The sequence below is a fragment of the Vitis riparia genome, chromosome 14 (genome assembly GCF_004353265.1).
Source record: "Vitis riparia cultivar Riparia Gloire de Montpellier isolate 1030 chromosome 14, EGFV_Vit.rip_1.0, whole genome shotgun sequence".
Lineage (NCBI taxonomy): Eukaryota > Viridiplantae > Streptophyta > Magnoliopsida > Vitales > Vitaceae > Vitis > Vitis riparia.
Genome location: NC_048444.1, coordinates 24654648 through 24723429, shown reverse-complemented (window position 1 = coordinate 24723429; position 68782 = coordinate 24654648). Strand labels below are relative to the sequence as shown.

Sequence of the window (68782 nt, the reverse complement as noted above, 5' to 3'; positions counted from 1 at the left end):
CTTTGAATATTGGAGGCTTAGTTCTTTGGTATTCTTTAGGTAACCAAGAACTCTACCAATAGCTTTCCAATGTTCCACGCTTGGATTGCTAGTAAACCTACTTAGTTTATTAACTGCAAATGAAATGTCAGCCCTAGTACACTGAGCAGCATACATAAGACTTCCAATTGCACTTGCATACTCAAGTTGAGCCACCGATCTACCATCATTCTTTTCAAGTTTTATACTTGAATCAAATGGAGTGTTAGCATCTTTAATCTTGAGATGACTAAATTTGCTAACTACTTTCTCAATATAGTGGGTTTGGTTCAAAGCATAACCCCCACTATTTCTTTTCACTTTGATACCCAATATAGTATCAACTTCTCCAAGATCTTTCATCTTGAAGGTTGAGGATAGAAACCTTTTCGTTTCTATTATTCCTTTCATGTCATCACTCAAGATTAACATGTCATCCACATATAGACACACTATGACCATATAGTCATCACAAGTCTTAGAATATAAGCACTTGTCCGCATTGTTGTGTCTAAATCCATCCGAAAGAATAACATGATCAAATTTTTTGTGTCATTGTTTGGGAGCTTGTTTTAAACCATATAATGATTTGACAAGCTTACACACTTTGTTTTCATTCCCCAGTAGAACAAAACCTTCCGGTTGTTCCATGTAGACCTCATCATTGAGATCCCCATTCAAGAATGCCGTTTTGACATTCATTTGATGAACAAATAGATTATGAATTGATGCCAAAGCAAACAATATCCTAATCGATGTTGTTCTAGCCACTGGCGCATAGGTATCAAAATAATCAATACCTTCTCTTTGTTTAAACCCCTTAGCTACTAATCTAGCCTTAAAGGTTTGAATCATACCATCGGTGTGATATTTCCTTCGAAATACCCACTTGCACCCTATTGGTTTAGATCCTGGTGGAAGGTCTACCAATTCCCATGTTTGGTTGGACATAATTGAATCCATTTCATCATTGATAACCTCTTTCCAAAAAGCAACATCTCTAGAAGCCATAGCTTCTTTGTATGTTTTGGGATCCTCCTCTATTTGAAGTACTATAGGAATTTTTCTTATAATATCTTCTCTATTTCCTTCTACTAAGTAAAAGGAAATTCTTTGAGAATCAATCTCATCTGATCCCAACACTTTCTCTTTTCTAGCTTTTTGGCTTTTCCGAGGCACAATGGGTTGCTCAACAACCTTTGAAGGTGTCTCATCTTGAGACTCTCCAACACTAGTAGGCACTTGAGAATTGCTATCACTCAACAAATTCTCAAAGAACTCTACTTCTCTTGATTTAATTATCACATTAGACTCCAAGTCTAATAGCCTATAAGCTTTGCTATTTGAGGCATAGCCTACAAATGCACACTTAATGGCTCTTGGACCCAATTTTGTTTTATTTGGATCCGTTTTCTTGCAATAAGCAAGACACCCCCACACTTTGAAGTAACCTATATTAGGCTTCCTTCCTTTCCATAACTCATATGGAGATATCTCATTTTTCTTCATAGGAATTCTATTCAAAATATGGCAAGCAGTCAACAAAGCTTCACCCCACAAATTGAAATTCAATTTAGCATGCAATAACATAGCATTCACCATTTCTAAGAATGTTCTATTCTTTCTCTCCGCTATGCCATTGTGTTGAGGTGTATAGGGTGCGGTGCACTCATGTATTATGCCATATTCTTCACAAAAAGAATTGAATTCACTAGAGAAATATTCACCACCTCTATCACTTCTAAGCACCTTAATATTTTTTCTTAGTTGATTTTCAACTTCGGCTTTGTAAACTTTAAAGGCATTGAAAGTTTCACTTTTGTTTTTCAACAAAAACACATAGGTAAATCTAGAACAATCATCTATGAATGTAAGAAAATACCTATTTCCACCTCTTGTTAACATGCCATTAAGTTCACAAAGATCACTATGTATTAAATCAAGCAAATTAGATGATCTCTCAACACTATGAAAAGGCTTTTTAATCATCTTTGATTTAACACATATTTCACACTTTTCAAATTTCTTGGTATCACAAGCAATCAAACCACATTTCACAATCCTTTTAATAGTGCTTAAACCAACATGTGCAAGCCTATTATGCCACAAAAATAAAGAATTTGAATCACACATATAAACGGAAGTAGAAGCCATTTTATAGGTATTGTCATTGGTACAAAGTTTGATCATCCCATCACAAGAATACCCCTTTCCCACAAAGTTCCCCGATTTGGATAAAATTAGCTTACCGGATTCAAACACTGCTTTGATACCCGGTTTGCCAAGCAAATCTCCACTAACCAAATTTTTATTCATATCGGGGACATACAATACATTTATAAGGGTAACCCTTTTGCCGGAGGTAAAAACAACTTCAATAGTGCCCTTGCCAAGCACCTTGGATTTTCCTTCATTGCTCATTTGAACCTCTTGATCTCCCTTTGCATCTTCAAAGGTCTTGAAAAGAGATTTGTCATAGGTAATATGAACTGTGGCACAAGTATTATACCACCATCCTTGCACCTTTCCTTGGACAACGCACACATCGCTTAGTGTTGCAATGATCTCCTCATCAATTGCATTCACCACAACCCCTTTTTGGTCCTTTCGGAACCTACACTCCCTAGCATAATGCCCGGGTTTTCCACACACAAAACAAGGACCTTTCTTGCCCTTAAATTGCTCTTGATTTTTCTTGGGGCTCATATAATTTCCGGAATTCCTTTTGACGTTGTTATTTTTACCTCTAGGATGATTGGCCTTTGAAACCGCATTGGCTTTGTTAGTCCCACCATTGGACTCTTCCACCATTTTGTCTCTTGATCTCGATTCTTCCTCAATGCGAAGATGTTTTTGAATCTCTTCCAATGAGTAATCTTCACTCTTGTGGAGAATCCTCTTTCGGTAACCTTTCCAACTTGATGGTAATTTAGCCACAATAGCACCAACTTGGAAGGCCTCCGGAAGTTCAATTTTGAGAACTTTCAACTTATTCACAATTACTTGCAACTCATGAATTTGTGGTAAGAGAGGCTTTTCATCAAAAAATTTGAAATCTATGTATTGAGAAATAAGAAACTTTTTGGTACCTTCTTCCTCGGCTTTGTACTTGTTTTCAAGAGCCTCCCAAATCTCCCTCGCGGAATTGGTGTTGGTGTAGAGATCATATAGCCTATCGGATAAGGCGTTCAAAATATGACCCCTACATATGAGCTCATCCTCCTCCCTCTTCTTCCTTGCCGTCACCACTTGAGGTGTGTCATTTTCCTTTGGTTCCGGTAACGGTGCCAAGGTAGGTTCAAGGATGTAGAAAATCTTGAGTGCTGTGAGAAGGAATCTCACCTTGTTTTGCCACCTAGTGAAGTTGGAACCATCAAAACGATCCAACCTCACAAGGTCTTGGTTCATAATCTTGATAGTCTCTCCTTCCATTGTGAATAGGGTTTTTGATTTTTAAGAAAATTATGGATACAATGGAGAAAAGAAATACTCTCAAACACTCACTTTGATACAATAAAACTCTCAAAGTTGCAAAATAAGAACAAGAAGAAGAAGAACACAAGAAAGGCTCAAACAAGTTCTTGGAACTTTGTCCAAAGACTCTATTTCCTCCCACTTCTAGAAATCTTTAGGGAACCAATGGAAATAGTCTTGGGATTGATCAAGCCTTTTCACTTTTCTGCATAAGATTTCAAAAAGAAGAAAAGTCATATATATAGCACTCTTAGGGTTGAAAAAATGTTACAAGGATGAGAAAAAACCCATTGTCTTCCTCAATCTCTTCATCTTTGTAACATTAAAAAATTAAATCATATGTTTAATTCACACATTAAACATGATTTAATCTCAAATGTGTAACTCTCTTACACTTAACCTCTTAAGTTTTATAAAGTTACAAAGATGAGAAGACTCATTGTCTTCCTTAACCTTTCAAGTTTTGTAACATTTCAAAACTTAATCATGTGTTTAATTCACACTTTAAAAGTGTAACCCTTCTTACACTTTATTTTCAAAGGTTATTTTTCAAAAGTGTAATTCTTCTTACACTTTATTTTTAACCAACAATATATATATATATATATAAATATAACATGTTATAATTCCCCTAACTTCCTTCTACTCTTTACACCATCTTCCCCCATCACCATTCTCTGCATATCGTGAATTCTAATTATAATTCTGTTTGTTTACCATCTCTCAATTCTGCTTGCTATGAGAAGAAGACATAGAGCGCAAGCCCATAAAATTTTCATGTTTTTCAAGTCTATAACACATGTTTAGTTTCTTAAAATAAGGAATCTACATTGATGGGGACAGACTTCTCATATACATTGTTGTTTTAAGATTGGGTTGTTAGAAAGTCTAAAATGCTCTTGTAAAAAAGGTTATATATATCCATAGAAAATACAAATGCAGCGAGAAAGTGAAAGTCAAGTGTAGTGGTTGCAAAAGAAATGAGAATAGATATGAGATCTTATCTTCGATCCAACATAGTTAAATAATCAAGTTAGAGGATGGAATTTGATAATTAAGTTCATTTAATGACCAAGTAAGTATAGATCAAAAGATGTTCTTGATCATTTGAGTTTGCATTGTTGTAGAGTTGGGTTTATGTTGTCAGTCCTTACTTGAGCACAGAAATTTACCAGTTTCCATTGATGTTAAAGGAGTTTATCTTATTTCGCATATTTCCATATTCTCAAGCATTTAAAACCAGTAAATCAGCAAAATCTTTTTAGCTTGTAATTTCTGTGGTGCAGTTTGGGGAGTACAATCCCAAGGTTCTTAGGAATGCCCCTAAGTTATTATCATATGTTTGGAGGTAAATCATTTAAAAAATTGTGTGAAGATTGATGCAGATTGAGGATTATAGGGGACAATAGATTGAAGGTATTTTCCTGTTAGAGCTGCATGGAGGGTCTCATTTTATGGATGGAGGAACTTGGTGAGACTTAATTAGGTCATTTACAAATAGTTACTAACGTTGAGAAATAACTACAAGGCTACCATGTAGCAGTAGTTTGATTTGATCATTCTGTGATTCTCCTTTCATACCGAGTACGTTTAAATTTTGTTCTTGTAATTTTTACTCTTTCCTGCTTAATATGATGCACTACATGTGTTGAATGCCTAGCATTCCAAGGGAGAAGTTCATGATGAAGAAGATGCTGAGGAAGGGGATTCTGAAGAGCAGCATCACGGGGTAGAGGATTCTGTGGAAGAAGACACCGAGGATGAGGATTCTGGGGGAGGAAGTTGATCCTTAGGGCAAAGATCCTCGTAAGGAAAACTAAGCTCAACTTTTCAAATGCAAAACAAGGAAAGCGTTTTCCTTCTGCTTGGTATATGTGAGCGAGAAGCTGTTACAATTTTTTTTTTTCGCTTTATATATCTTCAAATGTAAAAAAACGCTTTTGTTCTTATCATCTTCATTTTTTTTAGATATATATGCAGAACTTGGCCTCATTAGAGGACATGTATTGATACCATCCCAGTCAGAGAGATGCTGCCAATGAATTTTTCATCAGTCTCTTTGGTATGTTTTGCTTTATGATGTCATATCTGTAAGTTGCTATTGTTCCCTGGCACTTAAGAGACCATTCAACTGCTTGGGGTTCAAAATATATATGTAGGTTTTGTGCACGTTTGACTTAATTTGCATTATTCTTGTGTACGTGTATTCGTATTATATAACCAAGCTTGTTAGGACCTTTCTTATTCAAATTTAAGAATAGTTTTTAAGTAATTTTTAGTATAAAATATTCTTTCAAAAATGTTACAATCGTGATGATATAATAAACTCTTATGTGCCAATATAAAGATTCAAAATTATCTTTTGATGGTTACAAAATCATTTTGTCAACTCCAAACAAGGCTTGTTTTGTTGTGATCTTATTGTTGGTAAACAATTTACTCCTAGTCAAACATCTCGTCAAAAAGATCATCTAGTTTTTCCTGCTTCAAGAGCAGATATTTTTAATGAGTTTAGAAACTCTTATGCTTTTTTTTTTTTTAGCTTGGGTAGGTCGGCCAAATGATCTGATGACATATATTTATGTACCTTTTTGCTATTATCTAGAATAATTTAGTTCAACAATGACAAGGTTTGTTTGTTTTTTGTTTTTTGTTTTATAGCAAATCAAGAAAAGTGTCTTGAAAGTCAAAAAGTTGAAGAATAATTATTTTGTATCATGTAAAGGAAAACAAAGAATTTGGTTATGTTTGGGAATTGTTCTCAAGATTATTTTTTAGTTTTTGAGAATAAAAAACATGTTTTTAAAAATAGTGTTTTCTTCTAACATATTTGAATTATTTTTACATGTTTCTAAAGATTTTTAAAAATGAATTACACCAATCCGTTTAACCTTGCCCTATGTGATTGCTTTAGGCCATATAATGACTTTCTTAGGTGGTGTTTGTTTTTTTTTTTTACTTTATTCTTAATAGAACCTTAATACTTAATAGTATTAAATATTAGGTTGTTTGTTTTTATAGTATTTTATTTCTATGAAGTATTAAAAAGTAAAGCAAAACAAATATGTTATTTTTTCTATTTAGAAAAAGCTATATATTTTGGTTTCTTCTATTTAATAAAAAGTTTATAATAAGTCATAAAAAAGTAAAAAAATAAACAACTTTAATTCTGAAAACAAATTGTTTTTAGTATGAAGGAAAGAAAACAAACACCACCTTGGTCTACTATCTTTTATATTTTCTTTCTTCATCAAATCCCGAGGGTAACTCTATATAGGCTTCTTCCAAGTTTCTATTTAAGAACACATTCTCCACATCTCATTGTTGAAGAATCTAACTAAATTGGTTGCAAATAACAATAGGACTTATGACTATATTTATCTTAGCATATAGAGTAAACGCTTCTTGGTAATCAATTCTGTAGGTTTGAGTGTATTTCTTCGCAATGTGTTTTTCCTTGTATCATTTAATTGATCCATCTGTATTGTATTTGATTGTAAATAACCACTTACATCCCACAGTATCTTCTCCTTAGTGTCACGGACATAGTATTTTCTTAAACTCGTGAGGCAGTTACTCAAGTCAAGGCACTTGATCTTGCTAAGTTAGCCTTACTTCTATGTTTAGCTTTCTAGGTTAAATTTACACGTCTTAGAAGTTTTAGAAGGCGTAGTAGGTAACAATTAAAGAAGGGAAGCTTTTATTGCCCTTAAGGATGGTTTACAAGTGCATAGGAGGAAGCTCATTTGCCTAATGCCTTGGCCAAATGAGGGCCTCATTTATTTATAGGCACCTCGGGAAGTCTTCAGAACCTTGGAGGGTTTCCTTACAAATCAAGAATATTCTAGATGCTCTTACACTAGTTTATATATTAGGCTATGTACAAGATGACTTTGGAAGACTGTAGAACACCTCACACTATTGCAATACTAGCCAAGTGTAGAGATGTGTGGATATCTCTAGCCCTCTCTTGAAGCTTTCATACTCTTCCAATTTGTAGTCTTCAAAGTCTTTTTAAGCATCTTGTGACATTAGCCTTTTATGGAACAACCCATGTACCATTTTGCATCAACCATGTATGGGGAAGGGACTTTCAAACCTCCTCGCAAGGCCTTTATACATTAGCCTTAGTGACTTGAATTGTTGAGGGAAGGATCTTGACAAGCACCATGCTTTGACTTTATGCTCCGTGTGACGTCGCTTTTTGTGAGCCCACTTTTTCATTTTCTTAGTAGCCTTGTCCAAGTATGAGTTAGCTATATCGGCTTGGTTATGCCATCCATTAGCAAACTTGAAAGTCGTCAAACTTCTTCCTGTATAGCCGATCTCTAATGTGGGAGGAGTCAATGGTTATTGCCTTGTGGATAGCTTAAATGGGCTTTTGTGGGTTGCCTCACTTATTTTCAGGTTGTATGAGAATTGGATCACATCTAGCAACTTAGCCCAATCCTTTTCGTTGGCACTCACGAAAGTGCCTCAAGTATAACTCTAGTAAGGCATTCACCCTCTCAGTTTGCTCATTTGTTTGTGGGTTAAAGCTTGTAGAGAAATGAGGCTTTGATCTTCTAAGTTTGAAGAGTCCCATCTAAAACTTTCTCGTGAATTGTGGGTTGCAGTCACTAAAAATGTACTTGGGCAACCCCTAATATTTAACCACGTGCTTCAAGAATATCTTTGTTGTCTCTTCCGCGATATAGTTAGTAGGGGTTGCTAAGAAGGTGGCGTACATAGAGAACTTATCCATTACAACGATGATCGAGGTATAGCCCTCCAACTTGGGCAACCCAATGATAAAGTTCATAGTGATGTTCTCCTATGAATGTTTTGCATTGGGTAGTGGCTCCAATAGGTCCCTTGGTTGTTACTATTCTACCTTGTCTTATTGGCACACAGGATAAGTCCTCACATAGACCTCGACTTCATCCCGTATTTGAGGCCAATAGTAAGTCGACTTGAGTAGTGCTCGTGTGCGTCCTTGTCCAGGGGTATTCTACCCACTTAGAATCATGGCATTCCTTGATAACATATCTCATGTTCTCCCACTTGGGCACGTAGAGTCGTCTCCTTTTAGTGTAAAGTAGGTTGTCGTCCACATAGAACCACTTAGTTTTTCCCTCATGGGCCAAGGGAATGAGGCTCTTAGCCATTGGATCATGTTGCAACTCCTCCCTTAGAAGGTCCAGCATGGCTTGTATAGTAGCTAGTTTCGTCTTGCGGCTTAGGGCGTTGACCACATGATTAGCACTTCCCGACTTGTACTCTAATGTATAGTCGAACTCGGTCAGGAAATTTTGCCACCTAGTTTGCTTGGGACTTAGCTTCTTCTGGGTTTGGAAGTAGCTAGTGGCGATGTTGTTGGTTTTCATTACAAAGTGAGACCCTAGTAGATAATGCCTCTATGAGCACAAGCAGTGGACAATGGCAGTCATATCATTTTCTTGCATTGTGTCTTGCCTCTGTCATTTAGCTTGCGAGTCTTGTAGGTGATCAGATGCTTATCTTGCATAAAAACCCTTCCATTAGAAAAGTAAGAGGCATCTGTGTGTACCTCAATCACCTTGGTATGGTCGGGTAATGCCAACACCGCTTCTTAGTCACAACCTTATTTAGGTCCTCAAAGTCTTGTTGGCACTTCTCATCTGATTCCCATGCCTTGTTCTTCTTGAGAAGATTGATGAGAGGAGTTGCCCTTATAGAGTAACCCTTGATGAATCGTTGGTAGTAGTTAACCAAGCTAAGGAAAGACCTTAGCTGAGGTACCTTAGTAGGTGGATCCCATTCTTAGATGGCCTTCACTTTTTTGTGATCCATCATCAGCTTGCCATCCTTGATGCGATTGCTCACCTCCTCCTTAGTAAATGAGCATTTCTTCTTCTATACATATAACTTGTTCTGTCTTAGGATCTTGAAAACTTACCTTAGATACTCCATGTGTTCCTTCACGGTGTTATTGTAGATGACTATGTGGATCAAGTACACCACTACATACTTGTCTAGATATGGTTAGAAGATCTTATTCATAAGTGTCTAGATCGAAGGCCATCATTAGGAATTCATATAAGCCATATCGGGTCACGCATGTAGTCTTTGACTCATCACCTTCTGTTATCCTCGCTTGGTAGTAGTTCGATCTCAAGTCTTGCTACGTCAAGTATCTCACCTTACCAAGTTGATCAAACAAGTCGACAATGAGCGGAATAGGGTACTTGTTCTTCCATCTTGTTGAGTACCCAACAATCCATGCACATCTGTAGGGACCCATCATACTTATTTTGGAACAAGATTGACACGTCGTAGGGAGCTTTGGATGGAATAATGAACCTTGTGTCTGGAAACTCGTTGAATTGTCTCCTTAGCTCCTTGAGCTGGGGTAGTGCCATCCTATATGGCCCCATAGTAGCGGGCTTAGCTCTTGGCTCCAACTCAATCCTATGATCTTCCTCACTTTTAAGAGGGACTTATTTATGCAACTTGGGCTATATCACGTTCTTGAACTCATCAAGGACTCCCTTGATTTCCTTAGGCATGGGCTCTTCAAACCATCATCCTTATTCTCCTTTACAGTGGCCAAGTAAGGCACATATTTCCTTTTTAAGCGCTCCTTCAATTGCAAGGTAGATAACATGGGGGTCTTGGGCGAACCTTTGGTGATCGTAGGAACCATACATGACTTCTCCTCTTCTAAGATAGCCATTGAGTGTAGAAAGGGCATTGGCACAGCTCATCCACGGGTGTCACTACTATGAAGTCGACCATTCTCATGAGCCAATGCGTATAGCCACCTTGCCTGCTACACCATGTGATGGCTTGGTAGTAGAGTTAATTGCCTTGAGCTAACCTCTCTCCTTGGAAATTTGGATCTCTAGCCTCTTTGCCTCATCCTCCGAGACAAAGTTATGAGTGGCACCGGTGTCCACTAGGGCTTAGGTGGCCTTTCCATATTCAAGGGCCTCCACGTGCATTAACCCTTTATGTTGAGGTGTCTTAGGCATCGATTTAGCCTTGAGGGTGTTTAGGAGTTGCAATGATCCCATATGTGCATAGCCCTCCTTTTCCTTGACCATGGTCTTTAAGCCCTTTCACTTAAGGTAATCTCGTGCTGAGTACTGATCGTCACATAAAAAGAAATTGATCTTGGGCGTGAACTTCTTTCTATTATTGTTGCCCTTACCATCGCTATCACTAGGGTCATTACTTGATCATTTCTTAGGAGTGTAGCCTTGTGATCCCTTGTCTTCCTCTCCTTTGGCATGATTACCCTTGGACAATGGCTTGGGCTTGGAGCAGTTTATCATTCTACATTCTACCAAGGACTCCTTTACGATAATGGTCGTGGCTAGGTCTTGGACCCCACGTTGCCTCAACTCTTTCTCAACCTAGCTTTGTAGGTGTTCCATGTAGTTGAATAGTAGTTCCTCTTTAGGCATGTTGGAATTCTCAAGCATTAGTTTAGAGAACTCTTTGACATATTCATGAATCAAGCCCGTGAGTTTGAGACGTTTTATGTTTTTTCTTGCTAGATAAGCCACATCATAATTGTCTTTTGATCTCCTTAAAGGCATCTCATGTGTCTATAGTGCATGTCCTATTTTCTATATCAACAAACTTCCAATGCCACCATAGAGTAACATTATTAGTGAGGTAACGGGTCGCGGTGCGTACTTTAATGGCTTCATCTATTAGTGTGATAACTTCAATGTAACGCTCCATATGCCATAAGAAATTGTCTAATTCCTTAGCATCCCTCTTGTCATTGAACATGCGTGGCTTTGATACCTCCATCCTTGGTGCCTCATGAGTGGCCATTATATGTGCTAAAACAATGGTCTTGTAGATGGCTAGCTCTTGTCGAACCTCTTGATCTTAGGCCTCCATGCATGAAGCCAAGGCCTCCATTCTCAACTCCATATTAATGAGCATGCTCATGTCCTTGTCTTGGAAGGACATGACCTCATCGTGTGACATCGGTTGAACTTGTGAGATATGCACCCTTCTTGAAGGTCTTGGATCTACTCCCTTAGATCCTCTAAACCCTTCTTCATGCTTTGCTCGATCAAGTCCACCTCTTTTCAAGTGTTCACCATTGCTAGCTCCACCTTGGCTAGCCTTGCCTCCATGTTGGTTAAGGCATTAGGAGACTTATGCTTTTTGACCCTGTCATGTGCAACAAGCTCGGTCTCCCTTCCATGGGCTTGCTCGTTAGTCCCCTCAATGTTAGAGCTTGACATGCTTCCTTCACTATGCTCGTTTCGTAGTCGCGTTCTTATGCCAATTGTCATGGGTTTAGTTTTTTCCTAAGCTTGTGCGACATTTAGATAAGTCAAGACATTTGATGTTGCTAAGTAAGCTTTACTCCCAAAGATTTAGAAGGTGTGGTAGGCAACACTTAAAGAATGAAAGCTTTTACTGCTCTTAAGGATGCTTTACAAGTGCTTAGGAAGCTCACTTGCTTGGTGTTTTGGCCAAATGAGGACCTTATCTATTTATAGGCACATTGGGAAGTCTCTAGAACCTTAGAGGCTTCCTTACAAATAGCTAACTTATGTTCATTTTTATAATAATAAGTTATTTTTACATATTTCTTCAAACTCATTTCATTTATTTTTTTCTAAAAGATTTAATAATTTAAAAACATGTAACTTTTTAATTAATTCTAGTTATGTTTGACTTTTTTAATAAACTAAATATAAGAAAACAATTTTTTTTTATTCTTTCGTTATTATAACTTTCTTGAAACATAAATGATCCTTGTTAAAATAGTTTATAATTAATAAAAGTACTCTATATACACACTAAAATCACTCTGGTCTTATTTTAAAAGAAGTAACTCATAGATTTATACTTCACATTTTTATATAAAAATTTCCTTAATAGCGTTGTCATTCATAGGGCTGGCATCTGGATGGGTCTAGTCCTTAATAGGGCAAGTTTGGAAACAGGTCACAATAAGTCAATATCCAAACTCATTGTCAACTATAGTCTAATCAAAACCTTGACATTTTTTTGAAAAGAATTTGATTCATTTATTTAAAATTTGGTTAAAAGAGATGAAATAATTCTTATAATTGTAAATATAACTTTGCTCATATTTTTACTTGAAAAATAACTCATGTTTGATATAATTATCCTTTATCATTTTTAGTATTTATGTGTATATTTTTTTTAAAAAAAAAGAATTATTTTTACCAAAAAAATAAAAAATAGTGAGATTTTTTATAAAAATATTATAAAAATTTGAAAAAAATTGTGTTTCCAATGACTATTTTAATCAAATAATCCTTTAATCTATGGGTCATGGATTGGTTCTCATTCTGGACAAGCCTCTTCCATGCTGGGTGCATGCTCATGTCAAGGTACAACTTCAGATTTTGTATGTGATATCACATAAGAATGGGCCATTTTTAAAAAACAGTTGTCAAAATATCTTTAATGGATTAAAATATGTATTTTTATTTTCTACATATTATTAAAAAGAAATATGGAAGTGTTGATAATATGCATGTTATATATGCTAATTAATGTTTTTCTCACAATCCCTCTCTTTTCAAAGTAAGGGTTTTGATGCACTGATTTGTAAATTTCATGTGATTGATAGAATTGTTTTAATAAAATAAATTGTGAATATGCATGGACATGGTGATTTCACATGTGAAATCCGAATGTTTAACATCAAATTGACCCAATAAACTAAAATAATTATGTCACTAGTTAGATTCCTCTATGTTTTTGTTATGGTTTATATTAAACATCAAAAGTTACATAATTGCATTCAAATATTGTAGTTTTAATAGTTGATGCCACAAAAGTTCCATGATGATAATCCCTGCAAGAAATGAATTGAATGCATTATGTGCATATTTGGGGTAAAGGGTTTTACTACATTATTTATATATCGTTAATAGAATTCTTTTAACAAAATGAATTGTGAATATTCATAATAGATATTTAGGTAGCATGGAAAACAGTTTGCATATTAACCATTTTTCAGAAAATTGTATTTTATTTGGGTTTAGAAAGAAATTGTGAAAAATGGTCTTCAAAAATTATTTTATGATATTTTGTAAAATAAAAATTTATTTAGAAACCTGAAATATTTTTAACATATTTTCTATGTTTTTAAATATATATATATATATATATATATATATATATATATTATCCTTTATTTTGAACCATTCTCCATATTTTTATAATTATTTTTTAAAAATAATTATTAGTGAAAAGTGAAAACATTAAAAGATATTTGAAAACATCACATTTTCTAAATTAATATATAATAAATAAATAAATACTAATATTTAAATTAAAGATAACGTTAATTTTCCTTGATAACATGCAAGTGGTGAATGACAGACAATGGGATTTAGAATCACTTATTGTGATTTTATATCTATCTTTGTCATTTTCTTTATTTTTTCCATTGCTTTTACGGTGGGGCTTTAGTACATAAAGGTTCTACAACAATAATAATAATAGTTGAGTGATTATGTAATAAAAAAGAAACAAAATAGTATAATTTTTTTAGTATGTTTTATGAAAATTTTTGTGCTTATAGGTGAGGTAACCATATTGTTGGTTTAGTAAATAAAAAAGATGTGGATGAATTGGGTGATAATTTTCCAATTTAAAATTTTATAAAAATAAATTTAAATTCAAATAAATTTTATACCCTAATTTTTAAGTTTTTGTTATTTCATTTAAAAAGTAAAAATTAAAATAGGATACATTTGCACAATTATTTTACAAATTAGATTTTAAAAATGAAAAAGGAGATAATAATACTAATTATGGGAGAGAAAGTTAAATTTTTTATTCCTTCAACAAACTAAATATTAATACACACACACACACACATATATATATATATATACACCATAATGAAATAAAATTAAAATCAATATTTTTTTTAGCTTTCTTTTTTCGTGGAGATTGTATGAGAATTTACTGATCTTATAATATTACATTGAAATCAATACATATTGCTATATTTTGTAGGAAAAAATGAATTTGATTGTATGTTTGCATACTCTTTTTTATTTTTTATTTTTATAAGTGGAACTTACTAACTAATAAACGATAGCCATTATTAATGTCCTATCTTGCTTACTGATATTTCTACGAATTATTAAAAAGAAATATAGAAGTGTTGATAATATGCATGTTATATATGCTAATTAATGTTTTCCTCACAATTCTTCTCTTTTCAAAGTACCGATTTGTAAAAATCATGTAATTAATAGAATTGTTTTAACAAAATAAAATGTGAATATGCATGGACATGGTTTTAACAAAATTAAAATTTGAACTAGGTAACATATTGAAAAGGCGCAGGTTATTGTTCACATCCAAAAAGAAGGCAATTTCCCTCATGGAGTATCGGATCGTGTCCCTTTACGGAACTTAACCTTTAAAAAATATGAACCTTTAGGATCGAGAGCATCGATTTTGAACAAAATAATGGATGCATTCAGAGATGATAAGATCAAGATGATTGGAGTGTGGGGGATGGGCAGCTTGGGCAAAACCACACTGGTTGAACAAGTAGCCGAACAAGCTAAGCAAGGGAAGTTGTTCACAACAGAAGTCTACATATGTATCCTGGACTCGAGACCCGGAAAAACCTCAACAAGGAATTGTTAAAATTCAACAAAAAATTGCAAAGATGTTACACTTGGAGTCAAGTCAAGTCATTGTTCTTACTCTGTGGTTTGCTGGGCTATGGCCATATTTCATTGGATGACTTGATAGGATAAATACAAATAATGCACAATCAAGTTTTATCCCCTTTTATGAGAACCTAATAGGAACCAATTAAATAGAGCAACAAGAATTCACCTAATCAACAAGTATATGAATACCAATAATTTTTAGTGTGGAAAACCTTTTCCAATATGAGAAGTAAAAACCACGGGACCCTTAGGCCACTTAAAAAACTCCATTAATATAATCAATGGGTTACACAATTCTCTTTAGATAAAACTAGAGGCATACATCAACCATATCTCAAGACAAATTAATCTTGGCAATTTCAACAGCTTTGGATAAAAACAATGGAGAGATATCACCAAACACACCACTGTTCTCAGACTGAAATATAACTGTTCCGAACTCCAAATCCAATCTCCACCGTCAGAATGAAGATCAATGAGTTTTGAACGTGCTCTCCAAAAATCGACTCAATCGAACCACAAATTAACCTTGATAGGAGCTCATGATCAAAACTGTTCGCATAGAAAACGCATCAAAATAGAGACTCTATTCTCGGACTGAAAGACGACCGTCCGGATCTCCAAATCCAATCTCCACCATTCATATTGAAGATCAATGAGTCACAAACCTCTCCTTCAAATTTCAGGTCGATTAGCCCATAGATGAAGTGGGGTCGGATCTTTGATGAAATCTGGGCAGTGAAGAAAAATTGAGTTTTTCTCTACAAAAATGGTGGTTCTCCCATTCTCTCTTTTCTCCTTCTACTCTCTTTTTCTTCTACCTTCGGTGGCTGCAAAAAAATTGGAAGAAGAAGAGGGATTCTTCTTTTAACCTTTTTATATAAAGGCCTAAGAGGCCTTAAGTTTTGGGCTCTTAATTTTAGGCCTTCCACATGAGAAAAAACCCAACAAATCTCTCCCTTTCTGATTATGTAAAGGGACTCGCCATCCCGGCCATTGAACAACAAGCTTCAAGCTTCTCCCTTGGTAAGGACTTTGTTAACATATCTGAGCCATTGTGATCGGTATGTATCTTCTCAAGTTCAAACAAGTTGTCATTGAGAGCATCTCTCATCCAATGATACCTCGCATCAATGTGTTTCGATCTTGCATGAAAGGTAGAATTCTTACTAAGGTGAATGACACTCTGGTTATCACAATATACCACATAGCGCTGCTGCTTAAACCCAAGCTCATGTATGAAACGCTTCATCCACAACAACTTTTTACATGCTTCTGCTGCTGCAATGTACTTTGCCTCTGTTGTAGAAAGTGCAACACATTTCTGTAGTTTTGATTGCCAAGACACAACACCTCTTGAGAATGTCATCAAATAGCCTGAAGTAGACCTTCTATTATCTACATCCCCTACCATATCTGAATTAGTGTAGCCAACAAGTACTGGTTTCCCACTTCCAAAAGTGAGTTTCAATTTGGAAGTGCCTCGCAAATATCTCATAATCCGCTTGACTGCCTCCCAATGTAGCCTTCCTAGATTAGATAGAAAACGGCTAACAACACCAACTACATAAGCTATGTCTAGTCTAGTACATACCATGGCATACATCGAACTTCCTACTGCTGAGACATAAGGAACTATTCTCATGTCTTCCTTCTCCTTATCTATAGAAGGGTTATGTCTGCTGCTTAGCTTAAAGTGACTAGCCAAAGGAGAACTAACCACTTTAACTTTGCTCATGTTAAATCTTTCAAGCACATTTTCAATATATTGCTCCTATGACATATACAACTTCTTGGATGCTCTATCTCACTCAATTCTAAGACCAAGAATGTTCTTTGCTGACTCCAAATCCTTCATGGAAAATGATTTACTTAACTGCTTCTTCAGCTTATCAATTCTTGAAACATTTCTGCCAACAATCAAGATATCATCAACATATAGCAACAATATAACAAAATCATCATCAGAGAATTTCTACACAAATACACAATGGCCAGAAGTAGTTTTTCGATAGCCTTGCTTCCCCATAACTAATTCAAACTTCTTATACCACTGCCTCAGTGCCTGCTTTAAGCCATAAAACTTTTCTTCAACTTACACACGTAATTCTCTTTTCCTTTTATTGTGAAACCCTCTAGTTGTTCCATATAAATTTCTTTTTTTAAATCACCATGGAGAAATGCACGTTTAACATCTATCTGCTCAATCTCCAAATCAAGACTAGCTGCCAAGCCCAAAACTACACGAATAGACGACATCTTAACAACAGGAGAAAAAATCTCATCAAAATCAATACCTTTCTTTTGACTCAACCCTTTGACAACCAATTTAGCTTTGTAACGTGGCTGTGAAGTGTGTTATTCTTGCTTCACTCTGTAAACCCACCTGTTCTTCAAAGCTCTTTTTCTCTTTGGCAACTTGACAAGCTCAAAAGAATGATTCTCATGCAATGACTTCATCTCATATTGCATAGCATCAACCCACTTCATCTTATTTTCATCTCTCATGACTTCCTCATAACTTTCAGGTTCTTCCCCGTCAGTTAGTAATACATAATCATCAATAGAATATCGTGTGGAAGGATGTCGGTCTCTGGTGGAGCCTCTACTACTGGTGATTGCTCATGAACATCATCATCCATATCAACCTGTGTGGGAGTTTCAATATCACCAATGTCAGGTTGGTCATCATGTGCTTCATTTTCAACCTGTGTAGAAAGATGTGTCAAAGGAACTGGATCTAAGTCAATCAGATTATCACTATATTGAAACTCTGTTGCATCAGTTTTCTCAATGTCCTGTATGGTATGATCTTCCATAAACATAGCATCTCGGCTTCTTACAAGCTTTTTTTGCATTGGATCATAAAACCTGTAACCAAGCTCATCCTGACCATAGCCAATGCATACACAAGGTCTTGTCTTAGCATCAAGCTTAGACCTCTCATCTTTCGGAACGTGCACAAAAGCCTTGCATCCAAAGACATGCAAGTGATCATAAGAGATTTCATTATCTGACCAAATTCTATCTGGAACATCAAATTCTAAAGGAACACATGGTGTAAGATTGAGAACATGTACAACAGTATTCAAAGCCTCACCCCAAAAGGATCTTGGCAACTGTGACTGTGAAAGTATACATCTCACCATTTCAACCAGTGTCCTATGCATTCTTTCAGCCAACCCATTCGACTGAGGAGTCTTAAGAGGTGTCTTTTGATGTTGAATACCATGTTGTCTACAATACTCATCAAAAGGACCATAATACTCACCCCCATTATCAGTCTGGATGCATTTCAATTTTTCACCAGATTGTCTCTCAACAAGAGCATGAAACTGCTTAAACACTTCTAACACTTCGTCTTTTGTTTTCAAGGTATACACCCAATCTTTCTTGAATGATCATCTATAAAAGTCACAAAATATAGAGATCCACCAAGTGTTTTTGTTTTCATAGGACCACATACATCAGAATACACTAAATCAAGCATACCTGGCTTTCTTGTATGGTGGTGTTATTTGAATGCAACTCTGGTTTGCTTTCCTGCTAAGCAATGAGTACACCTTTTCAAAGATCCCTTCTTCATACCATAAAGAAGATTCTTTTTAGCCAAAATCATCAAGCCTTTCTCACTCATGTGACCGAGTCTGTTGTGCTATCATCATCCATTACATTGATACTAGAATCAATTACCCTTGCCTGCATCAAATACAATGAGGAACACTTCTTTCCTTTTGCTACCACCATAGAACCTCTGGTGAGCTTCCACTGACTATCACGAAAGGTGTTGCAGAACCCTTCATCATCAAACTTACCTGTGGAGATTAAATTCATGCGAATATCCGGAATGTGTTTGACATTCTTCAAAATCAACATAGTACCATTACTAGTCTCCAAATGCACATTTCCCATACCAATGGCTTTAGATGAGCCATCATTGTCCATCATAACACTTCCAAAATCACCGGATGTGTAGGATGTAAAGAAATCTTTCTGAGGTGTAGCATGGATTGAGGCATCACTATCAATCACCCAACTGGTCTCTTGGAAAGCAAAATTAACAACATTACTATCATAAACAATAAGGAAATCTGAAGTGGTAGTGACAACTCGATCATCTTCACCACCATTGTCATTCTTCTTGTTTTTCACTTGTCATTGTTTCATATCTCTCTTCAATTGGCGACGATACTTCCTTATATGCCCTTTCAAATGACAATAATGACACTCAACAGTGGTAAACTTGTTAGTCTTGCTTTTGCTTTTGTCTCTATTCTTCGGATCTCTACTCTTACTCCTACCCCTCTTTTCAACAACTAGGACATCTGATTGTGAAGAAGAACCCTGTGACTTTCCTCTCATCTCTTCATTCAGAACACAACTCTTAACCAAATCCATATTCATAGTACCATCTGGGGTCGAGTTAGACAAAGAAGTTCTAAACATCTCCCACAAGTTCGGTAATGTACCAAGAAGCCACAACCCTTGCACCTCTTCCTCAAACTTGATATTCATTTCAGCCAACTGATTAATAATACCTTGGAATGTATTCAAGTGATATGTCATAGGAGTTCCATCTTGATACTTCAAGTTAATCATCTTCTTGATAAGAAACAATTTATTGTTACCAGTCTTTCGAGCATATAATTGTTCGAGCTTATTCCATAGACTCCGTGCATGTTTCTCTTCACTAACATGATTGAGAACATTATCATCTACCCACTTTCTGATATAACCACAAACTTGCCGATGGAGTAAATTTCTCATTCTACTTGTATTGCTTTCTATTGTTTTACACAAGACACAAATTATCTTTAACCAATGCTCTGATACCACTTTGATGGGATAAATACAAACAATGCACAACCAGGTTTTATCCCCTCTTGTGAGAACCTAATAGGAATAAATCAAATAGAGTAACAAGAATTCACCCAATCAACAAGTATATGAACACCAATAATTTTTAGTGTGGAAAACCTTCTCCAATATGAGAAATAAAAACCACGGACCCTTAGGCCACTTAAAAAACTCCACTAATATAATCAATGGGTTATACAATTCTCTTTAGATAAAATTAGAGGCATACATCAACCATATCTCAAGACAAATTAATCTTGGCAATTTCAACAACTTTGCATAAAAACAATGGAGAGATCTCACCAAACACACCACCGTTCTCAGACTGAAATATAACTGTTCTGAACTCCAAATCCAATCTCCACCGTTCAGAATGAAGATCAATGAGTTTTGAACGTGCTCTCCAAAAATCGACTTAATCGAACCACAGATTAACCTTGATTGAAGCTCATGATCAAAATTGTTCGCATAGAAAACGCATCAAAACAGAGACTCTATTCTGGGACTGAAAGACGACCGTTTGGATCTCCAAATTCGATCTCCACCATTCAGATTGAAGATCAATGAGTCACGAACCTTTCCTCCAAATTTTAGGTCGATCGGCCCACAGACGAAGCAGGATTGGACCTTTGAGGAAATCTGTGCAGTGAAGAAAAACTGAATTTTTCTCTTCAAAAATGGTGGTTCTCCCATTCTCTTTCTTTTCTCCTTCTACTCTCTTTTTCTTCTACCTCCGGTGGCTGCAAAAAAAATGGAAGAAAAAGAAGAAGAGGGATTCTTCTTCTAACCCTTTTATATAAAGACTTAAGAGGCCTTAAGTTTTGGACTCTTAATTTTAGGCCTTCCACATGAGGAAAAACCCAACGGACTTGTTAAAATATGTCATGGGTTTGGATTTGTTTGGTTACATCCATTCATTGGAGCAAGCAAGAAATAAACTACTTACCTGAGTGGAAATCCTTAAAGCCTCGACCCTGTTGCTTGAAGTTGAAGATGGACGCAATTGTGAAGCTCCGAGTTTGTTTTTTATGGAGGAAGGTAACGGGTTTGTTAGAATGCATGACGTGGTTTGTGATGTTGCCAAAACAATTGCATCGAAAGATCCTCATCATCTATTTACGGTGAAAGAAGATGTTAGATTACAAGAATGGGAAAAGAGGGATGGTGAGTTGAGAAATTGTACTGGCATATCTTTGCAATGCACACATGTCCATGAGCTTCCAGAAGGGTTGGAATGTCCCAAAATTGGATTCTTTTTGTTGAATGGTAATGATACTTTCTTGAAAATTCCGGACACCTTTTTCAAAGAAATGAAAGAAGTCAGAGTTTTAAGCTTGTTTAGGATTGATCTTACACAACTGCCATCATCACTTCACTTTTTTTCAAATCTTCGAACATTGTGTCTACACCGATGTAGGACGTTGAAAGACATAACAATACTTGAAGAACTGAAGAAACTACAAATTCTTAGCCTTTTAGATTGTGAGATTCTAGTGTTTCCCAAAGAAATTATGCAATTGATTGATCTAAGGATGTTGAATTTGATGGATTCCACAATTCTCGATCCAAGAAATGTGAAATCAGGTCTATCTCGGTTAGAGTATTTGTGTATGAGGATTAGTTTTGATCCATGGGAGAGCAGAGGAGTTGACGGTGGAAGGAGGAATGCTTGGCTTTCTGAGTTGAAACACTTGTCCTATTTGAGGGCCTTGCAATTGCAAATATTACGTTCAGGTTTGCCTTCGGAAGATGTATCCTTTGAGAACCTCACTAGATATGATATATCTATAGGCTATCAACCGTGCTAGTATAGGGAGACGAAGACCTCAAGAAGGTTGAAACTATATAAGATCAAAGGCCCAGATATGGTGAAGTGCTTCTCCAAACTGTTAAAGACAACTGAAGTCCTAGCATTGGACAGATTGGGTGATACCAAACATTTTGTTTGTGAGTTAGACTGCGACGGTTTTCTTCAACTCAAGTATCTGTATATCTCTAGGAGTGATTGTTAGCTTTTTTTTTTTTTTTTTTTTTTTTTTATAATGTGTGGCCATATATAATTATATTTATATGAATATTATTTTAGGTTATCAATTGATAGGTAGGTGAATCAATTGATTGGGCATCCAAGAGTCTTATGTATGGAAGACTCAAATTACAAATGGGGAGTTAGAAAATTTAACTCATATGAATGTGGTGTTACAACTTTTGTAACCCCATCATTATGAAATTTATTTGTACATTATGTTTATGAGTAATGGAGGAAAATGGAAAAGTATAACCTATGCAATTACATAGATGCATTCAAGTTCATAACCCACCATTACCCATTAATTTGTACATAATTGGTGTAAATAATGAGTATAACTCCCATATAGTCTTTGATGGGAAGACTAAGAGATGTATAACTTATTATAAATTGAGGTCCCAAGCCATACTCTCATTCTTATGTCTTTTATTTCTTGTTGTTTATTTTTAATAACATACACCACACAAGTGACCCATCTACTATATGAAAGTAGTGAGTTGAAGACCTTGACAATACAATTCACAAGGTGACTCAATCTCACTTCATGGATCAAGGTAATAGTATGATCATTATTTTAGCACTTATAAATTATTTTGTTTTATATATCCAAAATTATTTTCAAAAATAATTATTTCTGCATAAAGTTTATGAAAGTTTGGTTAACAGTGATGTGATGCAATACATCATGAATACAATGGAAATGGAATGGGTCGACCCACCACATAGTGCCTTTCCTCTCTTGGAGGAATTACGACTTGCCTTCCTCCTCAACCTGGAAGCAGTATGCCATGGCCCAATTCCGATGGGGTGTTTTGCCAACTTAAGAGTTCAGATAATAGAGGAATGTAACAGCTTGAAATATATCATATGGCCTCCTACAACACAAGCAAGGGAATCAGTACAAGTGTTTCCTCAACTGGTATCCTTGAAACTGGAACGTCTGCCAAATCTCATTAACTTCTACTCCACAGGAACCAGTGACAGCCAGGAGCCAGGCAGCTCTTTTTTAAATCAGGTATGTTTAATTTTCATTTTCAATTTCTGCCATTCAGCTCTTTTTAATTTTCAACTTCTCTTGCAAACAAATTAATCACATACATTAATTAAATCAGTAGTTTCCTAATGCTAGTATGTACTACTAAGAAAGCCAAATAGCCAATCACAAGATTTGTCCCTCCTCGCCATTTTCTCTCATAAAATTACATAACTAAGCTTATTTTGCTCATGTATCCTAATTTAAGAAAATAGATTAATTTTTTCCATGAGTAATCTCTTATTAAGAAAGTGGATAGTGAGATCCCTCTATCATTTCTATTTTGCCTCTCTTTCCCATACCATTTCACTCTTTTATATTCATCTTTTTTAAAGCTTATAAACATATTTATATTATTGAGCCCACAAATATGTATATTTTCTATTTCAATTTTTTAACTTGAAAAGTATCTATATTGTTTCATCCACAAATGTTCTTGATATAACAAAATTTCTAAATATATTACTCAAAATCCAAAATTTAACTATCCTCTTTATCCTTTCCTTTTCATCTTTGGTTTTTTTTTTTTTTCATTTCTCAAATAGTCACACTTTTATTTTTTTCCATTTTTGTTTCTATGTACAATTTTACTCCAATATCTCATGAGCCTCCCATGCTCAATCTCAAAAATTAACTCTTCAATCATGTTTAATTTCTAATATCAAATAAGAGGTGAATTTTGATTCTTCATTTTATCTTGCTCTTTTTTCTATTATTACTACTACACTTTTTTCCTTAACATTCTTTTCATTTTTTTTTAATTCCTTTTGCAAACCTCCATAGTTTTTCAAATATGGCATTTATTTTTATTATTTTTGCACAAAAAATATTTTATTTAAGTACAAATAAGCTTATTCAACAAATTAAATATTTTGTTTAATAACTGTTAACACACATTGTACAATTATTTATCCTTTTTTGCTTTTTCTTTTTGAGCAATGTTATTCACCATTCAAATGATTTTGATTTCATTTTAGAAGAATAAAAAAAATGAATTTAAAAAAATATATATATAAAAATATTAGGGCAAAATTAAGAATAAATAAAGATGGAAGAATATAGAGTATGACTCACCTCAATTGAAAATTATAGCTTAAAATTTTAAATAATGTGAAAGAGTCACATTATTTACTTGTTTTATGGTATTATAAGTTAATAAAAATTATATTGGAGAATTATCATTGAAAAATAATAAAATAAAGGCATTAAATAATGAGAATCTTAATAGTTTTAATCAATTCATAATGATTGAGTACACTATCAATATTGAATCATTAATTTCAATACTTCTTCAAATTTTAAAATGAAAATAATAAAATAAAATAAGTTGTAAAAAATATACAAATAAAAATAGTGAAAAAATTACAAACAAAGGGAGTGAAAAAATTAAGAAAAGATCATACGTTAAAAATTGGAAGAAAGAGATGTCAATATCAAACATGAGGTGCACGCTAGTGCGATAATTAATTTGTAATTAGATGAAGAAAAGTATTTATACAAATATCATTTTTTCTATTCTTTATTTTAATCTACAAAGCATGGTAGAAGGGTTGATTTAATTTTTTTTTTTACAAGGCGATGGAATATGAAAAAAGAGATTGATGACTATTATGGCCACTTCTACATGATCTACAATAATTTATCAAATGATAAAAAAGAGAAGGAGATGCAAAAATTGGGATCATTCTATTGCCTTAATTGAAAGAAAATATTTGGTACCAACTTCCTTAAATTAAAAAAAAAAAGATGAAAAATGGGATCTCTTATTTTCTCATTTAAAAAGAGAATTTATAGTAAAGTTTCGGTTAATTTTGTACTTTGTCACACTAACATGTTGAGTTTCTACCTCTTATATTCAATTATATATGTCTAGTTATTGGAATATAGGTGAACGACTACATTAATTATTAATTCTATGTGATAAATTGGATAGATTGCACTCCCTGAGTTGGAGTCCTTACATTTGAATCCAATGGATAATGTCAGAACAGTGTGGGACAACCAAGATCCTGTAGGTTCCTCTAGCAAATTGAAGGATTTGTATCTCAAGGGTTGTGAAAATTTACTGATTGTTTTTCCATCCAATTTCTTAGAAGGGATACAAAGCCTACAAACTCTGAATATAGAAGATTGTTGCTCTTTAAAAGAGATTTTTGAAGTGGGAGAAATAAATAGGGCAGAATCTGATGGTATTGCAGTCCCTCCATTGAGAGAAATGTCTTTACATGGTCAAAATATGGAGTGTGAGGAAGAAGGATTCCCGAGGATATCTTGCCTTTCAAAGTCTAAATTCATTGAAAGTTGGTAATTGTGCTTCCCTGAAATATCTTTTTCCAGCTTTGGTTGCGAAGGGCCTTGTACAACTTAAGGTCCTAGAGATATTTGATTGTGGAGTGGAGGAAATTGTTGCAAATGAAAATGGACTTGAAGAAGTGCCAATTTTTTTATTCCCTAGACTAACCTCTCTCAAACTTACTAAATTATACAAGCTCAAGAGATTCTATCGGGATAAGTACACTCTTGAAAACATTGGTGGTATGCAATTGTGACGAAGTGGAGCTATTGCTGCAAGAAAAAAGTCTTGAAGGTAAAGTTGATAAACAACCTCTCTTCTTGATCGAAAAGGTATGACTTCTTTTGCACATCTAGGTTACTTCATTTATAACTAAATTAATCAAATTAGATAAAAGGACTTGAGAACATGGAGAAAGAGGCACAAATAATTATAAGTGATGAGAGTTTTGCAGGTGTAATGAGCATTATGTTTTATTATATCCAATAATTAATCATTGATATAACAAGTGCTACGAATGCCAGTGATATTATATTACCCAAACTGCATTTAGCTACTATAACTATTCAAGGCATTTATATAAATTCCATATTCATCTTATGATCATGTGTTCAATAATACTAGTAACCAGATTATAAAATTAGCTTACTAGAGAACCTATAACGAAGATAAATTACTTGGAAGCCTTTTTATATATAGACCTTGTTTATTTACTGAAGTTTTGTTAGCATAATAAAATATTAATGTTATTTATTTGATTTGTTAGAAGACATTCCTAACGTGGAGGAGCTGAAGTTGGGCTTCAAGGGCCCCATGGAGATATGGTGGGGCCAATTTTCAAGGGAGTCATTTGGCAAACTAAGAGTTTTGGAGATAGAAGCGTGTCATGATATTTCACTTGTGATCCCACATAATATAGAGCAGCTCATCGTGAGAAGTTGTTTATTCAGTGGAAAAGGTAATCCAAGTGGAAGGTCATGCGGGTGAGACTCTTCCACGGTTAACTATAATGTACTTGGAAGATCTACCTATGCTTAGGCATCTATCTGGGTTTGGGTCAATTCTTCAAAATCTTCAGTCTTTACAAGTATCTCGATGTAGAAATTTGATAAATTTGGTATCACCTTCAATGGCTAAAAGACTAGTGCAACTCAAAGAGCTGACTGTTTGCTCTTGTGATAAGGTGAAAGAAATAGTTGAAAATGAAGGAGGTGAAGCAACGGATGATGAGATTCTTTTCACCAAATTACAAAAACTGGAACTTTCTTTTTTACCAAATCTGAAAAGCTTTTGCTCAGCAAGATACACTTTCAAATTCCCATGCTTGATAGAAATGCAGGTAATAACATGCCCTAAGATGGAGTTTTTTTGCAAAGGAGACTCAATCACAGAAAGCTTACAGAGAGTGGAGATGGATTATTATCACCAACGTTGGGAGAATGACCTGAATACTACCATACAAAAGATGTTTATGGAGACGGTACATAATAATTCCCCTCAACTTCCTTCACTCTTTAACACCTTCTTTTCCCTTCACTATTCTCTGCATATTGTGAATTCTAGTTCTAATTCTGTCTGTTTACCATCTTTCAATTTTTGTTGCTATGAGAAGCAGGCATAGAGCAAGCCATAGAATTTTCATGTTGTTTAAGTCTATAAGCATGTTTAGTTTCTTAAAAGAAGGAATCTACATTGATGGAGGCAGAATTTTCCATGATTTGTGTGGAATGATCCTTCTTTTTTTTTTTTTTTTCTCTCATATCCTTAGGTTGCTTCATTTATTATTTGTTTGGGCTAAGTTTGTCTTACTATCTGTTTTTGGTTGCTCAAGTATTTTAATGCTTCATTTTTTAAAACATGACCCGATTGCACCCAATTGAAATGAATTTAAGATACATAGGTAAAGGTTATAGAAAATTTAAAACATAGATTTCCAGTCAGTTCAGATGCGGACCTAGAGAGACAGCCTATTGTCACAGGATGCTTCAAATGACCCTCCCCATGGGCTTATATAGGAGGAGGGAAGCTTCTGGAGACTCCTGGAGCCATCTACACTAAGCCATTGGTGGGAAGAGTGTGGAAGGTTCTAGAGATGCCTAGAGATGTCCACACATCTCTACACTATGGTGGAAGGCATGAGAGGAGTCCAAGGCTTTCTAGAGACTTCTAGGAATCTCTTGTACATAAGGTTGTACATAGGTTAGTGTAGGGAGTTCTAGAATATTCTTGATTTGTAAGGAACCCTCCAAGGTTCTAGAGAGTTCCCTTGGTGCCTATAAATAGGTGAGGGCCTCATTTGGCCAAGGCACCACCCAAATCACTTCCTAACCAAGCAAGTGAGCATCCAAGCACTTGTAAAGGCTTTCTTGAGTCAATAAGAGCTTCCATTCTTTAAGGAGTTGCCTACCAAGCCTCTTAAGCTTTTGAGTCGCGAGTGTCTTAGCCTAGCAAGCTAAGCATTGGGAGCAAGGCTGACTTAGCAAGATCAAGTGTCTTGGCTTGTCTAAGTGCTGCACGAGCTTAGTGAACGACTAAGTCCGTGACACTATGCTGTGGCTGAAACTAGAAGTTATAATGTAGATGAGAATTAATTTTGTCTCTAACTTGGTTCAATAGTCAAGTTAGAAAAGTTAGAGATGGAAACTTGATAATTGTGTTGATTATTTAAAAAAGACTTCTCGTGTACATTGTTGTTTTATGATTGGGGTTGTTACGAACTCTAAATGCTTGTAAAAAAGGTTATATATATCTATAGAAAATCCAAATGCAGAGAGAAAGTGAAAGTCAAGTATTGTGGTTACAAAAGGAAGTGAGAATAGATATGAAAACTTATCTTAGATCTGACATAGTTAAATTATCAAGTTAGAATAGTTAGAGGAAGAAAATTTGATAACTAAATTCATTGAATGGCCAAGTTAGTGTAGATAAAAGATGTCCTTAATTATTTGAGTTTCTACTTTTCTAGACTTGGGTTTACGCTGCCAGTCCTTACTTGAGCACGAAAATTTACCAGTTTCCCTTGATGTTAAAGGAGTCTATCTTATTTCACATATTTTCATATTCTCCAATATTCCAAACCAGTAAATCAGCAAAATATTTTTAACTCGTAATTTCCATGGTGGAGTTTGAGGAGTAGAATCCCAAGGTTCTTAGGAATGCCCTCAAGTTATTATCATACGTTTGGAGGTAAATCATTTCAAAAATTGTTTGAGGCTTGATGCAGATTGAAGATAATATGGGACACTAGATTGAAGGTATTTACCTATTTTAGCTACATGGAGGGTCTCATTTTATGGATAGAGGAACTTGGTGAGACTTAATTAGGTCATTTACAGTAGTTATCAACGTTGACAAATAACTACAAGGCTACCATGTAGCAGCAGTTTGATTTGGTCATTGTGTGATTCTCTCTTCATACCGAGAATTCTCGTTTAAGTTTTGTTATTGTAATTTTTCTTCTTTCCTGCTCAATATGATGCTCTACATGTGTAGAATGCCGAGCCTATGGAAGAGGATTTTGAAGAATATGGGGATTTTGAAGAATATTGGGATTTTAAGGAATTGGATCCCAAGGAAGAGGATTCTGACGATGAAGTTCCTGATGAAGAAGATGATGAGGAAGGGGATTCTGAGGAACAGCATCCCAATGTAGAGGATTCTGAAGGACGAAGTGGATCCTTGGGGCCAAGATCCTGATAAGAAAGACTAAGTTCAACTTTTCATATGCAAAACAAAGAAAGGGTTTTCCTTCTACATGGTACATGTGAGTGAGAAACTGCTACAATTTATTTTTTTCCCTTTATATACCTTCAAATGTCAAAAAGGCTTTTGTTCTTATTGCTTTTGGCTTTTGTTCTTAATGTCTTCATTTCTTCTAGATATATATGCAGAATTTGGCTTCATTTGAGGACATGTATTGATACCATCCCAGTCAGAGAGATGCTGCCAATGAATTGTTCATCAGTCTCTTTTGTATGTTTTGCTTTATGATGCCATATCTGTAAGTTGCTAATGCTACCTGCTGGCACTTAAGAGACCATTCAACTGCTTGTGGTTCAAAATATGTATGTGAGATTAAGCTTTTGTGCACATTTGACTTTATTTGCATTATTCTTGTGTACGTGTATTAATGTTATATAACCAAGCTTGTTAGGACCTTTCATATTCATTCAAGTTTAAAAAAAGTTTTTGAAGATGGGGTTTAAAAAATCATTTAGTCAACTCCAAACAAAGCTTGTTTGGTTGTGATCTCATGACATATATATATATATATATGTACCTTTTTGTTAATATCTAGAGCAATATCTGGAACAATTTAATTCAACAATGTTGACAAGGTTTGTATGTCTTTGTCTTTGTTTTTCTAATTCTAGCAAATCAAGAAAAATGTCTTGATAAATGTCTTGAAAGTTAAAAGAGGCGAAGGATAATTATTTTGTATTATGTAAAGGAAAAAAAGGGAATTTGGCTATGTTTGGGAACTGTTCTCAAGAATATTTTTTGGTTTTTGAGAAAAAAACATAAAAATAGTTATCAATGATTTCCAAAATGATAGGTTTCTAAAAATTGTTGAAAATAGTGTTTTCTTATAACATATTTGAATTATTTGAATTATTTTTACTTGTTTTTTAAGACTATTTTAAAAAATAATTATACCAACATAAAAAATGATTGAAAATAATGCATTACACATATCATAGTTTTTTTTCAAAAATATTTAAAATACAGGAAAAACAGTGAGAACATTCAAAGTTTTTTTAACATTCCAGAAAAAACAAAATCATATATAGAAATATTTTTTAGAACTGTTCTTCAAAACAATTTTTTGTAAAATGTTTTTAAATAAGTTCTTTGTTTTTCTATAGATTTTTCAAAGCTAACACAAGGAAAAAATCAACAAAACACCACAATAGTTTTTGTTTTATTGAAAAAAAAAAACCTATTTGATTGATCAATACAATCTTCCCTTATAGGTTGTAGACATCCTTTGTTCTAGAAACTGAAAAACACATAACTAGCTACCTAGAAAATGATAAAAAAAACAACGATCTAATAACTTTGACTAAGCCATCTAATAACAACCAAACTAATCTCCATCCATTCGCTTACACGCCCCCTCACAAGCTGGACTAAACAAATTAAACAACCCTAGCTTGTCTACTAACTTCTCGAATGATGGCTCAATGAGTCTTTTTGTAAGAAGGTTTGTAGCTTGTTTTGATGATGGCACATAAGTCATACAGATAATTCCCTCCTCTATTTTTTCTTTAATAAAATGTTTATCAACCTTCGCATGCTTGGTTTGTTCATGATGCATTGAATTGTGCAAAAAAAAATTATGGTAGTCTTGTTATCATAGTAAAGTTTCATTGGTAGCTTTACTATTACTTTTAACTTTGCTAACAACTTTAGACATAATAACTTGCAAATTCCATGAGCTACATATCTCATTTCTACTTCAGCATTGCTTCTTACTACCGCTGTTTGCTTCTTGCTTCTCCAAGTTACTAGATTTTCCCAAACAAATGAGTAGTAGCCTAATGTTGATCTTTAATCATTAACCGAGCTATCCCAGTTAGTAGTAAAGGCGTCAACACCTTTTTTTTTTCTGTTTTCTTAAAGAAGAGTCCTCTTCTAGGATTACCTTTTAGATACTTCAAAATTCATTATACTTGTTCCTTATGTTCTTTTAATGGAGAATGCATAAATTGGCTCACAAAACTTAATGCAAAAGTAATGTTTCACTTGGTATGAGATAGATAAATAAGCATCCTGACCAAGTGTTGACATTTTCCTTTGTCCATCAGGTTGTTAATTAGTTTATCACCCAACTTCAAGTTTAGATCCATAGGAGTGTCTACTAGTTTACATCAAAGCATTCTTGTCCCCTTTAGTAGATCTAACACGTATTTCCTTTGAGAAACTGAAATCCCCTTTCTCTTTCTTGTAATCTCCATCCTAAGAAAATATCTTAAACTTCCCAAGTCTTTCATCTCAAATTTAGCTGCAAGATTTTTCTTTAAGCATTCCATCTCTGCTTGGTCATCCCTAGTTAGGATAATATCATCAACACAAATAATGAGAATTGTTGTTTTTCCTTTTTTATGCCTATGAAATTAAGTATGATCTGCATGTGGTTACTTATATCCATGTTAACAAAGAGCCTTATTAAATTGGTCGAACGATGCCCTAGGTGACTACTTTTTCTAATAAATACTGCAAAGGAAATGTTCTTGAGGAAAAAGTATAGGGTAGAGGATGTTGGCTTGAAGAATTGATGACTTCAAAATGACAAGACTCCAAGATAGTCATGTCGGAAGTCCACAAGCTACAATTCATTCACTAAGAAATACATGTAGTGTGAGGTAAATTCATATTGAGAATATAGACACAAATTTTAATAGTAATTAATCTTAATTGTGAGTTTAATTCCTATTTACTTTATTTATTATTTCAATATATTTTCAATAATTAGCACAACAAATATGCCTTACAATTTGTTAGTGTTTTTGCAAGTTTGGGACCAATCTTTGTCAGCAACACTGTTTTCTACATTACAATGGGTATGGCTAACTACTATTGTGGTGTGTGGATAGTGTTCTTAATTTCTTATTCACTATGATCTGTAGGACAATCCACCCTAACCATTCACCATTGCCATGTCCTACGCTTTTTGACATCACTACCTACATCCCACACCTATTTGGTCACTAAATATTTATAATATAGAGATGACCCCATGTCTTGATTGGGGTATTTGCAGGTCTGATCAATAAGACACGCATCCGTACAACCCCGAGTGGGTTTGATGCATGTAGGCAGCCGAGTTATATCCAAATATGAAGTTCATTTTTCTAAACTTCGTCCCAATGAATTTGACCGAGTTCCATAACCCAAACTCTAATTAGAATTCATTTAGCAGTGATTATAGAAAGTGTTTTTCGTGTTAAAAATGTTTTTGAAAGGAAATTAAAAATGTGTTTAGTAATGATTTTAGAAAATGTTTTTAACTTTTTTAATATTTGAATAATAAAAAATTTTAAGTGTTACAAAATTTAAAAACACTTTTTAAAATTATTGTCAAACGGGGCTCTAAGTGTTTGTTAGTGATTATAGAACGTATTTCTACCATTTTTAATACTTAAAATTTTTTATTTTTCAAGTATTAAAAATATTATAAATACTTCCTAAAATCATTGTCAAATGTACTTTTAGAGCCCATTTGGTAGTGATTTTAATATTATAAAATTTTTGTCTTTCAAGTATTAAAAAAACTAAAACCATTTTCTAGAATCATTGTCTAACAGAATCTAAGAGTGCGTTTAAGAGTGATTCTAAAAAGCTTTTCTAGTATTTCTATTATTTTTAGTGTATTCGTAAATAACAATGATAAAAATTTATAATTTTGTAGACTTTGTTGATCTTTGAGGTCTCAATTAAGAAAGAAAGTAACTTTGCATTGATGGATTCAAAGTGATTCCTTATGAGTAGATAAAGAATGACTTTGCTTTGTTGACTCTTAAACAACCGGCCTAGATGACTAAAGTCCAAAACCATAAACTAGACAACAATAAAGAAAATTATAGTAGAATTAATAGTGAGGGAGAGAGTGTGCATGTATGATTTGGGGAATGAAAGATGTCATTGCACATATATTTATATAATGTATAAATTGTATATATAAAAAAAGTATGTTTGGTTCTTGGAACATGTGGCGGAAAACACAAGGGAAAACACTAAAATATAAAGTTTCATTATTGGTCAATCACTCTTCATAAAAATCATGTAACTTGAGTTAATCGAACATTGTAAAAGATTCAACATAGATGTGAATTACTTGTCATCATCTTTAGTGTATTCGTAAATAACAATGATAAAAATTTATAATTTTATAGACTTTGTTGATCTTTGAAGTCTCAATTAAGAAAGAAAGTTTGCATTGATGGATTCAAAGTGATTCCTTATGAGTAGATAAAGAATGACTTTGTTTTGTTGACTTTTAAACAACCGGCCTGAATGACTAAAGTCCAAAATCATAAACTAGACAACAATAAAGAAAATCATAGTAGAATTAATAGTGAGGGGGGTCTACTTATGTATGGTTTGGAGAATGAAAGATGACTTTACACATATTTAAATTAATAAATATTTTATTTAATATTAATAGAAATTTTTTTATATCATAAACCTCTAAATAATAAATATAATTAAATCTTAAATTATGAAATGTATTATTATAATTAATATTTGAAATTATCTAGTATATTATTTGTGAGATAATATTTTTATTTTTGTTCATTATATATTTATATTTTTATTTAGTTTGTTATTATTAACTATTTATTGTATATTATTATTTTATATTTAATGTGTCCAAAACATGATTAGAAACAATAAATATGGAGAGATAAAAGAGTAAATAAAAACTTGAAATTACAAAGGTTTTATGAGAAAATACATGAGCATGTTAAAAGAAATGTTAGAAGGAGGTAAGGGAAAAGTAACGTAAGAGAGAAAAATAGCAAAAAGAAATATGAAAAATAAAAAAGAATATAGATGGAAGAAAATATATATTTGATGATAAATCATCGATTTTTTCTGATATATCAGATGATCAACGTGAGTTGATGATGGTTAAACATACTACAGTGCTCTACTAGTGTGCCTCCTCACTGTTAAGGGGACTCGAACCTCAAACAAAGGTTTAGGGTTCAACTCATCTTACCACTACGGCGAGTTTGCCCCTTATTAAATATGATGCACTAAACATATATATTCAAAGTCATCATATAAAGAAAATATTAAAAGAATATTTTAAAGAGCAAATTAATTATAATTATTTTATAATTAAATGCAAAAAATTCTTTTAATTGATTACAAAAAATATAAAAATTATTATGATAATTTTCTTCATAGTATTTTTAATATTATTCATATATTAATTAAATATTAAAAAATTGTACATATAACACAATTTATTTTATATCATTTAATACAATTGAATTAAATAGATCATAATTTTAATATTAATATATATTTTAAAATTAGACATATTATAATCAAACATCATAATATTATTATGAAATAATATTTGATGTAATTTAATAATAAATGTATACTTATATAATTTATATTTCTTTCGATGCATACAATATTATTATCAAATATGATAAATCATGTTATACATATATCAAATTATTTAATAAAACAACTTTAAAATATCCATTTACTTCTAATTACATTTTTATGAAAATTTTCTTATATTTTTATAAATTTTAGATCTATTGATATTTTTTTTTTCAAAATATTCATCGATATATTTTTTATATATCCGTAAAATTAAAGTACCAATATATTTGTAATTACTAATATATTCATCTTTGGCCATATGACATCAGAGAAGGTGTCCAAAGGGAAACAAAAAAAAAAGATGTAGGTGTCCTTGTCATGTTATAGGTTAAAAGAAAAGGACAACTATTCTAGTGCATGTTAGAAGAATCATTTTGGGAAAAGATGGAGTTCTCAAAAGCGCTTTATATATATATATATATATATATATATATATATATAATTTATTTTTTTAAAATTGATGGATGGAATGATTTTCCCTATTTTCAAATAGTAGGTCAGCCATTATTCTTAAGTTTTTGTACAATAATATACTACCCATAAATTATACTTGCCTTAAAATTGAGAATATGCAAAGCTTTTTTTCATATCCCTTGTAAGATATACGTCTTTGTACTGTAATGTGATGTTAGTTGACCATGGTTCAAAATAGCTATTTTATCTTTATTTAATTGATTAAAAAAGCACTTTATTTGGGGTATGCCTTTTTTTATATGAGCTGTTTACTAATTATCCTTTATCTATAAAAATATTGAGAAGATAAAATTGTAATTTTAGCCTCTTTTTTTTCAAAAATAATATATATATATATATATATATATTTTAATTAGTAATAGAAAAATTACAAAATTTGATATTTATATCAGTTTTTTCTTCATATTGGCTTTAGTGTCAATTTATTTTCCTTCAATTTTTTAGTTTTGTCTTGATGTACTCGCTTGGTTAGACTGACCCATATGGCTTTTGCAGTCAGTGACTTAAACAAAATAATAGACCAGAAATGTTATAGCCGACCTAGAGTTCCAATGCAGCGGCACGGCACGGACACCCGACAAACAGTCCGTGACACTTGGATTATATAGAAAATGTTATTTGAACAGGCATTTCTTGGATCTCACGGGCTTTATTTTATTTTTATCTTAAACATTTGACAGCAATAGAGGAAAATGAATTGATGTAGTGTTTGAACACAAGTTGCACCAAGTCTTTTTCTTATAATTTGAACACGTCTTACGCTTGCTAGTTGAATTTTCTTCCTTCTTGTTGAAGGAATCATCTCTTGGCCTTTGTTAAATTTTTATATTCGTTTTCATATTTTTAAAGGTGTCAGTGTCATTTTATGTCTCAGTATTTATACTCTCTGCAGTTGCCTTCTCATTCTCAAAGCTGATTCCCATTCTCATTTTCCTGCTATCTGTCTCAGTGTCTCTCCTTTTCCTTGTTTTCGTTTCGCTTCTTTGAATTTCAGTTGCGTTGTTTGAGCTTTCTCTATCGCTTTACTTCCTATCCATTCTGTCATTTTACCAACTATTCCTACTCTTTGCACTCTCCTTGATTTTTGCTGGTCTCTATCTCACCTCTCATCACTTGAAAAAGGGCAAAAAAAAAAAAGGGAAAAGGGAAAAGATCTGCTTTTTTGGTAGCTACAACCTTCCACAACTTCTGCTATTTGGTACCTCAAAACTTTCATTTCCTTCTCCTGCTGTAGTTACCTTACCCTCATTTGCTTCCAGAGAAAGAAAAAGTAGGAAATGGAAATTATTGCTACTCCCATTGCAGAAAAAGTTGCTGAGAAACTGGTTGCTCGAATTGGACGTCACCTGGGTTATCTGTTTAACTACCGTAGCAACATTTTGGATCTCACCCAACAAATTGAGAAGCTTCGTGATGGAAGAGTGAGGTGCAGCAATCTGTGAATGAGGCTAATAGGCAAGGGGATGTTATCTTTCCTGATGTTGAAAAGTGGCTGTCACGTGCTGAAGAGATCATAAAAGAAACAGACAAATTCCTTGAGGATGAAAGGGATGCAAACAGGGGCTGTTTTAACTTGAAGCTGCGGTACCAGCAAAGCAAGAAAGCAAGTGGCCAGGCAGGGGATATTCTTAATAAAATCCAAGAGACTGATAAGTTTGGCAAAGTAGCACATGAGCCTCCTCTACCAGGGATCGGGTCTTCGTCTGTCAGCGGTTCGGAAGTTTTGGAATCGAGAGAGACAACTTTAAACCAAATTATGGAGGTCTTCAGAGATGATGATATAAGGATGGTTGGGGTATGGGGGATGGGCGGTGTGGGCAAAACCACGATTGTGCAACAAGTCGCCAAACAAGCCAATGAAGAAAAGCTATTTGACACAGTGGTCATGGCGTTGAATATATCCCAAACTCCGAACGTGACAAAAATTCAAGGAGAAATTGCGAGCATGTTAGGCTTGAAACTTGAGGGGGGATTTGAAGCGAAAAGAGCAGTTCGCCTAAGTCAAAGCTTGAAGAGACACAAGAAGATCCTGGTGATTTTAGATGATATCTGGGAGCCCATCGCGTTTGAAAGGATTGGAATTCCTTATGGATCAGATGATCATAAGGTGGGGTACTGTAAAGTGCTGCTGACTTCAAGAGATCATCGCGTGTTATCTAAGGATATGGGTACTCATAGGGACTTCCATGTTCAACACCTTTGTAAAGAGGAAGCCTGGAGTTTATTTAAGCAGACGGCAGGTGATTCCGTGGAGAAGCCTGAATTTCAACCTATAGCAGATGATGTAGTTGAAAAATGTGAGGGTCTACCAGTTGCACTTGTAACAATTGCAAAGGCAAAGGCACTAAGGAATCCCTTGAAAGAACTTAAAAGGTCTGCACCAATAAACATCCCCGGAGTGAGTAAAAACGTGTATTCATGTCTGGAGTTGAGCTACAACCATTTGGAAAGTGATGAAGTTAAATCATTGTTCTTACTCTGTGGTTTGCTGGGCGATGGCGATATTTCATTGGATGACTTGTTAAAATATGGCATGGGTTTGGATTTGTTTGATTACATGGATTCATTGGAGTCAGCAAGAGATAAAATAGTTACCCGGGTGAAAATCCTTAAAGACTCGAGCCTGTTGCTTGACTCACTTGAAGATGTACACTATCGTAAACCTTCAAGTTCGTTTTTTGTGGAGGAAGGTAATGGGTTTATCAGAATGCATGAAGTGGTTCGTGATGTTGCCAAAGCAATTGCATCGAAAGATCCTCATCATCGATTTGTGGTGAACGAAGATGTTAGATTACAAGAATGGGAAAAGAGGGACGGTGAGTTGAGAAATTGTGCTGGCATATCTTTGAAATGCACACATGTCCATGAGCTTCCAGAAGGATTGGTATGTCCCAAACTCAGATTCTTTTTGTTGAATAGTAATGATAATTCCTTGAAAATTCCGGACACCTTTTTCAAAGAGATGAAAGAAGTCAGGGTTTTAAGCTTGTTTAGAATTGATCTTACACAATTGCCTTCATCACTTCACTTTCTTTCAAATCTTCGAACATTGTGTCTACGCGAATGTGGGATGTTGAAAGACATAGCAATACTTGGAGGACTGAAGAAGCTACAAATTCTTAGCCTTGTAGGTTGTGACATTCAAAAGTTGCCCAAAGAAATGATGCAATTGACTGATCTAAGGATGTTGAGTTTGAGGGATTCCTCAATTCTCGTTCCAAGAAATGTGATATCAAGCCTATCTCGGTTAGAGCATTTGTGTGTGATTAATACTTTTGATAGATGGAGGAATGATTGGCTTTCTGAGTTGAAACACTTGTCCTGTTTGAGGGCCTTGGAAGTGGAAATACTCGATTCATATTTGCTTTTGGAAGATGTATCCTTTGAGAACCTCACTAGATATGATATATTTATAGGCTGTAGAGCCGGTACTTTGGGCTGGAATGATGATAAAAGGGCCTTAAGAAGGTTGAGGGTCGAAGGGGTCAAAGGCCCACATCTGGTGAAGTGCTACTCTAGGCTGTTAAAGACGGTTGAAGTTCTAGAATTGAGGAGATTGGATGATACCAAACATTTTGTTTATGAGTTAGACAACGACGGTTTTCGTCAACTCAAGTATCTGTCCATCTGTGCGAGTTCTAAGATGCAATACATCATGAATACAATCGAAATGGAAGGGGTTGACCCACCGCATAGTGCCTTTCCTCTCTTGGAGAAATTACGGCTTTACCACCTCTACAACTTGGAAGCAGTATGCCATGGCCCAATTCCGATAGGGTGTTTTGCCAACTTAAGAATTCTGATAATAGAGGACTGTTACAGGTTGAAATATATCTTATGGCTTCCCACAACACAAGGGAATCAGTACTAGAGTTTCCTCAACTGCGATTCTTGAAACTGGAATATCTACGAAATCTCATTGACTTCTACTCCATAGGAAGCAGTCGCAGCCAGGAGCCATTCATCCCTCTTTTCAATGAGAAGGTATGTTTGATTTTCATTTTCAATTTCTGCCATTCATCCCTTCCACTTTCAGTACTTCTCTTGCAAACAATTTAATCGCATACATTAATTAATTAAACCAGTAGTTTCCTAATTTTGGCCTGTATCTTAGGTATACCATCTCACCTTTTTATATTCATTTTTTTTAAGCTTACAAAAATATTTATATTATTTAGCCCACAAATATGTGTACTTTCTATTTCAAATTTTAACTTAAGAAGCATTTATATTGTTTTGTCTACCAATGTTCTTGATATAACAAAATTTCAAAATATATTCCTCAAAATTCAAAATTTAACCATCCTCTTTACCCTTCCGTTTCACTTTTTTTTTCTTCATTTCTCACTGCCACAGTTCTATTTCATTAATATCATTGTTTTCTGTAATTTTTATTTTATTTTATATAATTTACTCATGTTACACTATTTTCGTCACATTTTCCATTTTCGTTTATAATTTTACTCCAATATTCTCATGGGTCTCCCATTCTCAATCTCAATTAACTCTTCAATCATGTTTAATTTCTAGTATCAAATAAGAGGTAAATTTTGATTTTTCAATTTTATCTTGCTTTTCTTTCCATTATTGCCACTTCACTTTTTCTCTTGATATTGTTTTCATTTTTTTTTCTAATTCCTTTTGCAAATCTCCATAATTTTTCAAATATGGCATTCATTTTTATTATTTTTGCATGAACAATATTTTATTTAATTAAAAAAAAATGAAGTTCTTCAACAAATTAAATATTTTGTTTAATAACTATTAACACACATTGTACAGTTATTTTGTTAAATAATTGATAGCATACACATTATCTTTTTTGCTTTTTCTTTTTAAGCAATGTTATTCACCATTCAAATGATTTTGATTTCATTTTAGATTTTATAAAATAGAAAGGATAAAATTTACAAAAATACAAAAATTTTATTTTGTTGGAAGAATAAAAAAATTAATTAAAAAAATGGATAAAAAATATAAAAATATTAGGGCAAAATCAAGAATAAATAAAGATGAATGAACATAGAGTATGACTTACCTCAATTGATAATTAGAGCTTAAAATTTTAAATAATATGAAAGAGTCACATTGTTTACTTGTTTTATAGTATTATGAGTTAATAAAAAATTATAGCGGAGAATGTATGATTGAAAAAATAATAAAACAAAGGCATTGAATAATGAGAATTTGAATAGTTCCAAACAATTCATAATGATTGAGTACCCTATCAATATTAAATAATTAATTTCAATACTTTTTCAAATTTTAAAAAGTAGATAATAAAATAAAATAAATTGTAAAAAATATACAAATAAAAATAGTGAAAATAAAAGGCTGATTATGAAGAAAAGGAATGAAAAAAGAAAACATAATACAATAAAAAATGGAAGAAAAAGTTGTCAATATCAAACATGAGGTGTGCATTAGTATGATAGTTAATTTGTAATTAGATGAAGAAAAGTATTTTAACAAATATCCTTTTTTTCTATTTTTTATTTTAATCTACAAAGCATGGTAGAAGGATGGAGTGATTTTTTTTTTTTTTTTTTTTTAAACAAGGCTATGAAATATGAACAAAGATATTGATAATTATTGTGGCGACTTCTACATGATCTACAATGATTTGACACCAACTTTCTTCAATTTAACAAAAGAGAGATGAAAATTGGTATCTCTTATTTTTCTCGTTTAAAAAGAGAATTTAGTAGCAAAATTTTAGTTAATTTTATGCTTTGTTACATTGACATATTGACATTCAATTATATATGTCTAGTTATTGGGAATATATGTGAATGACTACATTAATTATTAATCCTATGTGATAAATTGGACAGGTTGCACTCCCCGGGTTGGAGTTGTTACGTTTGAATTCAATGGAAAATGTCATAACAATATGGGACAACCAACATCCTGTAGGTTCCTCTAGCAAATTGAAGGATTTGTATCTCAACCGCTATAAAAATCTATTGACTGTTTTTCCATCCAATTTCTTAAAAGGGTTACAAAGTCTACAAATTCTAAAGATAGAAGATTGTTGTTCTTTGAAAGATATTTTTGAAGTGGGAGAAATAAATAGGGAAAAATCCGATGGTATCACAATCCCTCAATTGAAAGAAATGTCTTCATATGGTCAAAATATAATGAGTGTGAAGAAGAAGGATCCCCAAGGATATCTTGCCTTTCAAAATCTAAATTCATTGAAAGTTGGTAAATGTGCTTCCCTGAGATATCTTTTTCCAGCTTCGGTTGTGAAAGGCCTTGTGCAACTTGAGGTTCTAGAGATATCCGATTGTGGAGTGGAGGAAATTGTTGCAAATGAAAATGGACTTGAAGCGGTGCCTATTTTTTTATTCCCTAGACTAACCTCTCTCAAACTTATTAAATTATACCAGCTCAAGAGATTCTATCGGGGTATGTATACTTTGGGATGTCCACTCTTGAAAGAATTGGTGGTACGCAATTGTGATGAAGTGGAACTACTGTTGCAAGAAAAAAGTCTTCAAGGTGAAGTTGATAAACAACCTCTCTTCTTGGTTGAAAAGGTATGACTTCTTTTTCACATCTAGGTTACTACATTTATAGCTAAATTAATCAAATTAGATAAAAGGACTTGAGAACATGGAGAAAGAGGCACAAATAATTATAAGTGATGAGAGTTTTGTAGGTGTAATGAGCATTATGTTTTACTATATCCAACAATTAATCATTAATATAATTACAAGTGCTACGAATGCTAGTGATATTATATTACCCAAACTGCATTTAGCTACTATAACTATTCAAGGTATTTAAATAAATTCCATATTCATCTTATGATCATGTGTTCAATAATACTAGTAACCAAATTATAAAATTCGCTTACTAGAGAACCTATAACAAAAATAAATTACTTGGAAGCCTTTTTATATATAGACCTTGTTTATTTACTAAAGATTTGTTAGCATAATAAAATATTAATGTTATTTATTTGATTTGTTAGAACACTCAATGAATATTTGTCTAGTTAAACTGTGTTTACCAAAAAAAGAGAAGAATAATGAGATCCATTAAAGTTAAATATTTTAGGAGGAGGAACATATTGATTGAGTGTAGTGCCAAATATTTTAATAAAATTATTAAAATATATTTTTATATCAAATTAAAGACATCAATTATTTAATTTCATATATTACTATTCTCTAAATAATGAGATCAATTAAAGTTAAATATTTTTATTACACTATTTGCATATTTTTAATCAATATAAAATAAAAATAATATAATATTTTATTTAAAAAAATTAAAGTTAAATATATATATATATATATATATATATATATAAAATTAAAGTTAAAGTCGTAGTTGGTGACTACAGCTTTGACTGTACTACGGCTTTAAATTTAAAGTTAAAACTGTGGTTGGTGACTATGGTTTTGACTATTTTTAAAAAATAAAACCGTAGTTACCAACTACGGTTTTATGACGTGGCAATCTACGTGGCGCAAACACATTAGATTGGGCATTATTTTAGAAATGGGGGTACTTTATGGATTTTTTTTAAAAACGTAGTCTTTTGGGTCAAAGCTCTGTATCTTAGGTATACCATCTCACCTTTTTATATTCATTTTTTTTGAGCTTACAAAAATATTTATATTATTTAGCCCACAAATATGTATACTTTCTATTTCAAATTTTAACTTAAGAAGCATTTATATTGTTTTGTCTACAAATGTTCTTTGATATAACAAAATTTCAAAATATATTCCTCAAAATTCAAAATTTAACCATCCTCTTTACCCTTTCGTTTCATTTTTTTTTTCTTCATTTCTCACTGCCATAGTTCTATTTCATTAATATCATTGTTTTCTGTATTTTTTTATTTTATAATTTACTCATGTTCCACTATTTTCCTCACATTTTCCATTTTCGTTCCTGTATATGATTTTACTCCAATATTCTCATGGGTCTCCCATTCTCAATCTCAATTAACTCTTCAATCATGTTTAATTTCTAGTATCAAATAAGAGGTAAATTTTGATTTTTCAATTTTATCTTGCTTTTTTTTCCATTGTTGCCACTTCACTTTTTCTCTCGATATTGTTTTCATTTTTTTTTCTAATTCCTTTTGCAAATCTCCATAATTTTTCAAATATGGCATTCATTTTTATTATTTTTGCATGAACAATATTTTATTTAAGTAAAAAAAAAATGAAGTTCTTCAACAAATTAAATATTTTGTTTAATAACCATTAACACACATTGTACAGTTATTTTGTTAAATAATTGATAGCATACACATTATCTTTTTTGCTTTTTCTTTTTAAGCAATGTTATTCACCATTCAAATTATTTTGATTTCATTTTAGATTTTATAAAATAGAAAGGATAAAATTTACAAAAATAAAAAAATTGTATTTTGTTGGAAGAATAAAAAAATTAATTAAAAAAATGGATAAAAAATATAAAAATATTAGGGCAAAATCAAGAATAAATAAAGATGGATGAACATAGAGTATGACTTACCTCAATTGAAAATTAGCGCTTAAAATTTTAAATAATATGAAAGAGTCACATTGTTTACTTGTTTTATAGTATTATGAGTTAATAAAAAATTATACCAGAGAATGTATGATCGAAAAAATAATAAAACGAAGGCATTGAATAATGAGAATTTGAATAGTTCCAAACAACTCATAATGATTGAGTACCTTATCAATATTGAATAATTAATTTCAATACTTTTTCAAATTTTAAAAAGTAAATAATAAAATAAAATAAATTGTAAAAAATACACAAATAAAAATAGTGAAAATAAAAGGGTGATTATGAAGAAAAGGAATGAAAAAAGAAAACATAATACAATAAAAAATGGAAGAAAAAGTTGTCAATATCAAACATGAGGTGTGCATTAGTATGATAGTTAATTTGTAATTAGATGAAGAAAAGTATCTAAACAATATCATTTTTTCTCTTTTTAATTTTAATCTATAAAGAATGGTATAAGGGTGGAGTGATTTTTATTTTTTTTTTGCAAACAAGGCTATGAAATATGAACAAAGATATTGATAACTATTGTGGCAACTTCTACATGATCTACAATGATTTGACACCAACTTTCTTAAATTTAACGAAAGAGAGATGAAAATTGGTATCTCTTATTTTTCTCGTTTAAAAAGAGAATTTAGTAGCAAAATTTTAGTTAATTTTATGCTTTGTTACATTGACATATTGACATTCAATTATATATGTCTAGTTATTGGGAATATATGTGAATGACTACATTAATTATTAATCCTATGTGATAAATTGGACAGGTTGCACTCCCCGGGTTAGAGTTGTTACCTTTGGATTCAATGGAAAATGTCATAACAATATGGGACAACCAACATCCTGTAGGTTCCTCTAGCAAATTGAAGGATTTGTATCTCTTCGGCTGTAACAATCTATTGACTGTTTTCCATCCAATTTCTTAAAAGGGTTACAAAGTCTACAAATTCTAGAGATAGAAGATTGTTGTTCCTTGAAATCGATTTTTGAAGTGGGAGAAATAAATAGGGAAAAATCTTATGGTATCACAATCCCTCAATTGAAAGAAATGTCTTCATTTGGTCAAAATATAATGAGTGTGAAGAAGAAGGATCCCCAAGGATATCTTGCCTTTCAAAATCTAAATTCATTGAAAGTTGGTAAATGTGCTTCCCTGAGATATCTTTTTCCAGCTTCGGTTGTGAAAGGCCTTGTGCAACTTGAGGTTCTAGAGATATCCGATTATGGAGTGGAGGAAATTGTTGCAAATGAAAATGGACTTGAAGCGGCGCCTATTTTTTATTCCCTAGACTAACCTCTCTCAAACTTATTAATTATACCAGCTCAAGAGATTCTATCGGGGTATGTATACTTTGGGATGTCCACTCTTGAAAGAATTGGTGGTATGCAATTGTGATGAAGTGGAACTACTGTTGCAAGAAAAAAGTCTTCAAGGTGAAGTTGATAAACAACCTCTCTTCTTGGTTGAAAAGGTACGACTTCTTTTGCACATCTAGGTTACTACATTTATAGCTAAATTAATCAAATCAGATAAAAGGACTTGACAACATGGAGAAGAGGCACAAATAATTATAAGTGATGAGAGTTTTGTAGGTGTAATGAGCATTATGTTTTACTATATCCAACAATTAATCATTAATATAATTACAAGTGCTACGAATGCTAGTGATATTATATTACCCAAACCGCATTTAGCTACTATAACTATTCAAGGTATTTAAATAAATTCCATATTCATCTTATGATCATGTGTTCAATAATACTAGTAACCAGATTATAAAATTCGCTTACTAGAGAACCTATAACGAAGATAAATTACTTGGAAGCCTTTTTATATATAGACCTTGTTTATTTACTAAAGATTTGTTAGCATAATAAAATATTAATGTTATTTATTTGATTTGTTAGAACACTCAATGAATATTTGTCTAGTGAAACTGTGTTTACCAAAAAAGAGAAGAATAATGAGATCAATTAAAGTTAAATATTTTAGGAGGAGGAACATATTCATTGAGTGTAGTGACAAATATTTTAATAAAATTATCAAAATATATTTTTATATCAAATTAAAGACATCAATTATTTAATTTCATATATTACTATTCTTTAAATAATGAGATCAATTAAAGTTAGATATTTTTATTACACCATTTACATATTTTTAATCAATATAAAATCAAAATAATATAATATTTTATTTAAAAAATTAAATTTAAATATATATATATATATATATATATATATATATATATATATATATATATATATATAATTAAAGTTAAAGCCGTAGTTACCAACTACGGTTTTAAACTTAAAGTTAAAACCGTGGTTGGTGACTACGGTTTTGACTATTTTAAAAAAATAAAACCATAGTTACCAACTACGGTTTTGTGACGTGGCAATCTACGTGGCACAAATACATTAGATTGGGCATTATTTTAGAAATGGGGGTACTTTATGGATTTTTTTTTTTAAAACGTAGTGGATTTTTTTTTAAAACGTAGTCTTTTGGGTCAAAGCTCAAGGGAATGACCATGGTCTCCTAGCTTTAATTAGAAAGAATGAAAAGAGTCTTTGGGAAGTAGTTTTGTGAAGATGTCAGATGAGATGATGAGGGAATCTATCAAATAAAAGGATGTCCCATGGCCCCCTTTTTACAAACTTCTAACTCAATGTGCATGGATCGTGCATAAAACTTAAGGTTTGTGGACATATGGAGGTGTTGCCATTGTCACAAAACAATTGTGGAGGTTGTGATAATGAAACATTGTTGGCCAGAAAAGTCCTTAATTTTAGGACATGAAACATACAAGGAAAGGAAAATCTCATAGCCATATATGTATGCATGTGTATATATATAATATATATGTGTGTGTATTGGATGAGGAAATTATGGAAACTAAATCAGAATTGTATATTATCATTCATATATTTGGCAATAACATGTGTCTACATGGAAATTTGGTGGTGGTAGAAGCCTATAAATAGAGGTTTCCTCTCCTCATTCCATTCATTGAAAGTTGAGAGAAAAAGAGTGGTGCAACTCTTTGAGTGAAAAAGTGAGGTTTTCTTGAGAGTTAGAGAATTATTATTCTCTTGGGTATAATTGGGTTTGTCTCTTTGATCGACGAAGTCTTTATTTAATAGACCATAAAGACCTTGGTGCCCTTGAAGTGGAAGAAAGAAGAGACCCGAAGGATCTGAAACTATAACAGCCTTCCGGTTTCTTCTTTGCTTTCGTTTCGTCCCTGCTCATCTCAACCTGACTGCTGACTGGCTTCCTTACCGACCGGAATGATTGAAGAATTGAATTGAACAAGGGGGTGCCAATGACTCCCTTCTTTACATGCCTTACATCCCTGACTGCAACCGCCTGGGCACAAAGACCGTGTGCTCTTTGTCAATCCCAGCAAGCTCGTCCTCCTCTCCCCTACCCTCAGTCTCAACGGGCGATTCATGGATTGAAGAGACTTTTGGGAACCAGGGAGAGGCATCATCTTCGGTCCCAAACCAGGGGCAGCAGCTGCAAGGAGGGGAGGTGGGTACCATACTCGCTAAGAGGAGATAACAGTGGCTCTGCGCCCCCTAACTACTGAAGACCTTAAAGAGGTGGTTGACGTTCGTAAGGCATAGATCGCGGATTCGGAATGGCTAGAAAGAGAAGGGCTCTTTTCTCTTCTTTTCCGGGCGATGAATCAATCTTTTTTCCTTCAAGAGGTCAACGATTACGTGAATTGCTCAAACAATCCCAATCATCCCCTCTTACGGTGGAAGAACAGATAATGACTATTTATACTGGAACAAATGGTTATCTTGATTCATTAGAAATTGGACAGGTAAGGAAATTTCTTGCTGAGTTACGTAATTACTTAAAAACGAATAAACCTCAGTACAGCTACAGATGAGTCTTAGGACAGCCAGTTCCATCGTATTTGTCTATGTCAATGTCAGGCATCTTGAACTTTTCTGGATTAAAAACCTCTGGAAAAATGGTCAATCCCTTCATGTTGAGCCCATGGTCTCCAGACCCCTTCACTTTCTTCAACTCTTCCTGTAACTTGGCTAGCTGCTCCCCTTATTCACGTTCCACCACTTCTCCGTTCATTTCCAATACTGATCGTGAAACACCATGAGCAGCAGGATGTTGAGGTCCGGAATTCGAAGTGAAATTTGTGATTTGCCCGTTCCTAGTCGTCATGGGAAAGAAAGGCAGAAATAAGAAAGAGATTATTCCCTGAGAGCTTGTCCAGTACTACCAGTACCAGAAAGACGTCAACGGGTGTTGTTCGAATTCTACACCATCCCCCGTCGCTGTCTGGAACGAGAATTCATTGTCATCCTCCTTAGCCGATTGCTCACTATCAACTATTTAATCCTTCTCAGACATCTTCTCCTCCTTGATAACCGGACTAACCACTTCAGGCTGCACAATAGAGATCGAGATTGCTATCGGTGTCGCAGCTCTTCTCCTTTCTATCATTCTTTCTTTCTCTAGAATTTATATTCAATATCAATTCTAACAAGACCAGCCTTGCCATTGCTTATTCGGTGTTCCAGCAGCTCTCTACTGCACATCGAGACAATCGGCCGCATTGCAGTCGAATGATCGATCTTCTGCCGAGTTCCCCCTTGTTCTGGAAATAACGAAAGTCTTTGCTGCCCTATGAGAGAAAGAAGGATGGCTTCGAGTAGTGCTGTGATCTGAAGTCGGCGCATTGACAGTGTTCCTTCACCAGATGATGTACCCGATTTACGGCACCCGGTTCCTCAGCGTTTTCACCCTCTTCCGACTGAAAATCACATCTACTATTAGATTGAGATATAGAATAGATAGAATTCGACATCTCTTTTATACGTTATTACTTGGTCGATCTAATTTGTGCTAAAGCCTTCCTTCGGGCTACTATTGTGAGGAGTGAGTGTAAATACTTGTGGTTATTTTTCTCTTTATAGTGAAGATCTGCAGTAGCTCTGTGGACGTAGCCTATTTTGGGTGAACCACGTAAATTTTGTGTGTTGATTTTGTATGCTCTATTTCATTATTATTTCCAATTTTTTTATTCGCTTCATTAATCTGGTCTTTTTTGGGAGGTTTATTTCCCAACAACTGGTATCAGAACGACACATCCTACGGTGTTCTAAGAGCTTGGTGGTAGTTTAAGGAGGTTCTGTCTAAGGAGATTGGAATTTAAGAGAAACAATTGTGACCCCTTCAGTCTTTCCTGGGAACTTTTAGTTTTATCTAAAGAGGTTGAGTTTTAAGTGGGACCATTGTGATCCCTCCATTCTTTCCCGAGAACCTTCTTAGTGGTTTAAAGCTCTGGATGGAAATTTATCTTTTTTGCTTTTTCTTTTTAAGCAATGTTATTCACCATTCAAATTATTTTGATTTCATTTTAGATTTTATAAAATAGAAAGGATAAAATTTACAAAAATACAAAAATTTTATTTTGTTGGAAGAATAAAAAAATTAATTAAAAATGGATAAAAAATATAAAAATATTAGGGCAAAATCAAAATAAATAAAGATGGATGAACATAGAGTATGACTTACCTCAATTGATAATTAGAGCTTAAAATTTTAAATAATATGAAAGAGTCACATTGTTTACTTGTTTTATAGTATTATGAGTTAATAAAAAATTATACCGGAGAATCTATGATTGAAAAAATAATAAAACAAAGGCATTGAATAATGAGAATTTGAATAGTTCCAAACAATTCATAATGATTGAGTACCCTATCAATATTGAATAATTAATTTCAATACTTTTTCAAATTTTAAAAAGTAAATAATAAAATAAAATAAATTGTAAAAAATATACAAATGAAAATAGTGAAAATAAAAGGGTGATTATGAAGAAAAGGAATGAAAAAAGAATACATAATACAATAAAAAATGGAAGAAAAAGTTGTCAATATCAAACATGAGGTGTGCATTAGTATGATAGTTAATTTGTAATTAGATGAAGAAAAGTATTTAAACAATATCCTTTTTTTCTATTTTTTATTTTAATCTATAAAGCATGGTAGAAGGGTGGAGTGATTTTTTTTTTTTCAAACAAGGCTATGAAATATGAACAAAGATATTGATAACTATTGTGGCGACTTCTACATGATATACAATGATTTGACACCAACTTTCTTAAATTTAACAAAAGAGAGATGAAAATTGGTATCTCTTATTTTTCTCGTTTAAAAAGAGAATTTAGTAGCAAAATTTTAGTTAATTTTATGCTTTGTTACATTGACATATTGACATTCAATTATATATGTCTAGTTATTGGGAATATATGTGAATGACTACATTAATTATTAATCCTATGTGATAAATTGGACAGGTTGCACTCCCCGGGTTGGAGTTGTTACCTTTGGATTCAATGGAAAATGTCATAACAATATGGGACAACCAACATCCTGTAGGTTCCTCTAGCAAATTGAAGGATTTGTATCTCTTCGGCTGTAACAATCTATTGACTGTTTTTCCATCCAATTTCTTAAAAGGGTTACAAAGTCTACAAATTCTAGAGATAGAATATTGTTGTTCTTTGAAATCGATTTTTGAAGTGGGAGAAATAAATAGGGAAATATCCGATGGTATCACAATCCCTCAATTGAAAGAAATGTCTTCATATGGTCAAAATATAATGAGTGTGAAGAAGAAGGATCCCTAAGGATATCTTGCCTTTCAAAATCTAAATTCATTGACAGTTGGTAAATGTGCTTCCCTGAGATATCTTTTTCCAGCTTCGGTTGTGAAAGGCCTTGTGCAACTTGAGGTTCTAGAGATATCCAATTGTGGAGTGGAGGAAATTGTTGCAAATGAAAATGGACTTGAAGCGGCGCCTATTTTTTTATTCCCTAGACTAACCTCTCTCAAACTTATTCACTTATACCAGCTCAAAAGATTCTATCGGGGTATGTATGCTTTGGGATGTCCACTCTTGAAAAAATTGGATGTAAGGGATTGTTATAAAGTGGAGCTACTATTTCAAGAAAAATGTCTTCAAGGTGAAGTTGATAAACAACCTCTCTTCTTGGTTGAAAAGGTATGACTTCTTTTGTACATCTAGGTTACTACATTTATAGCTAAATTAATCAAATCAGATAAAGGACTTGAGAACATGGAGAAAGAGGCACAAATAATTATAAGTGATGAGAGTTTTGTAGGTGTAATGAGCATTATGTTTTACTATATCCAACAATTAATCATTAATATAATTACAAGTGCTACGAATGCTAGTGATATTATTACCCAAACTGCATTTAGCTACTATGCCTATTCAAGGTATTTATATAAATTCCATATTCATCTTATGATCATGTGTTCAATAATACTAGTAACCAGATTATAAAATTCGCTTACTAGAGAACCTATAACGAAGATAAATTACTTGGAAGCCTTTTTATATATATAGACCTTGTTTATTTACTAAAGTTTTGTTAGCATAATAAAATATTAATGTTATTTATTTGATTTGTTAGAACACATTTCCTAACGTGGAGGAGCTGAACTTGGTCTTCAAGGGCCTCGTGGAGATATGGTGTGGCCAATTTTCAAGGGAGTCATTTGGCAAACTAAGAGTTTTGGAGATAGAAGCGTGTCATGATATTTCGCTTGTGATCCCACATACTATAGAGCAGCTCATCGTGAGAAGGTGTGATTCAGTGGAAAAGGTAATCCAAGTGGAAGGTCATGCGGGTGAGACACTTCCACGGTTAACTATAATGTACTTGGAAGATCTACCTATGCTTAGGTTGTTAGATTAATTTTTTTGTAATTAATCTATAATTTGGGCCACACATGTAAATAATTAAAATGTGTGTGCTATCATTTAATTAAGCCTAAATATAGTGATCTAATTAATAATTGATTAATTGGCTTAAGGGTATAATTGTCATGAGATTATTGTGTAGATACCATTAGATAATTATTATTTCTATGAGGGGCAGAAATATAATTGTGATAAAATTATAACTGCCCTAGCAGTTTATAAATAGGGTTATGGTCCCCATTCTACCATTACGCATTCCAATTTCCGAAAATCCTCTCAGAGAGAAATTGACACAGAATCTAGTGGCCAGAATTGGAAGACCATCTCAAAGGGTTTTCTTCCTATAAGGTTTCTCCTTCAATGGATTCAGGTATGTTTCCGCTATTATTTTTCTACTCAATTTTAATCAGGAGATTCCAGTATATATGAAATTAGGGTATTCACCTTGGTTGAGTTATAACAAGTGGTATCAGAGCCAACTCCTTGATTAATTCTTTGAGTTATTATTTTAATATATATATGTCAATGGATTAAGATTTATGAAATATTGAGTTGATAAATTTTTTTTTTATTACTATTATTATTATTATTATTATTATTTAATAGCATTTTATGATATTAATATTTAAGTTATTGATCTAGCATTTTAAATAGGCTAATTAAAGCGGAAAATCACCAAAGTGACATCTTTTGTGTAGATTAGTCTGTTCGGGGTGTTAGATATTTGTGTGTATGTGATTCATGCGGGTATTGACTGGCCCAAAGGAAAGTTAATATTTGGTCAAATTGCATACATACCTGTGGTGATAAATATGTGATGATTATAAAGGTAACTTAATGTGAATAATAAATCAATCCAAAGATAAATTTATTATTTTACATAACTTATCATCAATGTTTGATCACTACAACAAGAGTACCACTTACAGTTAATATTACTGTCCAAAGACTTGATATTAATGTTGTACTAGGTATCTTGAAATGTCATAATTTGCTTTTAAATTTAAAGATTATGTGTTTAATTGCTTATTTTATGTGAGCATGATGGTTTATTTGATTCATTTTATTTTGTTCTCGATTCAGCTTTTATATCAACTACTTCTATATCTGCCAACATCAATAATGTCCCTATGTTAAATGGGACTAATTTTAAGGACTGGAAAGAGAATATGATGATTCTCTTAGGCTGCATGGATATAGACTTAGCCTTGAGAATGCCCAAACCCGATGAACTCAATGAGCAAAGTACTCAAGAGGATGAGGTTTATTGGGGTAAGTGGGAACGTTCAAATAGGCTAAGTCTTATGATCATGAAGCGTGGAATTCCAGAAGCTTTCAGGGGTGCGGTAACCGATGAGGTTACTAATGCCAGTGACTTCCTTGCGGAAATTCAGAAACGTTTTGCCAAAAACGATAAGGCTGAAACGAGCACGCTTTTAGCAAGCTTGATTTCAATGAAGTATAAAGGCAAAGGTAATGTTCGGGAGTACATCATGGAGATGTCTCATCTTGCTTCAAAACTTAAGGCTTTGAAACTTGAGTTATCTGATGATTTACTCGTGCATTTGGTTCTCATCTCTCTTCCTGCACAATTTAATCAATTCAAGGTCAGTTATAACTGTCAAAAGAATAAATGGACTCTTAATGAGCTCATTTCATTCTGTGTGCAAGAGGAAGAGAGATTGAAGCAAGACAAGACCGAAAGTGCTCATCTGTCTAGCACTTCCAAGGATAAGGGCAAACGAAAGAATAAGGATAATAAGGTTGCTGCTTCTAATGGCCTAGAACAAAAGAAACAGAAAGTTGAGGTAACATGTTTCTTCTGTAATAAGCCTGGACATACTAAGAAGGAATGTACCAAGTATGCTGCTTGGCGTGTTAAGAAAGGTATATTTCTTACTTTGGTCTGTTCTGAAGTTAATTTAGCTTCACTATCTAGAAACACATGGTGGTTAGATTCTGGTGCTACTACTCACATTTGTGTTTCTATGCAGGGTTGCCTGAGTTACCGAAAACCAAGTGATGCTGAAAGATGCATCTATGTCGGAGACGGTCAGTCGGTAGAAGTAGAGGCAATAGGGCACTTTAGATTATTATTGAAATCTGGTTATTTTTTGGATTTAATAGATACTTTTGTTGTACCGTCTTTCAGACGGAATTTAATTTCAGTTTCTGTTTTGGACAAATCAAGTTATTGTTGTTCATTTGGAAACAATAGATTTGCATTATCTATTAATTCAAATGTTGTAGGAACCGGTTTACTTAATGTTTATGATAATCTATATTTGTTGGAAACTGTTCCGTCCTATAATGAAACCTTGCATGTGGAATCACGAGGTACAAAACGTAAATTGAATAAAGATAATTCGGCCTCATTGTGGCACAAACGCCTAGGTCATATCTCTAAATCTAGAGTTGAGCGACTTGTGTCCGATGGGATTTTAGATTCACTTGACTTTTCAGATTTTGATATTTGTGTTGAGTGTATTAAAGGAAAACAGACCAAAACAAAGAAATTAGGTGCAAATAGAGCTATAGACGTCTTAGAATTAATTCATACAGATATCTGTGGACCATACCCTACGGCATCTTGGAATGGTCAACAGTACTTTATAACATTCATAGATGACTATTCAAGATATGGCTACCTATTTCTTATACATGAGAAATTACAATCATTGGACGTGTTCAAAACATTTAAAGCAGAAGTTGAGTTACAACTCAACAAAAGAATAAAGAGCGTCAGATCTGACCATGGTGGTGAATACTATGGTAGATATGACGGATCAGGTGAACAATGTCCAGGACCATTTGCTAAATACCTAGAGAAATGTGGGATCGTCCCTCAATACACCATGCCAGGATCACCTAGCATGAATGGTGTAGCAGAAAGACGAAACCGAACCCTTAAGGACATGGTAAGGAGTATGATTAGTCATTCTACTTTACCCGAAAAACTCTGGGGTGAAGCACTCAAAACGATAGCTTATATCCTAAATCGGGTGCCAACTAAAGCGGCTGCTAAAACGCCTTATGAGCTTTGGACGGGTCGAAAGCCCAGTTTAAAGCATTTTCATATTTGGGGATGTCCAGCTGAAGCGAGACCTTATAAGCCTCATGAAAAGAAATTGGACTCTAAAACAGTTAGCAGCTACTTTATTGGCTATGCAGAGCGATCAAGGGGTTTTAAATTTTATGATCCTGCTATTAGGTCAATTTTTGAGACGGGAACTACAACATTTTTTGAGGATGTTGAGTTTGGGGGGAGAAATCAGGCTAGGAATATTGTCTTTGGTGAGGAAGAAGGATCTACTATTGCTTTTGATAATGTACAGGTTTCACTACCTATCATTGATCAAGAAGTAAATTTGGATCCTCAACCAACAGACAATATTGTTCAACCCTTAATTGCAAATAAGGACATTGCTCCTGAAGAACAAACTCAACAACCTCAAGAAAATATGCCATTAAGGAGATCCACTAGAGAGAGGAGAAATGAAATTTCGGACGATTATATCGTATATCTCCAGGAACGTGAGGTAGAAAGTGGAATGATGGAAGATGATCCAATCAACTTCCAGCAAGCCATGAAAAGTTCCAACTCTCAGAAATGGATTGAAGCCATGAATGAAGAGTACAAATCTATGCAAGACAATAAAGTTTGGGAACTTGTCCCATTACTAGTTGGTACGAAGCCCATTGGTTGTAAATGGATATTTAAAACCAAGCGGGATTCAAATGGTAATGTAGAAAGGTATAAAGCACGTCTTGTAGCTAAAGGCTTTACTCAAAAAGAAGGAATTGACTTCAAAGAGACCTTCTCTCTAGTTTCTACGAAGGACTCTTTCAGGATAATCATGGCACTAGTTGCACATTATGATCTTGAGTTACATCAAATGGATGTTAAAACAGCGTTTCTCAATGGTGACATTGATGAAACAATTTATATGGTACAACCAGAAAATTTTGTGTCCGAAGACTCAAAGAATATGGTTTGTAAATTAACTAAATCCATTTATGGGCTCAAGCAAGCTTCTCGTCAGTGGTACTTCAAGTTTCATCAAATTATTGTCTCATATGGTTTTGAGGCAAATCTTATGGATGAATGTGTGTATCACAAATTCAGTGGGAGTAAGTATATTTTCCTGGTTTTACATGTCGATGACATATTGCTAGCCACAAATGATATTAGCATATTGCACGACACCAAGAGATTTTTATCAAAACATTTTGAGATGAAAGATCTTGGTGATGCCTCCTTTGTCTTAGGAATCCACATACACCGAGATCGTTCTAGGGGTATTTTAGGATTGTCACAAATGACCTATATTGATAAAGTCCTCCAAAGGTATGGCATGCAAAATAGCAAACCAGGTGATACCCCTGTCGCTAAAGGAGACAAATTCAGTCTTAATCAATGCCCTAAAAATAGTTTAGAAAGTTAAAAAATGCAGAAGATTCCTTACGCTTCGGCTGTGGGGAGTCTAATGTATGCTCAGGTATGTACACGTCCGGATATTGCGTACATTGTTGGCATGTTAGGCAGATATCTAAGTAACCCTGGAATGGATCATTGGAGAGCAGCCAAGAGGGTTATGAGATATTTACAGAGAACAAAAGAGTACATGCTTACATATAGGAGATTGGATCAGTTAGAGTTCATTGGGTATTCCGACTCCGACTTTGCTGGATGCCAAGACAGCAGAAGATCCACATCAGGCTATATTTATCTGTTGGCTGGTGGAGCAATTTCATGGAGGTCTGCCAAACAGACACTCGTAACTTCATCCACCATGGAAGCAGAGTTTGTAGCATGTTATGAGGCATCCAATCAAGGAATATGGCTACGAAATTTTGTCACTGGGCTGCGTGTTCTGGATGGTATTGAAAGACCACTGAAGATATTTTGTGACAATAAATCAGCAGTTTTATATTCCAATAACAACAGGAGTTCTACAAAATCAAAATACATTGATATCAAGTTCCTAGTTGTAAAAGAAAAAGTACAGAGTGGACAGATATCCATAGAGCATATTGGAACAAACTCCATGATAGCGGATCTGCTTACAAAGGGATTACCACCCAAGGTCTTTCATGAGCACACTGCTCATATGGGTGTTGTCTCATTTGAGGATATCCAAATTTAGTGGGATTTTATATTATTCATTGTATATTGCTCTATGTTATGTTTAGACTTTATCTATAAATTTGGATTGTGTTCTGCAGAAATAAAGTATTCATTTTATTGCACTCTGTTAAATTATGCTAAAGATTTGATCTCAATAAAGTTAAGTAGGACCAGTTGGAAATAGGTATGAATAGATCACATTGCATGTAATTTCCATGCTATGCACTCATGATTGATCTATGTCATTTAGCTGTGTAGATATATGTGACCATTGATTGGTCTAGTAACGATTGATGTAACAAAGGTCACCTTGATCCTATGTCAGTATAGTTAATGGACGAGATTGTTCGGATATACCCTAAGGACATGATAGCAAATTTTGAGCTCATAAGGTTAAGCACATTTATTTGATTACATATGCATGTGGCCCAGTGGGAGATTGTTAGATTAATTTTTTTGTAATTAATCTATAATTTGGGCCACACATGTAAATAATTAAAATGTGTGTGCTATCATTTAATTAAGCCTAAATATAGTGATCTAATTAATAATTGATTAATTGGCTTAAGGGTATAATTGTCATGAGATTATTGTGTAGATACCATTAGATAATTATTATTTCTATGAGGGGCAGAAATATAATTGTGATAAAATTATAACTGCCCTAGCAGTTTATAAATAGGGTTATGGTCCCCATTCTACCACTACGCATTCCAATTTCCGAAAATCCTCTCAGAGAGAAATTGACACCGAATCTAGTGGCCAGAATTGGAAGACCATCTCAAAGGGTTTTCTTCCTATAAGGTTTCTCCTTCAATGGATTCAGGTATGTTTCCGCTATTATTTTTCTACTCAATTTTAATCAGGAGATTCCAGTATATATGAAATTAGGGTATTCACCATGGTTGAGTTATAACATAGGCATCTATCTGGGTTGGGGCCAATTCTTCAAAATCTTCAGTCTCTACAAGTATCTCGATGTAGAAATTTGATAAATTTGGTATCACCTTCAATGGCTAAAAGACTAGTGCAACTCAAAGAGCTGACTGTTGACTATTGTGATGAGGTGAAAGAAATAGTTGAAAATGAAGGGGGTGAAGCAACGGATGATGAGATTCTTTTCACCAAATTACAAAAACTGAAACTTTCTTTTTTACCAAATCTGAAAAGCTTTTGCTCAGCAAGATACACTTTCAAATTCCCATGCTTGATAGAAATGCAGGTAATAACATGCCCTAAGATGGAGTTTTTTTGCAAAGGAGACTCAATCACAGAAAGCTTACAGAGAGTGGAGATGGGTGATTATGGCCAACGTTGGGAGAATGACCTGAATACTACCATACAAAAGATGTTTATGGAGATGGTACATAATAATTCCCCTCAACTTCCTTCACTCTTAACACCTTCTTTTCCCTTCACTATTCTCTGCATATTGTGAATTCTAGTTCTAATTCTGTCTGTTTACCATCTTTCAATTTTTGTTGCTATGAGAAGCAGGCATAGAGCAAGCCATAGAATTTTCGTGTTTTTCAAGTCTATAAGCATGTTTAGTTTCTTAAAAGAAGGAATCTACATTGATGGAGGCAGAATTTTCCATGATTTGTGTGGCATGATCCTTTTTTTTTTTTTTTTTTTTTTCTCTCGTATCCTTAGGTTGCTTCATTTATTATTTTTTTGGGCTAAGTTTGTCTTACTATCTGTTTTTGGTTGCTCAAGTATTTTAATGCTTCATTTTTTAAAACATGACCCGATTGCACCCCAATTGAAATGAATTTAAGATACATAGGTAAAGGTTATAGAAAATTTAAAACATAGATTTCCAGTCAGTTCAGATGCGGACCTAGAGAGACAGCCTATGCTGTGGCTGAAACTAGAAGTTATAATGTACATGAGAATTAATTTTGTCTCTAACTTGGTCCAATAGTCAAGTTAGAATAGTTAAAGATGGAAACTTGATGATTGTGTTGATTATTTAAAAAATGACAGACTTCTCATGTACATTGTTGTTGTAAGATTGGGATTGTTACAAACTCTGAAGTGCTTGTCAAAAAGGTTGTGTATATCTATAGAAAATCCAAATGCAGAGAGAAAGTGGAAGTCCAAGTATTGTGGTTGCAAAAGAAGTGAGAATAGATATGAGAGCTAATCTTCGATCCAACATAGTTAAGTAATCAAGTTAGAATAGTTAGAGGAAGAAATTTGATAATTAAGTTCATTTAAGGACCAAGTTAGTATAGATCAAAAGATGTCCTTAATTATTTGAGTTTCTACTTTTCTAGAGTTGGGTTTACGATGCCAGTCCTTACTTGAGCACGAATATTTACCAATTTCCCTTGATGTTAAAGGAGTCTGTCTTATTTCACATATTTTCATATTCTCAAATATTTCAAACCAGTAAATCAGCAAAATATTTTTAACTCGTAATTTCCATGGTGGAGTTTGAGGAGTAGAATCCCAAGGTTCTTAGGAATGCCCTTAAGTTATTATCATATGTTTGAAGGTAAATCATTTCAAAAATTGTTTGAGGCTTGATGCAGATTGAAGATAATATGGGACACTAGATTGAAGGTATTTACCTATTTTAGCTACATGGAGGGTCTCATTTTATGGATTGAGGAACTTGGTGAGACTTAATTAGGTCATTTACAATAGTTATCAACGTTGACAAAGAACTACAAGGCTACCATGTAGCAGCAGTTTGATTTGGTCATTGTGTGATTCTCTTTTCATATCGAGAATTCTCGTTTAAGTTTTGTTATTGTAATTTTTCTTCTTTCCTGCTCAATATGATGCTCTACATGTGTAGAATGCCGAGCCTCCCATGGAAGAGGATTCTGAAGGACGAAGTGGATCCTTGAGGCCAGGATCCTGGTAAGGAAGACTAAGTTCAACTTTTCATATGCAAAACAAAGAAAGGGTTTTCCTTCTACATGGTACATGTGAGTGAGAAACTGCTACAATTTATTTTTTTTTTTCCCTTTATATACCTTCAAATGTCAAAAAGGCTTTTGTTCTTATTGCTTTTGGCTTTTGTTCTTAATGTCTTCATTTCTTCTAGATATATATGCAGAATTTGGCTTTATTTGAGGACATGTATTGATACCATCCCAGTCAGAGAGATGCTGCCAATGAATTGTTCATCAGTCTCTTTTGTATGTTTTGCTTTATGATGCCATATCTGTAAGTTGCAAATGCTACCTGCTGGCACTTAAGAGACCATTTCAAAATATGTATGTGAGATTAAGCTTTTGTGCACATTTGACTTTATTTGCATTATTCTTGTGTACGTTGTATTAATGTTATATAACCAAGCTTGTTAGGACCTTTCATATTCATTCAAGTTTAAAAAAAGTTTTTGAAGTAATTTTTAGTATGAAATATTCTTTCAAAATTGTTACAATCTGATATCATAAACTCTTGTATACTAATGTAAAGATTCAAAATTATATTTTGATGGGGTTTACAAAATCATTTAGTCAACTCCAAACAAAGCTTGTTTGGTTGTGATCTTGTTGTTGGTAAACAATTTACTCCTAGTCAAAGCATCTCATCAAACATATCATCTAGTTTTTCCTGATGCAAGAGCAGATGCTTTTAACAAGTTTACAACTCTTATGCATTTTTTTAGCCAGGGTAGATTGGCCAAATGATCTCATGACATATATATATATATATATATATATACCTTTTTGTTAATATCTGGAACAACTTAATTCAACAATGTTGACAAGGTTTGTATGTCTTTGTCTTTGTTTTTCTAATTCTAGCAAATCAAGAAAAATGTCTTGAAAGTTAAAAGAGGTGAAGGATAATTATTTTGTATTATGTAAAGGAAAAAAAGGGTATTTGGCTATGTTTGGGAACTGTTCTCAAGAATATTTTTTGGTTTTTGAGAAAAAAAACATAAAAATAGTTGTCAATGATTTCCAAAACGATAGGTTTCTAAAAATTGTTGAAAATAGTGTTTTCTTATAACATATTTGAATTATTTTTACTTGTTTTTTAAGACTATTTTAAAAAATAATTATACAAATATAAAAAATGATTGAAAATAATGCATTACATATCATAGTTATTTTTCAAAAATATTTAAAATACAGGAAAAACAGTGAGAACATTCAAAGTTTTTTAACATTCTAGAAAAAATAAAATCATATATAGAAATATTTTTTAGAACTGTTCTTCAAAACAATTTTTTGTAAAATGTTTTTAAATTACTTGTTTTTCTATAGATTTTTCAAAGCCAACACAAGGAAGGAATCAACAAAACACCACAATAGTTTTTTTTAATTGAAAAAAAAAAACCTATTTTATTGACCAATACAATCTTCCCTTATAGGTTGTAGACATCCTTTGTTCTAAAAACTGAAAAACACATAACTAGCTACCTAGAAAATGAGAAAAAACAACGTCTAATAACTTTGACTAAGTCATCTAATAACAACCAAACTAATCTCCATCCATTCGCTTATACCCCCCCTCAAGCTACACTAAACAAATTAAACAACCTCAGCTTGTCTACTAACTTCTCGAATGATGGCTCAATGAGTCCTTTTGTAAGAAGGTTTGTAGCTTGTTTTGATGATGGCACATAAGTCATACAAATAATTCCCTCCTCTAATTTTTCTTTAATAAAATGTTTATCAACCTTCGCATGCTTGGTTTGTTCACGATGCATTGAATTGTGAAAAAAAAATTATGGTAGTCTTATTATCATAGTAAAGTTTCATTGTAGCTTTACTATTACTTTTAACTTTGCTAACAACTTTAGCCATAATAACTTGCAAATTCCATGAGCTACAGATCTCATTTCTACTTCAACATTGCTTCTTACTACCATTGTTTGCTTCTTGCTTCTCCAAGTTACTAGATTTTCCCAAACAAATGAGGAGTAGCCTGATGTTGATCTTTAATCATTAACTGAGCCATCCCAGTTAGTAGTAAAGGCTTCAACACCTTTTTTTTCTGTTTTCTTAAAGAAGAGTCCTCTTCTAAGATTACCTTTTAGATACTTCAAAATTCATTATACTTCTTCCTTATGTTCTTTCAATGGAGAATGCATAAATTGGCTCACAAAACTTACTGCAAAAGTAATGTTTCGCCTGGAATGAGATAGATAAATAAGCTTCCTGACCAAGCGTTGACATTTTCCTTTGTCCATCGGGTTGTTAATCAGTTTTTCACCAACTTTAAGTTTAAATCCATAGGAGTGTCTACTAGTTTACATCAAAGCATTCTTGTCCCCTTTAGTAGATCCAACACACATTTCCTTTGAGAAACTGAAATCCCCTTTTTCTCTTTCTTGTAATCTCCATCCTAAGAAAATATCTTAAACTTCCCAAGTCTTTCATTTCAAATTTAGCTACAAGATTTTTCTTTAAGCATTCTATCTCTGCTTGGTCATCCCTAGTTAAGATAATATCATCAACACAAATAATGAGAATTGTTGTTTTTCCTTTTTTATGCCTATGAAATTAAGTATGATCTGCATGTGGTTGCTTATATCCATGTTGACAAAGAGCCTTATTAAATTGGTCAAACGATGCCCTAGGTGACTACTTTAGGCCATATGATGACTTTCTTAGTTTGTAAACTTTTCCATTTTTTCCATCTTTATCAAATCCTGGTGGTAACTTTGTTAGGACATTGAGTCTTGTTTATATGTTTTGTTAGTAATTTTGTTCATTTTTATGTTTGGTCATAGAAGTCTTTTTAAATAGTGACTTGCTCTCCATTGAAGATCAAGAGTTGTTGTTCATCCAACTGGAAAGTCATGAGTATGTTTAAAAAGGTTTGGTTTGTGGCAAATTAGGTTACTTTGAGGTATTAAGAGGATCAATTTTGTTTTGAACTTAAAATTATTTAAATTTTGACTTTTGAAAGAGGGTAGGACTGCTTAATCAGCCTGGAGCACTCAAGATCACTCGAGCGATCCATACCCTCAAGCACCCAAGGCACTAAAGCGGCGGGTAAGTTAGCTCGAGTAGTCATGCAGATTTTGTCGAGATTTTTCAAGCAAATTTGATTTAAAACTCTTTAAAAATCGAAACTCTTTAGGCTTTTGCCTATAAATACCTCTCTATTAACCCCTTGAGGGTTAGAGGTCATATAGAGATTGTGGAAAGACCTTACTTATACTCTTTAGAGAGGATCTTGTAGAGAAAAAGCCTAAAGTGTCACACTATTCTCGATCTCTCATTCGTGGATTTGATATTTAAATCTTGGTTCAAAGACCTCCATCCCTTTAGCGAGGCTGAAGTGATCCATAAGAGTAATTGAAGGTTGTTATATCGTTGATGTGAATCAAGTTGTGTACTAAATAATAAGTCTTTAGCATAAAACGGTCAAATAAATTCGTGTAACTTGATTTCGTGTAGTGAATTTAGATTAATAGGTCTTAGATCTCATGGTTTTTTATATCCACAATTAGTGTGAGGGTTTTCCTTGTAAAAAATCTTATGTCTCATTGTTTATATCTTTTATATTTGATATTCTACTTGAATTGCCTATAATTGATAAAATTGATTATCCCTAACATGAAGTGTAAAAGAATCGGGTATAACATATAAATCTTTATTGAAAATTTTTAAACCACCTATTCACCCCCCTCCTCCCATCACCCCTCTAGGTGTTTTCTATTAGACTTTTAGTTTTTCAAACTCCATATAGACTTCTTCTTCTAGATCTCCATTTAAGAACACATTCTCCACATCTAATTGTTGAAGAATCCAATCTAAATTGGCTGCCAATAACAATAGGACCTGGATTGTATTTGTCTTAGCAACCAAAGTGAACATTTCTTAGTAATCAATTTCATAGGTTTGAGTGCATTCCTTTGCAACAAGTCTTGCCTTGTAGCGTTCAATTGATCCATCTAATTTATATTTGACTGTAAATACCCATCAATGTCTTTCCTTAAGTGTTTATACAACAACTCATGTACCATTTTTTTTCTAGAGCCTGCATCTCTTCTATTATATCATTTTTCCATTCTAAGCTTCTTTGTGCATCTTGCACATTTTTAGGGATTTCCACACTTGAGAGGTTAGTAACAAGTGCTTCGATAGAGTGGGATAAGTGTTCATATGTCACAAAATCCGATATGGGATGTTTTGTACAAGATCTAATTATTTTCCTCATAGCAATAGGAATGTCAAGGTCAATTAAGTCTAGGTTCATACCTGACTTCAGATTGGATTCCTGATAGTGGGAATTTTAGGATTATTTTCCTTCTTTGAAGTCTCTTTTCGTGAGTAAACAAAGTCTAAATAAGTGCAAATCTCCCCTACTGCCATTGTTTCCTCGGCTGTACATAAATCTGAATTGTTGGGTCTCTCATTTGGATCTAAGTTTTCCAGATTGGGTGCAATTTGAGTGGATATGGGCTGAATCTGAACTTTGTGGTTGACGCAGATTTTGTGGCATAGGGTTGACTTGAGATAGATTTGGTATCGTATTTGGAGGATAGAAATTTGAACTAGGAGAATTCCGCTTTGACTGGGAATTGAATTCTGATTAGGCGGAAGCCTCCGGCTAATGGGAGAGATTAGGATCTTGGAATGGTTGTGTGGAAGATATGGATGGTAGAGAAGAATAGTGAGAAATCCTCCTAAAAATACTTCCATGGACTTGAATTTTTTGAATTAGATGAGTTTTTAAAATTTTTTTTTTGGTAAAAACATTACAAATTCAATTTATATAATATGGATTGAATTTAATTTAAGTCTTATTAAAAATGAAAATAGTTTTGTAATTACAAATAAATTAAAAAAATAAATAGTTTTTAGTAAGACATGAATAGTAACATTGTATTAAAATCATTAATTATTTTTTTTTTTAAAAAAAAAATACTATTTTAGTATATTTTAGAAATCTAAGGATATTAACATCTTGTAAAAAAATTTTGGTTAAAATGAATGATAATAATTTTTAATAATATTTTATTTAAAGTGAATAATAAATCAAGTTTAGTTTTATAACATGTGAATGAGTTAAGTTAAAAATCAATAATAATAATTTTTAATAATATTTTATTTAAAATGAATAATAAATAAAGTTCATATTTTTAACATATAAATTAGTCAAGTTTTTCATTTCATATACACATTTAGTATTGAATTACGAACATAATATTCTCAAATGTTTTTATTTACTCTGCAATTAATTATATTAGTTTTTTCAATTCAAAATTATTCTTAAAATTAAAAAATTCATTAAAGAATTTAAATTATTAGTTACTTCAGAACTTATTTGTCTAATTAAAAAAATTAGAAAATAATGATGTTATATAAAAGAGAAACAATAGTCATTTATATTAATTTTTGTCCATAAATTTATGATATTGATTGGATCATTATTTGAGTTTTAAGTTATCTTTAAAAATTAATAGACTCTTTAATAAATCCAACGCATCAAGTTTTATTTAATTTGGAGTTCATTTGCCTAGTAAAAAAAATAGAAAATAATGATTTTATGTAAAGAGAAACAATTAATAAAGTCATTCTAAACTAATTTTTATTCATAAATTTTTTATATTAATTAGTTCATTATTTGAATTTTAAATTACTTTTAAAAATGACTAGATTTGTTAATGAATCCAATATATTAAGTTTTGTCTAATTTGAAGTTCATTTGCCTAGTAAAAAAAATTATAAAATAATGATTTCATATAAAAGATAAACAATAAAATTGTTCTTAGACCAATTTTTATTCGTAAATTTCTAATATTAATTGCTTCATTATTAGAGTTTTAAATTATATTTAAAAATTAATAAACTTATTAATGAATCCTACATATTAAGTTTTGGTTAATTTTAAGTTCATTTGTCCACTGAAAAAATTTGAAAAATAATGATTTTATATAAAAGAGAAACAATAAAATCATTTTAAACTAACACATTAAATTTTGTTTATCTTAGAGTTCATTTGCCTTATAAAAAAATTTGTACAAATATATATATATATATATATATAAAACGAACCCAAACATTTAAAATAAATTGTTGTCTATGACTTACTGATTTTATTGAGTTCCATGACTTTTTAGTATTAATTATATCGATTTTTTAGTTTTTGAATTATTTTTTAAAATTAATAAATTTTATGTATCAAGTAAAGTTTGATTTGAAATTTATTTCTTGAATGTAAAATTTTAAAAAAATTTTAAAAGTACATATAATTTAAAGGATTATCACATTTTAATATTTTTGGTATTAGTATTAAATCGTGGAGAGAGCAAAAAAAAAAAAATGATATTATGTTCAATTTTATTTATTTATTTAATGATTTTTTTATAATTTTCTACATTTTCCTTTTATTTTTAAAAACTAGTAAAAACAACTTTTATTTGTTTTTTTAAAATTATTTTATATTTCACTTTGTTTTTAAACGCTATTTCCAAAAAGCAATGGCCAACCAGTATTAAAAAATTTTAAAAACAATTTTCTATTTTTAAAAATAAAAAACTATTTTTAAATCACATGATTAAATTTGCTCTTATATTATAGAATTTAGGAATTCCAAACTTTGTATATATTAATGGTTGAAGTCAAGTGGGTTGAAGATCTATGCATCCTACCTGTTACAAAGGTATGATTTTTTTTTTTTTTTTTTTTTTTTTTTTTTAATTTTAAAGAAAAGGAAGTCCGGCTTTCTTAAAAAATTATGACCGGTTATGTAAATATTGTACACAAAAACATAGTTATTCTGAAGAATAAAATGCGCTAGCTTCATGGAAAACACTTCACATGCTAACCCATATCCATTGGGATGCAAGAATAAAACGGTGACATGTTCAAGGGAAAATTGGCATGAAATACATCATTGGCTTGCTACCTAAAAATATAAGCTTAAAGGTCAATTGGCATGCATGATACACACTGGTGAAACTCTCAATATTTGTAATCAAATCCGTGCATTCCAATGCTGTCAATTGTTACTACAATTGGGTCAATTCATCATTCTTGAAAACAGATTGTACCCAGTATAGACTAAGTAATCTAACCTTTTCCCTTTGGGGTATGTCAATCATCTGTGTTTCCTATAGACAGCATGTATATTGTCAACCTAGTTTCGGTATTTACAATGCCTTGGAACTCTGGAGTGGTGAATGGGAGACAACCCTTACTAGATGGTGGCATGGGAAGCAGATGTTTGAGCTATGTTGACTGCATTGGGTTTAATATCTCTGCTTCTCATGTAAGTCAGGAACTGGCCAGGTAGCTCTTCTAATAGAGCTTGGACTACGGAAGTTTGCCCACCTGCTTCAAGATTTAAGATAAGAAATTACTCTTTAAGGAAAACCACTTTCTAATCGATTTGCCAAGAAAAAGTACATCTTCCTTGTCTATGGGATATAAAAGGGAAATAAATATTTCAAATTTATAGACCCAGGATTCAAGAGAGAAAAGAAAATAGAATGGTATGTACAAAAACAAGTTATATGCAAACTGCTCAAACTCTGGAGTTTATGACCTATTCAAGTACGTCTATTAGCCTCTAACAGGATGATGTGAGATTGGAGTTTGAGTTGAAAACTCAAGTTTTTCAAAACCTATGCTGGACAAGCTAATGAAAAATATGTACTCACCACGCACTTCTCTCATGGGAACAAACTGTACAATATCTCGTGTTGCTACACGTCCTGTAGAACTCTCTAGCCGACAACCATCATCAGCATCAAGGATCTGCCGAACAATAAGAATCAGAACACAATCAAACACTGTTGAGACATGAAACCCATAGTACCCATTAAAGCATTAAGTACTGAAATGCCACTAAGGCATAAATTAATTGAAGTATTGAATGCTAAATTAAGAAAACAAGGGTACACCTCCATTTGTTTAAAATCTGCTCCTCCCACTCCAACTATCAGAATTGATAAGGGCAAATCAGATGCCCTGACCAAAGCATCTTTTGTTTCTTGGAGATCTGTAAGTACTCCATCCTAGAAAGATGAGAAATTACTAACAAAGAAAAGAAAAAGGAAAAAAGAATATGAAGATAAATGCAACTTTGAAGTTAGATTTTCTCTACAAAGAAGTAAGATAAAATAAAAATAAATGCAATTATAAGTCCTCTTTACCGTTATGATAAGCAAAACAAAATATTTGCAGCTGCTATAGGAGAGGGACTGGCCAGCAATTTCAGCTGCATTGTTGATCACTTGTCCAAATAAAGTCGGTCCCGCCAGAGCAACATGGTTCAGTGCACTTGCATAGGCAGCCATGATCCCTTGGACCCCTTCAACCTGTGAAATAATAGAAACTTAATAGTGTTTTAATGGCCTGTTATGAGGTCCTCATAGATCAGAACATAGTCCAGGCAGAAGGAGGCCTCAATAGGCAATCCAGTGCAACAAGCAACACTATGCTACAACTACAGTGTAGCTCATCTAAAGCAATATTTGGGATGCCACAATCATAACAACTAAGAACAATTCAAACATACATCTGTCTTTTCTTGATAGGTTACACTATTTATCTCTTTTTTCCCCCTGCCCTCTTGGAACAAGCATCATTTGTAAATGCAATGAAGCACTAGATAATTTTGAGCATATCAGGACGGTTCTTCCACAGACTAGTTAAACTCTCTCATTTCACCAAACAATATGGAGGGTTATTTTTAATTGAAGAGCAAACATAACATACCAAAGAGGCAAACTCAGCCAAAAAAAAAAAAATTGTTGTTTAATCTAGGGTTTCAAGTGTTAGTTTTATGGCCAAATACAAGAAAAAATATTTTGCTTCCCTTCTTTTTTTTTTTTTTTGATAGGGAAAGGCAAACTCTGCCAAACAAAAAAAAAAGTTGTTTAATCTAGGGTTTCGAGTGTTAGTTTTATGCGCTAATACAAGTAAAAATGTTTTGATTCCCTTCTTGTCTACACATATGCCATGACATGGAATTCGGTCCAAAACACAACAATGAAAATCTAATTGCAAATGATCAGAATAATATAATCCATTTTAAAGGATCTTACTTGTAGACATTTCAATTGATAGCCATATTTTCTGTCTTTAATAGTAAAGTCAAGTCTTCAATAAAACAAATTATTTTCATTTTGAGTTAAAAAAATTTACTAATACTAAAATCTAGCAAAAAGAGTAAGGTGATGAATGTGGAGTTAAACCCATTTCCTTGAATTAACAAGAATTAGCACTTTCACAACTTGGAAGAAAATCAAGGCTTTCATTATGATAAATTGCAAAGACAATGTAATATATCTTCTTTATTGGTAGTTGTGTAGAAGACAAATCGGAAAAACCTTGAGTCTTCTTACCTCAACGCCACTAGCACTTCCATTCAAGTTAAACAATGTGATATGGTACCATCAATTGTCCTTCCCCCAAATCCCCATGCAGGAAAGCGCTTATCAGAAT

At 33.1% G+C, this 68782-nt stretch overlaps 4 protein-coding genes and 1 long non-coding RNA gene across 6 annotated transcripts in view; 4 read left to right on the top strand and 1 right to left on the bottom strand.

Annotated features, from left to right (window-relative positions):
- LOC117930569 (probable disease resistance protein At4g27220) overlaps window positions 1–5673 on the top strand; it is a 10692-nt gene extending 5019 nt beyond the window's left edge. The window contains exon 4 of the mRNA XM_034851210.1: window positions 5153–5673. The gene's annotated coding sequence lies outside the window, so the exon portion shown is untranslated. The remainder of the gene's footprint in view (window positions 1–5152) is intronic.
- A 20475-nt stretch (window positions 5674–26148) lies between these two features.
- LOC117929471 lies at window positions 26149–29535 on the top strand. 2 transcript variants are annotated; one of them, XM_034849760.1, is made up of 3 exons: window positions 26149–26853; window positions 28866–29136; window positions 29264–29535. In XM_034849760.1, exons 1-2 carry the CDS (start codon window positions 26383–26385, stop codon window positions 29067–29069), a joined length of 675 nt encoding a protein of 224 aa, XP_034705651.1. In that variant the 5' UTR covers window positions 26149–26382; the 3' UTR covers window positions 29070–29136; window positions 29264–29535. The 2 variants fall into 2 exon arrangements, with proteins under 2 accessions (XP_034705651.1, XP_034705650.1); XM_034849759.1 differs by having other exon boundaries at window positions 29252–29535.
- Window positions 29536–36253: 6718 nt separating this feature from the next.
- LOC117930568 (disease resistance protein At4g27190-like) lies at window positions 36254–52963 on the top strand. Its single transcript, XM_034851208.1, has 8 exons — window positions 36254–36397; window positions 36466–38727; window positions 38799–38960; window positions 40811–41518; window positions 44825–44974; window positions 50988–51204; window positions 52361–52884; window positions 52949–52963. Exons 1-8 carry the CDS (start codon window positions 36254–36256, stop codon window positions 52961–52963), a joined length of 4182 nt encoding a protein of 1393 aa, XP_034707099.1.
- A 45-nt stretch (window positions 52964–53008) lies between these two features.
- LOC117929472 lies at window positions 53009–53572 on the top strand. The gene is made up of 2 exons (XR_004653766.1): window positions 53009–53164; window positions 53272–53572. It is a non-coding gene; the product is annotated as an uncharacterized LOC117929472 (long non-coding RNA).
- A 12623-nt stretch (window positions 53573–66195) lies between these two features.
- Window positions 66196–68716, bottom strand: LOC117930318 (protein BONZAI 3-like). The gene is made up of 5 exons (XM_034850914.1): window positions 68683–68716; window positions 67489–67653; window positions 67237–67350; window positions 66994–67090; window positions 66196–66664 (listed from the first exon to the last, which is right to left on the bottom strand). The coding sequence occupies exons 2-5, from the start codon at window positions 67630–67632 to the stop codon at window positions 66531–66533; spliced, it is 489 nt and encodes a 162-aa protein (XP_034706805.1). The 5' UTR covers window positions 67633–67653; window positions 68683–68716; the 3' UTR covers window positions 66196–66530.
- Window positions 68717–68782: the final 66 nt, after the last annotated feature.

Excerpts from the sequence above, each read along its gene's own strand:
- LOC117930568 (XM_034851208.1), top strand. The coding sequence starts at position 36,254 with ATGGAAATTATTGCTACTCCCATTGCAGAAAAAGTTGCTGAGAAACTG. Across the intron at positions 36,398-36,465 it reads AGAAGCTTCGTGATGGAAGA|TGGCTGTCACGTGCTGAAGA; the intron begins GTGAGGTGCAGC and ends GATGTTGAAAAG. Across the intron at positions 51,205-52,360 it reads CCAAGTGGAAGGTCATGCGG|CTTTTATATCAACTACTTCT; the intron begins GTGAGACACTTC and ends TTCTCGATTCAG.
- LOC117929471 (XM_034849760.1), top strand. The coding sequence starts at position 26,383 with ATGTACTTGGAAGATCTACCTATGCTTAGGCATCTATCTGGGTTTGGG. Across the intron at positions 26,854-28,865 it reads AAAAGATGTTTATGGAGACG|AATGCCGAGCCTATGGAAGA; the intron begins GTACATAATAAT and ends CTACATGTGTAG.
- LOC117930318 (XM_034850914.1), bottom strand. The coding sequence starts at position 67,632 with ATGGCTGCCTATGCAAGTGCACTGAACCATGTTGCTCTGGCGGGACCG. Across the intron at positions 67,351-67,488 it reads TTGTTTTGCTTATCATAACG|GATGGAGTACTTACAGATCT; the intron begins GTAAAGAGGACT and ends TCATCTTTCTAG. Across the intron at positions 67,091-67,236 it reads CAGATTTTAAACAAATGGAG|ATCCTTGATGCTGATGATGG; the intron begins GTGTACCCTTGT and ends ATTGTTCGGCAG.